This window comes from Helianthus annuus, chromosome 15 (genome assembly GCF_002127325.2).
Source record: "Helianthus annuus cultivar XRQ/B chromosome 15, HanXRQr2.0-SUNRISE, whole genome shotgun sequence".
Lineage (NCBI taxonomy): Eukaryota > Viridiplantae > Streptophyta > Magnoliopsida > Asterales > Asteraceae > Helianthus > Helianthus annuus.
In genome coordinates, this window is record NC_035447.2 from 143,647,332 (window position 1) to 143,719,420 (window position 72,089).

General features: G+C 37.2%; 2 protein-coding genes across 3 annotated transcripts; both read right to left on the reverse strand.

Moving 5' to 3' along the window:
- Positions 1-15,183: 15,183 nt before the first annotated feature.
- Positions 15,184-57,650, reverse strand: LOC110912627. Of its 2 annotated transcripts, none has more exons than XM_022157396.2 (5): positions 57,366-57,650; positions 56,678-56,713; positions 55,320-55,394; positions 18,244-18,324; positions 15,184-15,419 (listed from the first exon to the last, which is right to left on the reverse strand). In XM_022157396.2, the coding sequence occupies exons 1-5, from the start codon at positions 57,615-57,617 to the stop codon at positions 15,348-15,350; spliced, it is 516 nt and encodes a 171-aa protein (XP_022013088.1). In that variant the 5' UTR covers positions 57,618-57,650; the 3' UTR covers positions 15,184-15,347. The 2 variants fall into 2 exon arrangements, with proteins under 2 accessions (XP_022013088.1, XP_022013087.1); XM_022157395.1 differs by lacking the exon at positions 15,184-15,419 and adding an exon at positions 17,693-17,928 and having other exon boundaries at positions 57,366-57,632.
- LOC118487635 (protein FAR1-RELATED SEQUENCE 1-like) lies at positions 50,918-53,922 on the reverse strand. Its single transcript, XM_035984681.1, has 2 exons — positions 51,823-53,922; positions 50,918-51,680 (listed from the first exon to the last, which is right to left on the reverse strand). Exons 1-2 carry the CDS (start codon positions 52,375-52,377, stop codon positions 51,396-51,398), a joined length of 840 nt encoding a protein of 279 aa, XP_035840574.1. The 5' UTR covers positions 52,378-53,922; the 3' UTR covers positions 50,918-51,395.
- Positions 57,651-72,089: the final 14,439 nt, after the last annotated feature.

A 72,089-nucleotide genomic window follows, 5' to 3' on the forward strand; every position in this document is an offset into this window, starting at 1 on the left:
TGAACGGTCCACTCTCTCCACAGGTTTCTCAACAAAGTGCATCGTGTTATCAACACGAATTTCATCAAGGGGTATGTGGAGGTCCTTATCAGCTAAACACTTTCTGAGATTGGACACGTAGAATGTTGGATGAACATTTCCAAGTTCAGGAGGTAGCTCTAATCTGTAGGCTACTTTTCCGACTCTTTCAACGATCTTGAATGGTCTAACATAGCGTGGTGCAAGTTTTCCTTTCTTCCCAAATCTAATCACACCTCTCCAAGGGGATACCTTGAGTAGGACGTGATCACCAACTTGGAATTCCAAGGGCTTGCGTCGTCGATCCGCGTAACATTTCTGACGGCTTCTAGCTGTCTGAAGGTTTTCACGAATCTTCTTGACCTTATCTGTAGTCTCTAGAATGAGTTCAGGTCCAGTAAGCTGAGCTTCACCTATCTCATTCCAGCAGACCGGTGAACGACATTTTCGACCGTATAAAGCTTCGAAAGGAGCCATATTGATGCTAGAGTGATAACTGTTGTTGTAGGAGAATTCGATCAAAGGTAGATGCGAATCCCAACTACCACCAAAATCAATCACACAAGCTCTAAGCATATCCTCCAGTGTCTGGATTGTTCTCTCAGATTGACCATCTGTCTGCGGATGGTACGCTGAGCTCAAATGAAGTTGAGTACCCATGGCAGATTGCATGGTTCTCCAAAAGCGAGACGAGAATCGAGCATCTCTGTCAGATATAATGTTCAAAGGAACACCATGTCGAGATACAATCTCATCAACATAGATCTTGGCAAGCTTGTCAGTAGATAGACTCGAGACGATCAACAACAACCCAAATGGCGTCATGACCTTTCTTAGTGCGCGGCAGCTTGGTAATGAGATCCATAGAAATGTTTTCCCATTTCCAAACCGGAATCTCTGGTTGCTCCAATAATCCAGAGGGATGTTGATGTTCTGCCTTAACCTTAAGACAAGTAAGGCATTTTGAAACATATAAGGCAATGTCTTTCTTCATACCCGGCCACCAGTACTGGGTTCGAAGACCCTTATACATTTTGTCTGCACCAGGATGAATTGAATAACGAGACTTATGAGCTTCATCCATAAGCAAGGTGCGAAGATTGTCTATACTTGGGACCCACAAACGGCCCATGTAATAGAAAATCCCAAAATCTCTTAGCTCAAGCTCAGGATTGGTATGACACGGTAATTCTTTACCCATCAAGTCTTGTTCAACACAAGTATGTTGAGCCTGAATTATTCGGGATTGAATGTCAGATCGAACCTGAACACAGTGAAGCTTGACACGTTCCTTACGACTCAATGCATCAGCCACGACATTCGCCTTACCAGGATGGTAGCGAATTTCGCAATCGTAGTCGTTTAGGAGTTCAACCCAACGTCGTTGCCTGATGTTTAGTTCTTTCTGATTGAAGATGTGCTGGAGACTTTTGTGATCAGTGAAAACTACACACTTTGTACCATACAGGTAGTGTCTCCAGATTTTGAGCACAAAGACTACTGCACCCAACTCAAAATCATGAGTGGTGTAGTTTTTCTCGTGCACTTTCAGCTGTCTTGATGCATAGGTTATAACTTTGTTTCTTTGCATAAGAACACAGCCAAGACCTAAATTGGATGCATCACAGTACACAACAAAATCGTCATTACCCTCGGGCAAAGATAGAATAGGTGCATCGCAGAGTTTCTGTTTCAAGGTCTGGAAAGCTTCTTCCTGTTTAAGTCCCCACTCAAAAGGTTTGCTTTTCTGAGTTAAAGCAGTGAGAGGAACCGCAATCTTGGAGAAGTTTTCAATGAAACGGCGGTAATAACCCGCTAGACCAAGAAATGAACGAACCTCGGTAGGAGTAGTAGGAGTATCCCAGTCCTTAATCGCACTGATTTTGGCGGGATCTACATGTATACCTTGTTCGTTGACGATGTGCCCCAAAAATTGAACTTCTTTAAGCCAGAATTCGCACTTGGAGAATTTGGCGAAAAGCTGTTCTTTCTTTAGAAGCTCCATTGTAAGACGAAGATGTTGTTCATGATCAGCTCGAGTCTTAGAATAGATCAAAATATCATCAATGAAGACAATGATGAACTTGTCTAAGTAAGGCTTGCAAACCCTATTCATCAAGTCCATGAAAACAGCAGGAGCATTTGTTAAACCGAAAGGCATAACAGTGAATTCATAGTGACCATATCTCGTACGAAAAGCTGTCTTGGGAATATCTTCTTCGAGAACTCGAAGTTGATGATACCCAGAACGTAGATCAATCTTTGAAAAGCAAGTAGCACCTTGTAGCTGATCAAAGAGATCATCAATGCAAGGTAGGGGATATCTATTCTTGATGGTAAGCTTGTTAAGCTCACGGTAATCGATACACATCCTAAAAGATCCATCTTTCTTTTTCACAAATAGGACAGGAGCGCCCCAAGGGGAAAAGCTTGGACGGATGAATCCTTTGTCAGATAGCTCCTGAAGCTGCTTAGATAACTCTTGCATCTCAGACGGTGCAAGACGATAAGGTGACTTAGCAACAGGATTTGCACCAGGTACGAGATCGATACGGAACTCAACTTGGCGTACAGGGGGTAAACCCGGTAATTCTTCAGGAAATACCTCTGGATAATCCCGAACAATAGGGATATCTTGGATTGTCTTACCCTTGCCGTTATCCTCTACGACATGTGCTAAGAAAGCAAGATACTTCTTGCGTAGATATTTGCAGGCTTGGGTACAAGACATAAGCTTAAGACCACTGACGGGTTTCTCCCCATGAACTTCTAAGATCTCACCAGTCGAAAGCGGTATACGGACCAACTTCTCAAAACATACCACCTCAGCATGGTACTTCGATAACCAATCCATTCCTACTATAACATCGAAGCTCCCGAGTTGCATCGGTGTGAGATCGATAGGGAAAAGATGGTTATTGAGATTCAACTGGCAATTTCGAAGAACAAAGTCGAGTACAACAGGTTCACCACTAGCTACTTCTACTGTCAAGGGCTTTCCTAGTTTCGTTCTAGTTATCGCAAGCAAAGGCTCAAATGCTAAGGACACAAAACTCTTATCGGCACCCGAATCAAATAGAACAGAAGCAGGATGGTTGTTAACAAGGAACGTACCGTTCACCACTTCATTATCCGCACGCGCCTCATTGGCATTCAGATTGAAGGCTCTACCACGAGCTGGTGCTTGATTCGCATTTGCCAACCTCGGGCAGTTGTTCCTGTAGTGGGTCAGATCCCCACAGTTGAAACATGAACCAGGCGGAAAGTGAGGTCGTGTAGGATTCTGGGCAGGGTTTTGTGCATGGTTTTGAGCAGGCTGATTTTGATTTGGAGCAAAACGCCAGGTGGTTGCAAGATGACCAGTCTTGCCACAATAAATGCAGATACGGCATTGCAACTGTGGCTGGTGATGGTTGTTACATCTATTGCACAGGGGTGCATTACCAGCATACTGCCTCTTGGCAGCAGGTTGTGCAACCTGATTCTGCGCTGCCTGATTAGGAGCAGCCTGATTAGTCTGAGCAGTGACAGCAAAATTCTTGGAAGCCTTACGCTTCCTCGATTTCTTTGAAGACTCGGCAGCCTTCTTGCCCTTACTTTCCTTGGTGCTATCAGACTGTTTCTGTTTCTTATCACCTTTCCTGTGGAGTTTACCCTTCTTGATTTGGGATTCAGTAAGGGTAGCACCTAGCTCAATGGCCTGTCGGACGGTTGTAGGATGACTGCCAGTGACAATATCCTGAATAGGATCTGGCAAACCGTCTATGTACTTCTCAATAGCCTTATCCAAAGGCGTGACCATAGTAGGACAGAGCAAGCTTAACTCCTCGTATCTGTCAGTGTAAGCCCGGTGTTCACCACTGACTTGCTTCAGATCATTGAACTCATCCTCGAGTGCCCTCTGCTTGTGACGAGGACAGAATTCTCTCATCATGAGAGCCCTGAGTTCTTCCCAAGTCTGACCCATAGCAACATCAGCACCTCTATCTCTCATTACCCCATTCCACCAGGTAAGAGCCCTCTTTTGGAATACACTCAAAGCAAACTCGACCTTACGATTGTTCGGACACTGAACATGGCGAAATGTGCTCTCAAGACTCTCAAACCACTGTAGGAGCCCAGTTGCTCCTTCAGTACCACTAAACTTGAGCGGTTTAGCCGAGTTAAACTGTTTAAAGTTGCACGGAGCAGGTGCATTAACATTGTTATTGGTGGCTCGGTTTATTTGAGTTATGAGACCAGGTAGCGTAGCAGCCATCTGCTGTGCTATAATAGCTGCCAGTTCGGCATCAGGTTGAGGAACATTACGTCGAGGAGGCATTCTAAAAGAGGAAACATGAGAGAAAACGAGTGAGATGATGTGATGAAAAATGAGATATCATAAAATTGACAAAAAAAAACAAGGATGGTGGTCGTTTGTTCGTTACCACAAAGCAAACAAACAACACACAGTGACAAATCAAAGTAAATGAGTCATAATAATGTATCGCGAAGACATGCTCGCCTATAAGTGAACACTCACCCCAAGAGTTCCCAGGTAAGAGTGACTGGTCCGATACTGCGGATTTGTACGAACACTCTAGCCTTAGACAGAAAACTCAGGGTACAGACATTCACTCTTCCAGTTTGCACGTGTTCACATTATTTAGACCCAAAACTTTGACGAGATTTTGAAAAATTGGAAGGCACAAGGCCGAAAAAGAAATCATCTAAGGATAGATGATTGATTTTCAAAGTGGTTTTGTTATTGTGTTCTTGTTGTGGTTATCACCTAAGGATAGGTGACGGGTATTGTTTTAAGATCTAAAGACAAGTAAACTTGTGTAAGGGTCCTAGAAAGTTATAGTCTAGGTCAGAGCATTGCTAATAACCTAATTCCCTATAACCATTGGCTCTGATACCAACTCTTCTGTCACACCCCAGCCGCGGTAAAACAACGAAAGCCGCGGCGGAAACGCTGGGGAGGTGAGTAGCGACAGAATTATTGTTTCAACAACCATGGCAATTAAAGTTATGTAGTATTAAAATTTAAAGTTATATTGTCTTTGAGTTCAACTAAAACTACATAATAACTGTCTTTTAAGTCACTAAGGCCCGAGTCCGCCTAAGTGAAGCACAAACACCCTTATGCATTAGCACCTGAAACACATGTAAAAATAGGTACGTCAGCATAAAAAAGCCTGTGAGATACATAGGTTTTGTTTATACAGATTCATGACTTGTATTTGAAAGAAGTGTTTAATAAACTGTAGTCATGAACCTTGTAAAACGTTTTCCTTTGTAAAACCATGTGAAAATCAATGAAAATCAAATGATGATGAAATGATAATGCATGGTTAAATGAATGGCCAAGTGAAAATGAATTTGGATAAAATGTGTACTTTGTATAACAGTGTCTTGTTATTGTATAAAAATGTTTCATGTCTTGCCCAAGTGATTCATATAACACAACAATGTATAATACAATAAAAGCACTTATATATAGGAAGTACCAGCGGCGTATCCACCATGCTTTTATCATATAACGCATAGCCCCGTTACATAAGTCACTTATCAATAACTAACCGAAATGTCATGTTCAATGTCAAAAATGTTTATGTGAAAACCATGTTAAATGTCATGTGAAACATGTATCATGTATAACCAATGTAATGCATAGCAAGTAGGAAATCATCTACTTAAACTATGTGAAAAATGTCAATGTATAAACTGTGTCATGTATGGTGAATAACTAGAAGCTACTCAACCCCATAGAAAATGTACAAAACAATGTTTTTGAATAAACCTAAGTTTAAATCAAATGTTATGCTTTGCAGAAAAACAATGCTTTATGATTACAAACATTTATGCAGTAATGTTAATCGCATACATTCAAGCCTTGCGACTGTGGCGACAAACCCTTAAACGAATTAAAGGTTCATCTAAAGTTATGTAGTCAGATTCTGTCATTCCCAACTTCCAAACAAACTTAGGAAGTCGGAAACGGGAGTTGTCAATTCCTATGGTACCATTACATAAGTCCGAGCGGCGTGATCAATGTTAATGAATGTATTATTGTCCCGATTTAACATACCAAATGTCATAACCAATGTAGCATGTGAAAATCATGTACTAGGAATGCTAAGTAAAGATGCCTAGTAGAAATGTTCATGTAAAACAATGTGCTAGCATGTTAAGTAAACATACATAGCAGAAATGTCATGTAACACAATGTGTTCCATATGCTAAGTAAACATATGCAAAAAATGTGTAATAAATCAATGTGCTAACATGCTTGACATACATAGCAAAACACAATTGAAAGCATGTACTATAAGTGTACTAGGTGAAACTAGCATGTTTATGTCATAAAAGCATGAAATGCACAAAAGTAACACGTATGTACATGTGTATCACCCCAAAGTATTTGAAAAATGGTAAAAGAGGGGAACTATGTACTCACTTGGGATTGCTAATTAGTCTTGAGAATAAGACCAATTTAAGCTCCAAGTATCACAGAATCAACCGGCACCTAGTATAGGTAACTATGTTAATAATCGGCTCCTAAATCGGGAGATAGGATAGAATGAGGTTCTATAAATCAAATGAGTAATTGAACTCATATGGTATGATTTAATAGTCCCAACATTCTGATTGGAAAGCCTACTTAAGTGCTTTTGACCCGTTTCGACACATTATGGTAACATAAGCTACTATAAGGCGTCGTTAGCGAAAAACTATGTCCGGATGGTTAACTATGTGCTATGTCAAGTCTTACATGCCCAATTATCCCTAAACATGTTACTAAATCAGATTATATGTCAAAATTATGTTCACATAGTCAAAATACGGATTTATGCTTCAAAAGGGCATTTTGGTCATTTACTATGGGCATACAAGCTAACTAGCATACGACTAACCATTCCTATGTGATCATAAGGTTATAACCTCAGTGGTTATTCCCTATGCAACTATGATCACTAACTAAGCTTGGTCGGATCCTAAAGATCGACCAAACGGGTCGGGTTCGGAAGTATAACCGGTTGTTTAGACCGCTTACCTTACGACCCTAAACAAGCATAAACTAATAGTGTCGAGTTAAACATGTCAAAACATGTTTAACCTACTGATTTGGTATCAAAACAAAGTGTTTTGATACCCTAAAGTAGTTCCGAGGCAAAATGCGTGCTAAAACGCATTTTGACCGGAACTTTGACTCGACACTACAACTAGTTAACGTGGTAATCAGCGGTTATAATCACGAAGGATTATAACTATCGTGATTACAATCACGTTTCAAAGTTCAATTGAACTTTGACTTGACCAATTGATGGTCAAAACCGAAAGTCAAACTGTTGGCCAAACGTTTGACTTTCTGCACTACATAAGGAAAAAGCCACAAAAAGAAATGAAAGAATGCTCACTAAGGGTCCTTGCTATCTTTTCTACAAGAAGACAAAGTCCCAAATGCTTGAGAGAGAGCTCCAAAGCAGATGTGAAGAGAGAAAAGAAGGAATGAGCAAAGAAATGAGTGGAAGGACCAAGCTATTTATAGTTGAAGCAAGATCATGAGATCATTCCATGTGTTTTTCTTGGTCATTAAGCATGAAATCCAAGCCTTACACTTGTTACAAGCAGAAGAGAAGCCTTGGAGAAGAGATAACTTGCTCCCCGAAACATAAAAATTGCAAACAAGGGCCTGATTTTACAAAACAGCAGCAAATTTCATGTTTCTGGTTGCTGGGCATGCTTTACGGTCCGCAAGGGGACCCTTACGGTCCGTATGGCCCTTGCTGCAGATCAGCAAGTTTAACAAAATGGCAGATTTGGCCCCTGAGCTTGTTTCGTCGCGTATTGGCACTTCTAACACCCGTCAAGCCCATTTTTAAGCTTCATAATGAAGTTAAAGTATAGGGAACATGAAACATGCTCAAAAATATGTCAGATGTCGGTTCGTTTGGCCGTACGGTTGCGTTGTTCGGCTAAATACGACAGAAATAGTAACGAGCGCGAAAACGATCCAAATAGCCAAACGAATGGAATTTTTGCATGCCGATCTCTAAAATAAAAATATTTTAGTGTGTACAAAAATTTTGGATGTCCAGATGTGTCCAGAACGTAAGATATGCGCGAAAATGCAAACTTACGCCGTTTTTGACACTTTTAGTCCCTGTAAGGTCATATAAGCATGTTTTCGCACACCAAACCTATCAAAGCTTATTTCTAAGCCATGTTTTGGTTATATATGGTATGTTTAACTTATGATCAAGTTCCAGACTGTACGTTGTCTTACGAAACGGCAGTCTTTTGCAAGTTGACGCAAATAGTCCCTCAGAGTGAATAAACTTGTTTTTGCCATACCAAAGCCTTTAAAACTTATTTCTAAGTTATGTAAAGGTCATTTAAGGTATGTTAAGTTTATGATGATGTTCCGGAGTGTTTGTCGCGTTTTACTGATCGTGTTAACGCATCAGTTCGCGTATAACTTTCTAGAAAGCGATATAGAGTTCAAAATCGATCAAAAATCAACATGGGCACAAAACCAAACATAAATGACAAACATTGGGATCAAAACACACTGTTTTATTAATATTGTATTGTTCAGAGTCTGCAAAATGAAATCACAAGCACAGTTGTCACAGTCTCCCCTACTTCAGGAAATTTCGTCCCGAAATTTATTTAGAGGAAACTTGTGAGAATAGATGTGGATATTTCGCTTTCATCTGATCTTCACGTTCCCAAGTAAACTCTGGTCCACGTTTAGATTCTCAGCAAACTTTGACCAATTTAATCCGTTTGCCCTTCAACTGTTTAAATGAACGGTCCACTATCTCCACAGGTTTCTCAACAAAGTGCATCGTGTTATCAACACGAATTTCATCAAGGGGTATGTGGAGGTCCTTATCAGCTAAACACTTTCTGAGATTGGACACGTAGAATGTTGGATGAACATTTCCAAGTTCAGGAGGTAGCTCTAATCTGTAGGCTACTTTTCCGACTCTTTCAACGATCTTGAATGGTCTAACATAGCGTGGTGCAAGTTTTCCTTTCTTCCCAAATCTAATCACACCTCTCCAAGGGGATACCTTGAGTAGGACGTGATCACTAACTTGGAATTCCAAGGGCTTGCGTCGTCGATCCGCGTAACATTTCTGACGGCTTCTAGCTGTCTGAAGGTTTTCACGAATCTTCTTGACCTTATCTGTAGTCTCTAGAATGAGTTCAGGTCCAGTAAGCTGAGCTTCACCTATCTCATTCCAGCAGACCGGTGAACGACATTCTCAGTTCAGGTCGGGTAAGGGTGCTGAAAAAAAAGAAGACACTTTCAGTTAACACGGCCGGGTGGAAACCTGACCCGGCCGGGTAAGGAGGCTGCACAAAAAATGTGTGCTTAATATTTTCGTTCAAATTTTTCGATTACTAATCATTTGACCACATAACTTAAACACTAAGTGTTTTTAGTGTTTATGACAGGCTTTCAGTAAGGTGAGAACCCCGACGGACGGACGACCAAGCACACGAAGAACCGAACACTCCTGAACCACCATTTCCTCGGGAACATCCCTTCGGGAGAATTAAAGCATGATCAAGCATGTCGAAGTTTATGAACTTATAACTCGACTAATGTAAAATGTAAAACGATTGTTCTAATATCCGTATGTCGATTCGTCTGAGTTATCAGTTAACTCAGACTCGTATGTTAAAAGTTAAAAAACTGGGACCAAATTATCCGCGTTTTTATTAATATAGAAAACGGGTTAGAGTGTTACATCTATAACATATAACACTGGTCAATTGGTCAGGGTGCAAAGTTTTATGGAAAAAGGGAAAGTGGTTTTCTGTTTGTTAGTTTTATGGTGAATTTCAAATTGGTTTTTAATTTTTTGGTCATTTTCTCTACAATTTTTTAGCTAGAAAAATCTAGATTTTTCAGGGTTTGTTTTTTATTTTACTATGGCTTTGCAAAAAATAAGTTTTTTTAATTGTTTTGTTGCAAATGCGTAGCTAACTTTACTAAGGCATAATTGGGAAATGGCGTAGGAAAAGCGTTGCAAATTTCTGACACCGTATTTTTGTAGGAAGTACGTTAAAAATTGCATAGTAAATGCGTAGTAAGCAGTTTCCAACAGGGCCTTTCCAAACATAAAGGTTTTGTTGGAAATTTGCTAAGCATTTGTAATAAAAAAAAGTGCGTTAGAAAACACCAAATTTCTAGTAGTGAAATAACCTATTAGGTTAAACTATTTTGTTGCGTTAACCTACATTGTAAGAGTGCAGAAGTACTATGGGATAATCTTTCAAATGAGTTTGAAAGACTTCCCATGTGATTCTAGTATTTGATTTAGGCCCCAAAATGATTCAGCTGCCAGGCTTGATATGTCACACCCCCCAAAATCCACACGCGGAGTATCACCGCTTGGGAGCGTGACTGACCAGGATCAAGCCACCAATCATATCGAACACAGCATTTAATAATAAAAGTAGATAATGTAATTCATCACGACATGATTGATGTTCAAAACCAAACATTGATTAAGTAGCGGAAGCATGTAAGTAAACCCAAAGTAAATAGTAATGTATGAAATGTCATAAGTGTTTAATTAAGCATTCATGATCCATGCTCCACAACGACCTGCTCCTCCTTGTGCAAGCTCCAAATATCTAACGACCTGCAAGGCATGTAACAGAGGATCAACAAACTAGTTGAGCGAGTTCACAGTTTATAGTTCAGTATTAGTAATAGTATAGTGAGCATTGTGTTCGTTCATTAAGTCATGTATCGTAATAGTTCGTATCGCGGCCCTTCAGGCATGTATGCGAAGATTAGGGAAAGTTCTCAAGTATTCTAGACTATGTATATTTGTATCGCGGCCACCCTGGCATGTGTGCGAAGTTTTAGTATATAGTTCGCGGCCTTTCCAAGGCATGTGTGCGAAGATCAGTCATAATATCGCGGCCAACCCCTGGCGTGTGTGCGAAGATCAGTTCAATTGGTATACTAGTCTAGGTCGTATCTCATCATTACCCTTCCTCACCCTGAGGACCATATCATTAAATTCTATCATCTGAGTAAGTACGAATAAATAATCCAAAAACCCATTCCCACCCTGGGAAACCCATGCCTTGGCTGTGTGAACTCACCTTGGTTTGCTCGGTGGGTGAATTCCCCGATATCCACCCTGCCCCTGACTGCCAGATGATTGCTGACTCGGATTCTGGTAGTCATTTGTCTTGCGCTGCTGAGACTGAACAGAAACTGATCCCTTGCTGGTATCCCCCTCCCATTTTCTCTTGTTGTCACTGGGAGTAGCAGAAGTAGTGACAGCAGTAGTGGTAGCGCTGATGCGTTTTGGCAGCTTATTCTGTTCCACTGCCTGATCCGTAATACGATGAGCAAGGCGCTGAATAGCCTGGATATTATCAAGATTAGCCGATGTCACGTGGCTCTGGATCTCTGGCGCTAACCCCTTGAGATACAACTCAATGCGCTTGACTGGAGGGTCCACCATAGTTGGACACAGAACGGCCAGCTCGTTTGACCTCTTAGTATAAGCTTCTATCTCTGACCCAGTCATTTTCAAATGGTAGAACTCATCTTCCAACTTGTGAATGTGTTCACGAGTGCAGTATTCCCTTTTGATCAATTCCTTGAAATCATTCCAAGGGGTGGCGTTAGCAGCTGCCAACCCTAGGATCTGTACTTGCGCGTTCCACCAAGTTAACGCGATTCCCTCCAAAGTACCAGTGGCGTACTTGACCCTGCGAGCCTCAGGGCATTCACACATTTCGAACACAGATTCTAGCTTCTCAAACCAATGGAGGAGTCCCACTGCCCCCTCGGTGCCACTGAATGAGCTTGGACGACAGTCCATGAAGTTCTTGAAAGTGCAGACAGGCTGCTGAGCGTGTTGACCTATTGTGTACGAATAGGACAAGGTTAATCACAAGAGTTAATGTAGGATCTAAAGATCCTAGTGTGAGTCTAAACTGCAGGGTATACTACCTGCTTGAGCAGCTGCAAGTGCCGCAGCAACTTGTTCATTAACGAAAGCCGTCAGCTGGGCTTGTGTCATGTTAATACGTCCGGCCATTGATCTTCACATCAAAGGCAACATAGGTGAGTGAGGTTCGCGAATGGTGCGATGACAGAAGAGTGTAAGCACATAGGTGTTCTTAAGCAATAACAAGTAGTGAGCAAAGTAATGTAAGCATACTGCGAGCAAAGTTCTATTCAATTCTAGCATGTAGGCAATAAACATAAACCTTATTAGCTAGGGTGTTGAGTCTTGCACGTGGAGCGAAGCGTCGTTGTGGATCGTTGAGAGCACTGTTCTGGTTATAGTCTGGTTTTAATAAAAACGTTTTCCCATATTAAAACCAAGTTCTCTATAACCAATGGCTCTGATACCAATCTGTCACACCCCCAAAATCCACACGCGGAGTATCACCGCTTGGGAGCGTGACTGACCAGGATCAAGCCACCAATCATATCGAACACAGCATTTAAGAATAAAAGTAGATAATGTAATTCATCACGACATGATTGATGTTCAAAACCAAACATTGATTAAGTAGCGGAAGCATGTAAGTAAACCCAAAGTAAATAGTAATGTATGAAATGTCATAAGTGTTTAATTAAGCATTCATGATCCATGCTCCACAACGACCTGCTCCTCCTTGTGCAAGCTCTAAATATCTAACGACCTGCAAGGCATGTAACAGAGGATCAACAAACTAGTTGAGCGAGTTCACAGTTTATAGTTCAGTATTAGTAATAGTATAGTGAGCATTGTGTTCGTTCATTAAATCATGTATCGTAATAGTTCGTATCGCGGCCCTTCAGGCATGTATGCGAAGATTAGGGAAAGTTCTCAAGTATTCTAGACTATGTATACTTGTATCGCGGCCACCCTGGCATGTGTGCGAAGTTTTAGTATATAGTTCGCGGCCTTTACAAGGCATGTGTGCGAAGATCAGTCATAATATCGCGGCCAACCCCTGGCGTGTGTGCGAAGATCAGTTCAATTGGTATACTAGTCTAGGTCGTATCTCATCATTACCCTTCCTCACCCTGAGGACCATATCATTAAATTCTATCATCTGAGTAAGTACGAATAAATAATCCAAAAACCCATTCCCACCCTGGGAAACCCATGCCTTGGCTGTGTGAACTCACCTTGGTTTGCTCGGTAAGATTAGCTACTTGATTTAACAGTGATTAAGCGCGCCCTAACATGGGTACATATAACAATCAGTTTCATGTGCATACCTCCTACGTAACACGCGTACGATTAATTCACATAATACTCAGTCACATGCTACACACCATTCTAAATCCCCATAAAAACCTCAATATTCATACAAAAAAAACTATGATAATCAAGGAGAGATAAAAGAGGTGTGTGCTAGCTAGCTAAATTAAATGAGGTGCTAGCTTGCTTGGTTTTTCTAAAGCTCGAATATTAGTAAGGAAAGAGAATTGAGGTGTGAGCTAGCTAGGTTATAAATTGTGGTGGCTTCTTGCTAGCTTGGTAAATGAAAATGTGTTTCACGGTTCATACATTAATGTCAAACCATAAAAAAAAGAACTCGGACTCCTATATATATAAAAGAAGTTCGGACATGGCACCTAGCATTTAAAAGTCGGATCCCCTCATCTCATAACAAGGTCGTACCCCTTTAATGCTATAAAAGTCGGACTAGATGGCTCCCCCTAAAACTCGGATCCTTTCACTAGTTTAAAAGTCGGACAAGGACAAAGGGTGTGAAACTCGGACCAAAGGGTTTTAGGGATTAAGTGTCGGACTCCACTTACTACCATAAAAGTCTCACACCTTTTTTTTATACATCAAAACTCGGACAACACAAGGTGGGGGGGGGGGGAACTCGGACCCCCTTGATGATTAACAAAGTCGGATAGTAACAACATATCAAATAAAAGTCGGACTACATCACATACAAATTAAGGTCGGACATGTGTTTAGCTTACAAAAGTCGGATTTCTTATGCATTGCACAAAGGTCGGACCTTGTGGTCCTTGTAAAGATCGGACCACATAATTATAGGTTAAAGGTCGGTCATACTTGGTTAATTAAAAGCTCGGACAATAACATATATATAAAGATCGGACCTCATTAAACATATAGAAACTCGGATAGCATACAACTTTAAATACTCGGACATAATATCATCAAACAAAGTCGGACTTACAAACTATCAAAATCAATCAACAGTTAATCATGCAATTCATTGAAACAGTTACGTTTCCTTTGGTTTGCTCGACCAGAAAACCCTAATTCGTGGCGTCATAGTGCAGTAATCGAATAGATCATTAACAGTTCTAACCTCATGCAACCTAATCATCAAGAAAATAATTATACGACAACAACCCTATTCATATCTCAATGGTCAGAGTCAAAAAAAAAAAAAAAAACACAGAACATTACAGAATTTAGCATGTGAAGAACTAGGGTTTACATGATCAATCAATCAACAATTAATCACAAACAATGATTAAATCATTACCTTGATTTGATTCTAGATGGATTGGTACTCAAACTTGATGCAAAAGAACTTGTGAATCCAAGAATGATGAGAAGATGGTTGTAGAGAGGATTAGGGAATGTGAGGGTACGTGTTTTGATTCTTGTGATGATTAGTGAATAATTAGGAAAAGAGATTAGGGTTAAGTATCTCTAGAATTTCACTAATTACCCTCTACCTCCCCAAGTATCATATTTCACACATGTACACCATCTCATAACAATTTCATAGTTTCACCACCAAGTTTACATATTTGACAAGTTTATCACAATTAACACATAACCACGCCTAATCACACAATACACTTCATTGTATCAAAACGTTACAGTTCCATAGCCAATTATTTGAGCAATTAAACCACTAACAATACATGAACGTGCAATAAATGCGAAGTAGAAATCTTGGAAATTCGAGTTGTCACATGATAGCTTGATCTCTATATTATTTGTGAAAATAATTATATTACTTTTGTGGGTTGGAATTAACTTTTTATAATTTGTTTTTATAGTTACTATTTATAATATGGGTTTTGAACTTGTTCTTCATAAATTCCCAGCCTGTTGACCGAGTACAAATAACTTCATTGGATTAAGGATATTTATAGAAGAATCTTGCAAATTATAATCTTTTGCACTAGGTATGTCGTAAGAAATTTATAAAGAAAATAAATTGCAAACTATAATTGTATCATATATGAGAAAAACAAGAAACACAAACCACTGAATGTTTTACATATTTCACTAATTAAACAATACAAATGAGCAAAATATCCAGATCACTTGTGAAGATTATATAACAGTCACTAATCAGTATGGAGCATCTATGTTCTTGTTCAGTTCCTCTAGTTTTCTCATCCTTACATCACTTTCTTTCACCAACTGAAAAAAAAATGTTAAAATTTTAGCAATGAGGAAATTGCGGGTTTCAGTACATGTTGTTTAGTGGTTATTACTATTATTTACAAAATTCAAATGTCTTGCAATTTTAATACCAAGGTTTCTATTTTATTGCGGTTTTGGTCCATCACACTAACTCCATCTAACGTATAGTTAAATCCTTATCACATGAGAGGCATGTGCAGGATATTTTGATAAATAACGGTTCATGAGAGGCATGTAAGCAAAATGTTGGTAATAAAATAACCATTCGCAGTGAAGGTGGGTTAACTTTGGTGTTTGCCTTTTGGTTTATGTTTCCTGGTTCTTGTTAGTTTACCACTTTTCTGATCTGACCTTAGTTGTTTCTAACGATCCATCTTCATGTCGGAATAACGAGTCAATGGTTTTGACTCGCGCCAGATATGTATAAAAGATTATGCTTTTGGTATGGGCTCGGATAAAAAGGGATGAGTTAAATTTGGATAATAGATTAACCCAAGTGAAATGCATTTAGCAGTTTGGGTAAAACGGTCATTCGAGCCAAGGACAAGTCCATTATGCGGAAATGGATTACATTGACTAAAATTACCCGGGTAATGGGTCGGGCAAACAACCCCTAGGGGTAGATTAAAATGAGTCCCATAATTGTGTCGGTCTTTTAGTAACATTAAAATGAGAGGCGTAGACCTTTTGATTTATGTCTCTTAACGGGTCATTTTGGTAAAATGTCATACCAAAGGGTAAAATTGGAATATAAAGGTTTTACGAGAATAAACCACCACAAAGGAAGTTATGGTGGAAGATATTATGAAAATCTTGATAAAGAAGTAGGATGCATGAGCTAGAATGCGAAATGCCTACTAACAGTTCGGTTGATTAATTAACTTCAAACCGAAATAGTGATTTAAAAGAAAACACATTTTCAGCTGATACGGCCGGGTGAAAACCTGACCCGGCCGGGTAAGGGTGCTGAAAAAAAAAAAAAAAAAAAGACACGTTTCAGTTAACACGGCCAGGTGGAAACCTAACCCGGCCGGGTAAGGAGGCTACACAAAAAAAATGTGTGCTTAATGTTTTCATTCCAATGTTTCTATTACTAATCGTTTGACCGCATAACTTAAACACTAATTGTTTTTAGTGTTTATGGCAGGCTTTCACTAAGGCGAGAACTGGACGGACAAACGGCCAAGCACACGAAGAACCGAACACTCCTGAACCACCATTTCCTCGGGGAACATCCCTTCGGGAGAATTAAAGCATGATCATGCATGTCAAAGTTTATGAACTTATAAACTCGACTAATGTAAAATGTAAAATGATTGTTCTAATATCCGTATGTCGATTTGTCTGGGTTATCAGATAACTCAGACTCCTATGTTAATTGTAAAAAAAAATTGGGACCAAATTATCCATGTTTTTATTAAAATATAGAAAACGGGTTAGAGTGTTACATCTATAACATATAGGAGTGGTCAATTGGTCTGGGTTCAAAGTTTTATGGAAAAAGGGAAAGTGGTTTTCAGTTTGTTAGCTTTATGGTGAATTTCAAATTGGTTTTTAATTTTTTGGTCATTTTCCCTACAATTTTTTAGCTAGAAAAATATAGATTTTTCAGGGTTTATTTTTTATTTTAGTATGGCTTTGAAAAAAAAAATTGATTTTTAATTGTTTTGTTGCAAATGCGTAGCTAACTTTACTAAAGCATAATCGGGAAATGGCGTAGGAAAAGCGTTGCAAAATTCTGACACCTTATTTTCATACGAAGTACGTTAAAAATTGCATAGTAAATGCGTAGTAAGCAGTTTCCAACGGGGCTTTTTCAAACATCAATGTTTTGTTGGAAATTTGCTACGCATTTGTAATGAAAAAAGTGCGTTAGAAAAAACCAAATTTCTAGTAGTGACATAACCTATTAGGTTAAACTATTTTGCTGTGCTAACCTACGTTGTAAGAGAGCAGAAAAACTATGAGATAATCTTTCAAATGAGTTTGAAAGACTTCCCATGTGATTCTAGTATTTGATTTAGGCCCCCCAAAATGATTCAGCTGCCAGGCTTGATATCTTGATCTCTATATTATTTGTGAAAATAATTATTTTACTTTTGTGGGTTGGAATTAACTTTTTATAATTTGTTTTTATAATTGCTATTTATAATATGGGTTTTGAACTTGTTCATATATTCACAGCCTGTTGACCGAGTACAAACAACTTCATTGGATTAAGGATATTTATAGAAGAATCTTGCAAATTATAATCTTTTGCACTAGGTATGTCGTAAGAAATTTATAAAGAAAATAAATTGCACACTATAATTGTATCATTTATGAGAAAAACAAGAAACACAAACCACTGAATGTTTTACATATTTCACTAATTAAACAATACAAATGAGCAAAATATCCAGATCACCTGTGAAGATTATATAAGAGTCACTAATCAGTATGAAGGATCTATGTTCTTGTTCAGCTCCTCTAGTTTTCTCATCCTTACATCACTTTCTTTCACCAACTGAAAAAAAAAATGTTAAAATTTTAGCAATGAGTAAATTGCGGTTTCGGTCCATGTTGTTTAGTGGTTATTACTATTATTTACAAAATTCAAAGGTTTCTATTTTATTGCGGTTTTGGTCCATCACACGTGCTCCATCTAACTTATTTTAAAGTTGTAGTATAATTTCGAGAAATGGTTGTCATCACATTTATCTCATTATTTCCTTGCTGAAATTTTTTTTAACTTTACAAATAGAAAATGTTTACGGGCAAATACCCGACCTGTATCATTTGGAGTGTCAACTCAAATAATGAAATTTGTTTCTGAATTTACCTCCATTAACGCGGCGGTTAGTTGATTCTTTTCGTTGTTCTTGCGGTTGAAAGCCTCCAATGCTTCTTTATATTCTTTTTCCTGTTCTCACGTTATAAAATAAATCATTATACATACACAAATGCATGCAGGGATTTATGTACAACACGAAAGAACTTCTTATTTTAAGAGTTAAATGTGATTTTAGTCCCAGTGTTAATTCATTTTGTCAGTTTAGTTCAAATGTTTTATTTTTGACTGTAGGTTCAAAAAAGTTTCACCGTTGTCATTTTAGTCACTGGGTTAATTTCAACGAGAAGGGTAATTCGGTCATTTTATATAGTCGAATTGCACTTCTAGTTAACACAATTACATATAAAATGAGTGAATTGCCCTTCTCGTTAACAGAAAAATGGATGAAGTTAACCAGTTGACTAAAATGGCAATGACGAAACCTTTTTGGACTCATAGGCAAAAAATGAAACATTTAGACTAAATTGGCAAAATGCCTCAAACCAGTGGAACTAAAATGGCATTTAACGCTTATTTTAATCTTAAAAATTTTTTAAATAATAGAAATGCAATGTTTATTTGTTTCTTTTAAGTATTACATATATGGTGAGGATCATCTAGAATCCACCATTTATCACGTAAACCACGAGAACCATTTATGAACACACCCAAAACTACCTTAAAACCTTAAAAACCTTAAAAAACACACATTTTTTAAAATTCTATTAAAATCGAAACTTTTTATTAATAATTTTTTTATTAATAAAGAGTCGCGATTTAAATGTAAAAATTAAAATAAATAATAAAAAAATATTTTTGTAACATTTAGTTTTGGGGTTTAGCTTTAGGGTTTGTATTTTAGCTTCAGTGAGGCTGGGGTGGGGATTTAGGTTTTTGGATGGTGATGGATGGGGATTTATTACAATCTCCATCTCAATGGCAAACTTGTATTTTTTTTCATGTCGGAATATAATCAACTCATTCTCTCTCTCTCTTTTCATTTAGTTTTTCTCTCTATCTCTCTCTTCTCATCACACAATGAAGATCCAATCTCAGATCTTAAAGGCCTGAATGATGGTTCGAATGTCTTTGACGGTGATGGTGCTCGCTGATGACGATGATGGTCATGCTCACCAACGACGGTGGTTCGACGGTGATGGTTATGTTCTCTGACGACAGCAGTTCGACGGATATGGTCATTTTCTCAGCTTCTTCACTTTTTTAGAGAGAGAAAAAAAGAGATTTAGAGAGAGATTGTGGGTGGAATGCTCGTGATGATGTGGGATAACGGTGGTACATCATCGGTACGGGTGCAAACCCAGATCTATATGTAACCAAGTTTATTTATTTTCTTAAAAATGGATGGCTATTTTTTAGTCGTATGAAGTTTGTTTATAGTTAAATCAGTAGGAAACCGTTCGTATAAAATAAAATAAAATAAAATAAAACTTTTATTAACTTGAATTACAATACAGAAAATAAGAAAGCAGTAAATTACAATACTGTTACAACTGAAACAAAAAGAAAAACAAGAACAAGTTACAAAATAGAAAGGAGTTCTTGGCCGAGGATCGTGTTAGACACGAGTCCCTTAAAACAAATTTCGAGTCTCCCAAGAGAACTCATTTGTTTCCAGGATACAACAGCCTAAACAGTTGTATTGCCGGAGTTGACGAAAAACCAGAAGCTGTACCTTGAAACAAGAAGAAATAAGAAAAAAATCTGTAGAGAAAGTTTAGCATGTGTTGGTGTTTTTCGGTGTGTCTTCTGCAACTGTTTGTCCTCCTATTTATACTGCATGTTTGGATGAAACATAAAAATGAATTAAATGGGAGAATTAAATTGCATTAAACGTCTTCAATGCACTTTAATTCTCAGTCAAAACCGTTGACTCGTCTGTTTTAAATGTTGAAGTGAAATTGTTCTGTCATTAAAGTCTGGAAGCTTCTGCGTGCGCATGCGTAGGACAGACAGTCTGGTGCGCGCCATTTTGACTCAGTTTCATGCGCGCGTGCGCATGTATGAGACTCCGATGCGCATGCGCCATTTTGGCTCACTTTCATGTGCGATCATACAAGGGTGCACCATCCATGCGCGCGCACAGGTATGCACCACTCATGCGTGCGTGCGCCACGTCACCAGTGAACCTATATGATCATGCCACACGGTCGTGCCGTATTGGCTCACTTTGGTGCGCCGTGCACGTCACATCAGTATCCATGCGCCACTGCGCGCTGACCTACCTGGTAATGCACCATGTACCCGTGCGCCCGTCTGCCATGTCATGCGCCACTGCGTGCAGACCAGCCTGGTCCTTTCATCCTCTGTGTTGAGCCACACGCATGCGGTCAAAAATACAAAGGCGTGTGATTGCATATGTGTGTAGCTTTCGTCATGTATTGAGTCTTATTTTGTTATGTATTTTATTGTATGTTTTAGATTCTATTTCGCATCGAAATGGACGGGATTTCAATGTAAATGGCTCATTCGTACGAAAGGCACTTTCGTGCGAATGGGACATAAGCCCATTTCGTGCGAACCGCCCATTTCGTGCGAACCACCCATTTGCCCATGTTGTGTTCGTACGAGTCTGTTCGCCTATAAATGGGGGTGTTGGGCTGGTCATTTGTAACTTTGGCCACTTTGAAGCGAAGCTCTGCCAAAATCGTTTCTCGGCATTGTAATAGCTTTCAATAAATTGAAACGATAGTTCAACGGTATTATTGTGTGTTTGTTCACTTTATACTTGAATTCCGCACAAGATATGAAGATCTACTAACCGGTCGGAGCATTCGGAGCACCGAAATACTCCTCACATTTTTGTTAATTGGAAATTTAAACAACCCGAATTGAAGCGTCATTTTCATCGTTTGGAGCACGTTTCGAGGTAAATTTTACATCAATGGACTCGTATCGTCGTTCTGATCAAAAGCCATAAAAAACTGTTTGTAATTGTGAAAAAAAAAACATAACTCCATTATGTTTTTTTTAACGGGGGACCGGTGTAGGAAAAATAGGTGAAATGTGGGACTGTTGGGGGGGGGGGGGAATATTTAAAGGTGGGACTGCCAATAGCCAATGACCTCTAGATGGGATTATTACAGGCCAATCATACTTGGACACCCCTAAATGTCCTAAAATATACTGGACGCGAGAAACGAGCCCGAAATACCCTTATACTTATAAAATTCAAGGAAAACAAAGTCTGGGTGTCGCTCGCGGGCCCCGACCCACTGCTCAGGATCTGTCGCGAGGCGCGACGGCCGAGACTTGCCAGACACACAATGCCGACACGTGTCGACACGTGTCGAAGCTAGACTCGTTGACTCGACTAAGCTAGGGTGTAGCCTAGAGTCCTCGCGGGCCGCGAAGACCGAAGCTTAGGCTTACGCGGGGCGCGAGCCGCCTTAAATCTGGCCTATAAATAGGATCGATCGGCTTCAGTTGAATTCGTTCATTTCTGAATTTCTCTCTCAATATTCAGTAGGCAAATATTATACCCAGGCATAATACCCACTATAAAGTGAAGCTCTGCCTCGTTGTAAGTATTATAACCCTGCTATTACCCTACACGATCGATTTAGGGCTACGTAACGCATGTCAAGGCTCTGCCTGACTCAGTCTTTGGAATTTTGTCTCATGTTATACTCGATTGATCTAGGATTCTGTAATGCATGTTAAAGCTCTGCCTAACTCAGTCATTAGAATTCTATCTTGAGTTGTACGGTTAATGTGATTTGGGTTATTTTACTAACACGTGTGCATTGTTTAATTTTATAGATAATAACTAGGAGATTCCTAGGAAGCTTTATTTTTATCTAGGTAAACAATATGAGTATATTCTCTTTTTGTCACTTTTTTAAATATATTTTTGTGAGTCAAAATCTTTTACCAAAACCTCAAATGTTTTAAATTACACTTAACAGTAATTGAGTATTTGTGATTCTACAATTACTGCCGGTATGTTGGGGTTTTGTATACAAAATGTGAAAGACGTTACCATTGGACAAAGAATTAGCCAATGAGTAATATAACCCACAAGTCAAGTGTTGACAGTAGTACTGAATGAGTAATTGAGTAGATATAAGCAAATGTAATTACGGATGCCCTCAATTCTGTGAAGTTATAAAACTGTTTTGATTAAACTGGGATGCACTCGCCAATATTTCTTGCACGTGTTTCAGGTAACTAAATTTGAAAGTCAATAGAAGCCAGCTGGAAAGCACTGAAGGCTTGGAAAAGTGGCTATAAAAGTTACCTAAATAAAAAAGGAGTTTTTATTATTAATAATTAGGGTTTATCCCTACAAATGTACTATCAAATGAACTTGGGTCCTATCCCAATGATTTATTATTATAAAAAGTTTGGTGTTTAACTCTGATAAAAAAATTTCCTAACTACGGTCCTGTTGTATTCCGCTGCTAAATTAATAAACACCGATACCACTGATCTGGATCTCGCGGCGCCCGCTCCCGGGGTAGGGGTCAGGGGTTGCGACAGAGGGTGGTATCAGAGCTACAACCACTGGTTTAAGCCAAAGAAGTGTTCTGCTGACACTTAAATTCTGTGTTAGGAAATAACTTACGTGTAAATATTATTTTGTGTTATTTGACTATTTGTTAGTTTAGAGTATGAGTGAGCAAGGAACTTAGGACGCTTATCGTCACTTAGATAGTTCACCAAAAGATGAGGGAACATCATCTCAATCTAATCCCTCGGGATTCTCAGCCGATACTGAGGAAGGGATATTTATATTTAAGGGACAGTCTGAGGAACCCTTTACTACTAAAAAGAGAGGTTGGTTTAATAGAGGAACACATGAGAGAAGAAAAAGAATGAAGAAGTTACAACAATAGAGAGCGATAGTCAGAGCTAATAGGGAAGCAAATGCGCAAACTCAGGAAACAGTCAATAGGCCACCTTGGGAAGTGGAACTAGATAGAGAGCTGGCTGATTTTCATATGTTAGCCACTACAGCAGTAGACTCTAACCTAAACCAAATAGCCGAACCGCCACTGTTACCTTTATTCCCAGACCAACAAATGCTAGAACCTGACCAGGAAGACCAGTTTCCAATCCCAGATGTAGATCCCTATGAGATTCCCAGAATTCCCCCACCAAACCCCATAGCTCAGTACACTAACCTTAACCCTTTAGATCCCTTTTGGAGTAGCGAATGGTGGACGCAGAGTGTGATACACAATCTACCCTTTTGGACAACCTATCCCTCGACACCCTTTTCCAATACCAGCACCCATGCCACCTATGAGCCAGGAAAATTTGGAAGAACCTCGCTCATTGGGTGACGAATTAGTGGAGGAAGGAGATAGAATTCGTCAAATAGGAGAGAAGCTTATGTGGAAACATGTCGAGCGTGATATAGATGATTAGATACATGATACCTAGAAAATGCCTAGATATATGTGTGTAATTTTGTATTTTGATAAAAAAAATCTATAGATAGACAAAAATCACATAACTATTAGTATATTTGATTTCCAGTTGTAGTTTGTAATAGATGCATATATATAGAAAGAGTAAAAGTCACAATGATCGATGTTTTTGATCAAATTGTTTGTGTAATCGTGTATAAATATGTTGTACAATATTCACAATTCAGATGGACAACGAAGTAAATCAGGAAAATCAGAATAATGAGAATAACGAAAACCAAATAGATAATAGTGCCATCCAACATATAGTAGCACAAGGAATTATAGATGCTATGCCTTATATTATCAAGACTGTTAAGGAAGCAGAAAATAATAAATCTGCAAATGGAAGTAAACGCCAACAAACTGAACCAAGTCATAGTGTGAACGATAATAACGGACCTATTATCCAAGCTCCAATTCATAAAAGAAGAAGAACCGCTTCTTACGGTTGTTCTTATAAAGAATTCTTGGCCTGCAAACCAATAGAATTCTCAGGCAATGAAGGAGCCATTGCAGCCTTACGTTGGATAGAAAAGACAGAAGCAGTCATAAAAATAAGCAAATGTGCAGATGAAGATAAGATTATGTTCGCATCTAATCTTTTTAAAAATGCAGCTTTAGAATGGTGGAACACTATTCTCCATTCTAGAGGAAGTGACAGAGTTTATAATATGGAATGGATCAACTTTAAGGAAATGGTTGGAAGAAAATTCTATCCTCCTAATGAGAAGGAACAAATCGCTAATAAGTTCCTAAATCTTAGAATGACTAGAATAGACTGCAAAGGTTACACTACCATATTCTTCGAATATGCTAGAATAGTGCCAACCTTAGCCTCACCTAAACCAATGTTAATCTCCCGTTATATTTGGGGATTAATTAGTGAGATTGGACACGCAGTGAAGGCAGCTAGACCGCAAACCATAGAAGAAGCAGTAGAACTAGCTAATACCCTGACAGATGAATTGATGCCTACTCAAGAGGAAAACCAGAGAAAGAACCTAGCTCAAAAACTTACCCAAGAATTTCGCTACGGTAATTCCAGCCGTGGGAAAGGTACAGGTTCTTCCTCTACACTCTACTGTAGATATTGCAAATGAAAGCATTCTGGAAGATGCTTCGTATACTGCAACTTTTGCAAAATGTCGGGACACAAGGAAGAAAATTGTAGAAAGAAACCTACTAATGGGATATGCTTCAATTGTGGAGAGAGTGGGCACATGAGACCAAACTGCCCGAAACTAGCTCTAGCCACAACCAACAAAGCTAAGACAACTGAGGCACCTAAGAAAAATGCCAGAGCATTTGTTCTAACAGCTGAGGAAGCCAAGATGATTCCAGATGTGATTGCCGGTATGTTCTTAGTTAATAATATATTTGTCAAAGTATTGTTTAACTCTGGTGCAAACCAAAGTTTTATCAATACTTCTTTCTACAAACTTCTTCACCAACCCTTAGCCAAACATTAACAAGATTGTCTGGTAGAGACAACAAATGGAGAATCCGTTAAGATTAGTGAAATCTTGCAGGGAGCAAGAATAGAAATTCTAAACCATCTTTCTTTGCTAACCTTTATCCAATGAATCTGGCCGGATTCGATGTTGTATTAGGAATAGATTGGTTGGTAGCTAATCGTGCTAGTATATTATGTGATCAAAAGTCAGTACAAGTAAGTACACGAACAGGTGAAAAGATCACAATCAAAGGAGATAAGCCAACCAGAGACAAAGTTCATCTCTGTGATGAAAGCTGCAAATTATGAAAGGAAGGGAGGAGTAGTATATATGATTTCCGTAATCAGTAATGCTAAGGGAAAAGAATTAAAAGATATTCGAGTAATATCTAAATTCTCAGACGTTTTTCCAGAAGAGTTACCTGGATTACCGCCTGATAGAGAGGTTGAATTTAGAATTCACCTAATACCAGGGACAGCATAGATTACCAAAGCACCATATTAATTAGCGCCAACGGAGATGCAGGAACTGAAGAAACAATTGGACGAACTTCTTGACAAAGGTTTTATACAACCAAGTTCATCACCGTGGGGAGCACCGGTGTTGTTTGTTAAGAAGAAAGATAGTTCGATGCGTATATGCATTGATTATCGATAATTGAACAAGGTTACATTTAAGAATCGGTACACATTACCGAGAATCGATGATATGTTCGATCAACTTCAAGGAGCTCGATTCTTTTCTAAGATCGACTTACGCTCAGGATATCATCAACTGCAAGTACAGGAAGAGGATATTCCTAAAACTGCTTTCAGAACTAGGACGGTCATCATGAATTTACCGTCATGCCATTTGGTTTAACCAATGCCCCAACCGCATTTATGAACATGATCAACAGGATATGTAAACCATACCTAGACAAATTCATAATTCTCTTTATAGATGATATTCTAATTTACTTTAAGAGTAAAGAGGAACATGCAGCGCATCTGCATACATTTCTGACATTGTTAAGAAAAGATAAGCTTTATGCTAAATTCTCAAAATGTGAATTTTGGTTACAAGAAGTGCAATTCCTTGGACATCTGGTTAATCATGAAGGAATTCATGTGGATCCCACAAAGATCGAGGCGATTACTAAGTGGAAGACCCCGGTCGCCAACAGAAGTACGAAGTTTTCTTGGACTAGCAGGATATTATAGACGGTTTATCCGAGATTTCTCTAGAATAGCCATTCCATTAACCAAACTGACCTACAAATCAGTTATGTTTGAATGGGGACCAAAACAGGAAGAAGATTTTAAGATTCTTAAGCAAAGGTTAACCAACGAACCCATGCTCGCATTACCAGAAGGAACTGAAGACTTTATAGTCTATTGTGATGCGTCTAAGTTAGTATATGGATGTCTGTTGATGCAGCATCAAAAGGCTATAGCTTATGCCTCTAGACAACTTAAGAAACATGAAGAGTATTATACAACCCATGATCTAGAGTTAGGAGCCATAATTTTTTCCCTTAAGATTTGGAGACACTATTTATATGGAAATAAATTTGTTATCTTCACGGGTCATAAGAGTTTAAGGTACATTTTTGGGCAAAAAGAATTAAATATGAGACAGAGACGCTGGATGGAAGTTCTTAGTGATTATGATTATGATATCCAGTAGCATGCTGGGAAAGCTAATGTAGTAGCTGATGCTTTAAGTCTAAAGTATCATGAAAAGCCGAAACAAGTACGTTCTCTTAGATTAAATCTAATGATCAAATTAGAGAGGTACAGGAAACAACAATCAAGGACGATGCTGAAGGTTTAAAAGGAATAATTAAGGAATTAGAACAAGGAACAGATGGAATTTGGAAGTTCCATAAGAAAAGGATGTGGATACCTAAACAAGGAAACCTACGCCACAGAATTCTAGAAGAAGCTCATAAGTCTAAGTATACGATACATCCCGAAAGTGATAAGATGTATCAAGATCTAAGAAAGAATTTCTGGTGGATAGGAATGAAAAAGGATATAGCAAACTACGTTGCTAAAAGTCTAACCTGTTCACAAGTTAAAGCTGAACATCAGAAACCCTCAGTACTATTGCAACAGTTATAAATGCCAATATAGAAATGGGAATTGATAACAATGGACTTTGTTACCAAATTACCCAAGACAACAAAAGGAAATGATACAATCTGGGTGATTGTAGACAAATTGACCAAATCTACTCATTTCTTACCAATGAAGGAAACTTTAAGTATGGAACATTTAGCCAATCTATATGTAAATGAAATAGTTTCATTACATGGAATTCCTTTATCAATTGTATCCGATAGAGATAGCCGTTTTACTTCTCATTTTTGGACAAGTTTCCAAAAAGTGATGGGAACCAGGTTAAATCTAAGCACAGCTTATCATCCACAAACGGATGGACAAAGCGAAAGGACAATTCAGATGATGGAAGATATGCTTAGAGCCTGTGTAATTGATTTCGAAGGAAATTAGGACGACCAGTTGCCATTAATAGAATTTTCCTACAATAACAGCTATCATACAAGCATTAATGTTGCACCATTTGAAGCACTTTATGGACGAAAGTGCAGAACTCCAGTCTGTTGGGAAGAAATTGGAGAAAAGCAACTATCTGGACCTGAGATAGTGCAAGAAACGACAGATAAGATAATTCAAGTCAAGGAAAGACTAAAAGCAGCATGAGATCGTCAAAAGAGTTATGCAGATAAAGGACGAAAACCTTTAGAATTTCAAGTAGGAGATAAGGTATTGTTAATAGTTTCTCCGTGGAAAGGAGTAGTCAGATTCGTTAAAAGAGGAAAGCTAAGCCCGGGTATGTTGGAACTTTTAAGATTATTAGAAGAATAGGACCCGTAGCCTATCAGCTACAACTGCTAGAGGAAATGGCAGGAATACATGATGTGTTTCATGTATGTAATCTCAAAAAGTGTTTAGCAGACGAATCATTAGTGATACCTCTTAAGGACATAGAGGTAAATGAGAAACTTAAGTTTATCGAGAAGCCCATTCAGATTGAAGATAGAAAGATGAATAATCTCAAACACAAGAGACTAGTTCTGGTCAAAGTAAAATGGGATTCCAAGAGAGCACCAGAATACACTTGGGAACTCGAGTCAGAGATGCAGAAGAAATACCCACACTTGTTCCAGTGGACCTCGAGGACGAGATCTAAAACAAGGTGAGGAGGATATAACAACCCTCCTAATCATACTTGGACACCCCTAAATGTCCTAAAATATACCCCATACGCGAGAAACGAGCCCGAACTACCCTTATACTAATAAAATTCAAGGAAAACAAAGTCTGGGTGTCGCTCGCGGGCCGCGACCTACAGCTCAGGATCTATCGCGGGGCGCGACGGCCGAGACTTGCCGGACACACAATGCCGACACGTGTCGACACGTGTCGAAGCTAGACCCACTGACTCGACTAAGCTAGGGCCTAGCCTAGAGTCCTCGCGGGCCGCGAAGACCGAAGCTTAGGCTTACGCGGGGCGCGAGCCGCCTTAAATCTGGCTTATAAATAGGATCGATCGGCTTCAGTTGAATTCGTTCATTTCTGAATTTCTCTCTCAATATTTTGTAGGCAAATATTATACCCGGGCATAATACCCACTATAAAGCGAAGCTCTGCCTCGTTGTAAGTATTATAACCCCGCTATTACCCTACACGATCAATTTAGGGCTCCAAAACGCATGTCAAGGCTCTGCCTGACTCAGTCGTTGGAGTTCTGTCTCGTGTTACACTCGATTGATCTAGGATTTCGTAATGCATGTCAAGGCTCTGCCTGACTAAGTCATTGGAATTCTGTCTCGAGTTGTAGGTTAATGTGATTTGGTTTATTTTACTAACACGTGTGCATTGTTTGATTTTATAGATAATAACCAGGAGATTCCCAGGAAGCTTTATTTTTATCTAAGTAAACAATTTGAGTACATTCTCTTTTTGTCATCTTTTTAAATGTATTTTTGTGAGTCAAAACGTTTTACCAAAACCTCAAATGTTTTAAATTACACTTAACAGTAATTGAGTATTTGTGATTCTACAATTATTGCCGGTATGTTGGGGTTTTGTATACAAAATGTGAAAGATGTTACCATTGGACAAAGAGTTAGCCAATGAGTAATATGACCCACAAGTCTGGTGTTGACAGTACTGAATGAGTAATTGAGTAGATATAAGCAAATGTAATTGCGGATGCCCTCAATTCTGTGAAGTTATAAAACTGTTTTGATTAAACTCGGATGCACTCGCCAGTATTTCTTGCTGATAAAATCTTTTTAAAACGCGTTTCAGGTAACAAAATGTGAAAGCCAATAGAAGCCAGCTGGAGAGCACTGAAGACTTGGAAAAGTGGCTATAAAAGTTACCTAAATAAAAAGGAGTTTTTATTTTTAATAATTAGGGTTTATCCCTACAAATGTACTATCAAATGAACTTGGGTTCTATCCCAATGATTTATTATTATAAAAAGTTTGGTGTTTAACTCTGATAAAAATATTTCCTAACTACGGTCCTGATGTATTCCGCTGCTAAATTAATAAACACCGATACCACTGATCTGGATCTCACGGCGCCCGCTCCCGGGGTAGGGGTCGTGGGTTGCGACACCAATTCCCGTTATTTTTTTAAAAAATACTTTTCAGAAAAAAATGAACCGGGTTTTTTGTGGCATTTTCAACTTTTTGTTTTTATAGCGGTTTCACCTGGATTTTATGCTGTTTTCTGAACCGGGTGTTTTTATGGCATTTTCAACTAAGTTCTTATGGCTTTTTTTCTGACCTGGGTGTTTTTATTGCGTGTTCAACTAAGTTTTTTATGGCGTTTTTCTGAACTAGAAAGAGAGAGAGTGTGTACTGTACAATATTCCTTAACGTACAATAGTACGCGATGAGAATTCCGCATTTGTAAACCCAAAGTTGGATGTTTGTAAAACCAATCCGCATGTTGTAAAAACAATCCGCATGTTGTAAAACAAAATCCGCATATTATATTCATCATTGCGTACGCATCGTACGTTAAGGTCAATTGTACATTAACTAACCCCTATAATATAGAGGCATGATTTAGGGAAAAGGCCTATAAGTGTGAAAACGGTGAGAAGGCCCCTCATCCGTTGGATCAAAATAATCTATGGATTAGATTGGCACGGTGGAAGTTTTCATAAATAACATCAACTTTATTACGTGGACGCGCTGAATTAAGGCTAAAAGGGTCTTTTTACTGCTCTAATACAAAACGCCAAACTCATGAGTAAAACGCCATTAAAATTCCCGCCTTAAACTACAAGCCATACACATCAGTCCCTTCCAGATGAAACGTCATCTTTATCTAAAACGCCATTCATACAAAATGTCAAACTTAATGACGAAACGCGTTGCAGCTTTAACAGATAAAGATGAACAAACAGTAACTGAAACTTTATTACTAACATTTATTATAAAAAATTCTCGCCTAAACTACGCGCCAAACACATCATTATATAAATGACGTTACCATCCCTTCCATTGATCATACTAAAAAACTCCATCTGTAATCAAAATGCAATCCCTACTAAAATGCCAAATTTGAAAAAAAAAATCTGGAAGAGGACAAATGCCAAACATCGTTTCATGGAGATTCAAAGCTAGAATCAACAGATTCGTAATCCTCTTTGACAATAGAAAAAGAATGTTTGTGAAAACCATCAAAGCCATAATGAACTTGGACGAAGAAGCACAGGGGGATCCTAGCACTTGGCGTTCCTCTTGATAACCTCTATGAGAAAACACAGATGGTTATACGAAGATTAACCAGAAAATTTGGATCGAAAAATGCAAATCCAAATGTGGACCCAGTAATCCAATCATGGCGTTTTAATAAAGACACTGACATAGTGACTGTTGTATGTGACAACGGGGAGCAGGAAGACTACACGGTTGAAAACATCATGGCCAAACAGTGTATTGGGTTCCTACAGGAGTTAAACAACGCAACATGTTTGAACACAAACATGACCCTAAAATTGGCGTTGTTGCATGACATGTTCATATGGAGGTTTCAAAATGTTCAAGAAGAAGAGACCGATGAAAGTGAATATTTGGATGAGAAATTGGGTGAAGAATCTGAAGAAGAAGAAGAAGAAGAAGAAGACGAGGGGAGAGATGGATACTTCTCAGATGAAATCCCTTTTGACGAGGAGTTTTAATTTTTTTTCCTTTTCTTTTTTTTGTGTGTCATTTTCTGTGGTTTGTTATGTACTTTTCCGGTAATAAATTTTATTTCTCTAACTAGATTTAAAACGCCAAAATGCCACAAACGCCAAACGCCAAACACCAAAAGTTAATTAGTTGTATTTTGCCTTCTTTATCTGAAACACCATAACATTATTTTTGTGACAACCCGAACTTTTGAGGTTAGTATCTTTTAGACTCGCGGTCCTGTTTCTCCTATCATTCCTCGGTTACATTCTTTTTAGGACTAAACTTGTTATACTCCTTATGTTATTACAAATTTGTTGGCTTTAAACGAAAAACAGTTGTGTGTGTATTGGGCCAACCTCGATGTCGTACGGATAAGTGAGCCGCAATAAACTTAGTTAGTGTAGGGACCCCAAGGCATTTATCCATTTATTCGGCAGCCCAAATTTAACGAGCATAAGCCCATTCTGGTTCTTTAGTCGCCCAAACCAAACCCTTTTATTTAAAGTCTTGTATTATATGTAATTATCTATAACCCTAACCAAAACAAACCCCTACTTCCCTCTCAAGATCACGAACAACAAAGGAAACCCCTCTCTTAAGCGATCTACATCTGCCTCTAGGTCTTCATCACCGATCCCTTCTTCTCATCTCTTGTATTCGGGTACGTCTGACATGATATTTGTAGATTAGTTAGGTGTGATTCATTGATTAAATGTGTTGCCTGATTATATGAACAACATGAAAACAGTTTCTTGAGACATACTTGTCAAAGCATGCATGATAGTTAATATGTATAGGTTAGGGGATGTAACATGGTGACAATTTACTGGATGCGAATGTATTACGAATTTACCAAATCAATGTTTTATAATTTTTTTCGATTAACCTATAATGATTGTGTGATTGGTGGGCTTTTTCATGCATGGTATAATTCGTTTAGGGGATGTGATGGTGTCATAGTCATTAGAATTGATTAAGGGAATAATGGACAAATAATGAGGTTGCAAGTTGGTTAGTGGGCCGAAAATTTATTACACATGGACTCAAGTAACAGTGGTAGTAAATATGCATAATATGTTGGATAATAATTATACATTCATGGCTAAACCAAATATGGGGAATCGATTTATTGTGTGAAGCATATGGGAATTACTGAAAATGGGTTAACTGGATCCTACAACCTTACTATTGGGCCTGATGTTAATGTGGGGGGAGGCTGCAACTTCTAAATAGAATACATTAAGTGGGCTGGGTGATACCATTGGGACATGGGCTGCACACAGAGCCTAGGTACACATGCACAAATAAAACTGATTTGGGCATTAGTACTAGGTAGCGCAATGAGCATGGCCTGTTAGTTGGGCGACAGTTTAACTAAACCACATGCTGGTTTTGGGCCGGGCTGTATGGACTCACGTTAATGGGCTGGACCTGGTGGGTCAGCCGCAATGGATAGGGTGGAATGTCAGTGGGCCGCACGCCTTAGTGAACATGAGTGTGGCCGAGGTATTTGTTAAATAATTACATGATAGTGACTTGTTAAATTACGATGAACGATACTAGTTACAATTAACGAGTGTACTCGAATATAAACTGAATCACTTATGTGTTAAAGTGATATGAACTTACATTGTTAAGACTCAACTGCTCGCTATGATCTGTGTAAAAACATACGTGTTGCTTAATTGTAATATGTGTTATAAATGCAAAGAACGCATGTTTACGTGTGCCTAAAACTGATTAACTCTAGTAACCACGGTAGGGCTTGGTTGATCACTGTTGGTAAACGAGTAAATTAATCTTACCGAGCAAAACTAAGGTGAGTTCACTGCTCTTTTTCCAAGCATGCATCCCGGGAAGGGATATTGGGTAACGTTCCAGGGAGGAATGCAGGTTATTGGGATGTTGGTTATTACTCAGTTTCTATCATATAAGACCCCTTACATCTACCAACAGTTGCCGGGAAGGCAACGAGGTTATTAGTTGATAGCACTATTAGGTTTGGCACCCTCACACCGTCCCAGGGAGGTCGGGCGTGAACTGATTTCCTTCAAGCATGACCAATGTTTTGATAGAGACATTGGGGTTGGGCAAACACATCTTGTAGCCATTTCGGTAATCGAGTTAATAACAACATCAAATCAAATTGTTAAATTGTTTTACACATGTATCTGGTAATCAAACTCGGTAACAAAACTTTGAACTCACCAGCGTTGTCTGACACACTTGTTTGCATGCTTGTAGGTCGTTAGCTGTTTTGTATTGGAACTTGCTGTTTGGAGTAGCTGGAGTGGTCATGGGTCATCTGGAAAGATTTATTTTTGATACTATACATTGGTTTTGAAACTGTTTAATTTTGCTTCCGCTGAATACTTTGGTTTTCACTTAAACTGGTTGATGGTATTTTATTAACAATTAAGGACTTGTACGCGTTCAATGTAATTAGTGGCTCGTTATTGGTATGTCGCACGCCTAACAGGGACATTCCCTAGGTGGTATTTTGGGGGTGTGACAGTTTGGTATCAGAGCCACTGGTTATAGTGAACTTGGTTTTAAAAACGTTTTTATAAAACCAGACTATAACCAAACAATTCTGAAAACGGGAATACGACCATGACACTCAGCTCCAGATGGCAAGGTTCGTCTTTCTCACTTGATGCATACATTACATGACTAGTGTACACCTGTTTATGATGTAGCATACGGACACACACTCGTCACTATAGCATAATTACATGAACTGCTTGTTTGCATTTTGATGTGTTGTTAGTGTGTCGTAGCCTTCGGATTCTTGTAACCTTGATGTTTTGATAGCCCCTGTTTGATATCTGAGTTTGAAGGACCATTTGACATGAGTTAGGAGGAGCTGAGATGAGCATGCAAATCACAATATTATTGTGGGTGCACACATAATAATAATGTGGGGTGCATGTGAGTCCCAGTGAGGCTTAACAAGTGAAGAAGGGGTTCCGTTCCGTTATTTGGTTGATGTGAAACACAATAGTCTATAGGAGTCATAGTAGTGATTGTCTCCTACTTGAATGTGATCTTTTCACTTCCCTCTGAAACCTTTCGAATCTCGATGCTATCGAGTATTACCTGAACACCCATTTGAATGCCTAGCGAACTGTGTAGAATGCTAGGTGCTTGTACGAACATCCCTGAGTGGATGTTGCAGCGTCAATGATTGGTCTATACCCCCCCCCCACTCCTCTCTGTTGTTGGAACTCAATGTGCTGACGTCTTAGCCCCCGAGTACGATCACATCTGCAACACTCTAGAAACATACCGTGCATTACCCAGTTAACTTGCAAGAACGATGGACAAGAGGATGAGCGTAGAGCCTCACCAACCTCAGTATTAGAACGACCTTGATTACTGGCAGCGAACACCAGCAATTTGACTTCAATCGAATCCTAAGCGACTTATGAGAGTCAACTCTTACGAATCAATCGGGACATCGGCGATGACAATAGACTGTAGTATGGAATGTGTGACTGTCAGCACAATGAGTAACGCTTTAGGACGTGGCACGGAAATGTGACAGGATGGACCTTGTTGGTGAAAGGTCGCAGGGCTCCATTTCGAGCAACGACATTAGAGGCAACAATCATGGCAACATCAAGGTACTCGTAATCGTAGCATGGAAACAAAGGTGGCATTGGCAAGGAATGACTGTTGTTAAGTCAAGACATCACCAACCCAGGGAACAATGACAGTTTTGGGAGTTCTAGTAGCAGTAGCAACAACACTGGATGTGGTACTCATGAAGGGCATTTAGGATTGGCATGGGCGATGCCAGGATTGTAACAACATGGTGGCCTACATGTTCTTAGTAACAAATCGCTTCGTCACTGTTTTGCTCAACCCTGATACTTCTTGAAACTGAACCTGCTGTGGAATCGGCAGATGGCAAGCCAACTGAAACCTCATATGATTGTTGGAACGCAAACTCGACCTTGTGGGACAAGTGTTCGATGTCGACCATCCTTCTACTACCCTTGATAGTTTTGATGCAGTAGTCCGTATGGATTGGTTATCCAGATATCGCGCAGATATACCCAGTGAGGAGAAAACTTTGTGTGGAGAATCGTTATTTGTTCTAAAGCATCAGAGTAGTGCAAAAGTTAGCGCCATTTCAACTGTGAAGGCCAGAAGTATCTACGGAGGGATTACTCTGTTGTGTTAGCAACCGTTACTGATGACAGGGCTGAGGGAAAAGAGGATCAAGGATCCACCAATTGTTTGTGATCCCTTTCGGTTTGTTACCCGAGGAACTTTCGGGCTTACTTCCACAACTGTTAGGCAGAATCCTAGTTTAATCTCATGCCAGAAGCAGCCTTGATCACTCGTACTTCATACCATCTTGCACCAGGAAGGTTGCAAGAACTATCTAGTCAATTTCAGAAACTACCGCGTGGGAGTTTTAGCGATCTAGCTCCTTGTTCTGGGGAGCCCGAGCTCTATTGAGGAAAATGAAGGACAAGTCCTTCCGTACGCGTACAGACTACCCCAAGGTGGCAATCATAGACCATCACCCTCTATCTCGCATCGACAACCTGCTTGACCCGCGGCAATAATCAAGCTTCTATTCGTAAACCGACATAAGATCAGACTGTCGCTTGATGGAAGACCCAGGGGAGGATGACTTCTAACACGGCGTTACAGACACAATACGGCCACTACGATTTTCTGTTCTCGTTGTTTAAAGTTACCCAACACACCAGCAGCCATAGGGATCACATGAGTAGTATGTGCCAACCCCATCTTGCCAGATTCGCCAACCATGATTATCTATGACGTTTTGAATCTTCCAGGAGAAAGGAGCACCATGAACGGCACTTGTATTTCATCGTAGAGCTTCTAGGGGAGGAGCATCTACATGCCAAGTCTACCTAAGTGTGACTTCAGGATTTGGGAAGTACACCTTTTGGTCATATAATCAACAAAGTGGGAATACACGTGGATCTCGCTAAGATCCATTTTGGTTAAAACCAATCGACACCGAAGATTCCTTAGGGGATACAGCAATTTATTGGTTTCACTAGATATTATCACAGATTCATCGACGAATTTTTGAAAATTGAGCTGATGTAACCTCCTTAGCACAGCAGGGTGCTGTGTTCGGGGAAGACAAAACAGGAGGACTTCTTTTCAGCTTTCGAATTCCAACTCTGCAATGCACTGAGCATCGTCTTTACCCGAGGGTGCGGGTGATTTAGTGGTGTACCATGATGGTCCGAATCAGAGTCCCAGTTACACACCGACGCAACACGAGAGAGTGATGACTTATGTAATGGAGTTACAAAGAGGAACTGCACGACACACAACTGGCGGTGGAAACCGTGGTCTTTGGATTTACTTGGAGGCATTACTTGGACGGTACCGAATGCGCTACTTAGACCGATCACAAGGGCCTCCCATGTACCATGGTTTCGAAAGAGCTAAATCGGTTAATGGCATCGCTGGATGGAACTTTTGGATGATTACAACTATGAAACTTGAACGTGCACGAGCTTTGCAGCTCACTATCGACTCTAACTTATCTGATCCGACTCGTCCTGTTCAGACTGGAGAACTGAAGGAAGAGGATTTTCAAGTCGAACCCATGCGGGGAATGGAGAAGCAACCTTGGCAGGTGAGACGATATTCGCTACCTCATGGAACGAATGTGGATCTCATCATACAGTAACTATAGGAAATTTATGTTGAGCAAAGCATACCTGTCTCGATATTCTGGTCGTCTGGGTTTTGGTGGGAGATACTAGGATCTATAAATCTTACACTGGTGATCGGGCATGAAGGCCCACCTAGCTATGTATGTGAATGATGTTTGACTGGTGGGAAAGTCAAGGGGTAGAAACAACATCTAGAAACACACATACGAAAATGAGAACAGACTGCCATGGATACTACAACTCGAAACGGAACCAATATCACTTGGGTGATCGTTGATTGTCTCACACTACCAGCACACTTTCTTACAATCAAGTAAACTGATGACCCCTCATAGCTGTGAATGTTCCTCTGAGAGAGGCGGCTTTTAGGCACGAGGTGCCAGCTCCTGTTACCTTTGATTTTGAGCTATACCTGATTTATGACCAGCAATACACAACACCCTTGGCTCACGTCAAGGCATGAGCATTACTTATCACTGTAGGAAAACTGGACAGAGCAACGAACTATCCTGACACACGAAGACATGCTGCGAGCATGTGTGTGATCGACTTTAGTAAAAATTGGAAGGACACTTATCTTTGGGCATCCAGTTGTTACTGTTTTAGTATGCATACAACTCTGTGTGAGGTATTGCATGGATGACAATGCCAACCTCTTTTTTGGGCTGAGGTGGGTGATAGCCAGATTACAGGCCCGGAACTTGTTCTTGAAACTTCAGAAAAGATTGTTCAGATCAGGAATCGTATGGCAGCAACGCGTGATCATCAGAAAAGCTACGCCGATAAGCGTAGAAAAAGACCCTTGGAGTTTGAAGTTAATGATCGCGTCATGTTGAAGGTTTCACCCTGGAAGGGTGTGGTACGTTTTGGGAAACGCGACAAGCTTAATCCACGGTACGTTGAGCCATTTAAAATCTTGGAACGGATCGGTAAAGCAGCTTACAAGCTTGAGCTACCTGCTGAGTTGGGTAATGTTCACGATGTCTTTCACGTTTCGCAATTGAAGTAGTGTTTGTCTGATGAAGCACTGGTTGTGCCATTTCAAGAGCTGAAGATCGACGACAAGTTGCAGTTTTTCGAAGAGCCTATAGAGATCATGGACCAGGAGGTCAAGGTGCGTAAGCATAGTCGCATTCCAATCGTGAGAGTTCGTTGGAACTCAAGACGTGGACCGGAGTTCACGTGGGAACGCGAGGATCAGATGCAGCTCAAGTATCCACATTTATTTCCAGAAGACAAGTCCAAGTCCAAGCCTGGTGAATCTGAGACTAATGCAACACGTGAATTTCGGGATGAAATTTCTTTCAAGTTGGGGATGATGTGACAACCCGAACTTTTGAGGTTAGTATCTTTTAGACTCGCGGTCCTGTTTCTCCTATCATTCCTCGGTTACATTCTTTTTAGGACTAAACTTGTTATACTCCTTGTGTTATTATAAATTTGTTGGCTTTAAACGAAAAACAGTTGTGTGTGTATTGGGCCAACCTCGATGTCGTACGGATAAGTGAGCCGCAATAAACTTAGTTAGTGTAGGGACCCCAAGGCATTTATCCATTTATTTGGCAGCCCAAATTTAACGAGCATAAGCCCATTCTGGTTCTTTAGTCGCCCAAACCAAACCCTTTTATTTAAAGTCTTGTATTATATGTAATTATCTATAACCCTAACTAAAACAAACCCCTACTTCCCTCTCAAGATCACGAACAACAAAGGAAACCCCTCTCTTAAGCGATCTACGTCTGCCTCTAGGTCTTCATCACCGATCCCTTCTTCTCATCTCTTGTATTCGGGTACGTCTGACATGATATTTGTAGATTAGTTAGGTGTGATTGATTGATTAAATATGTTGCCTGATTATATGAACAACACGAAAACAGTTTCTTGTGACATACTTGTCAAAGCATGCATGATAGTTAATATGTATAGGGTAGGGGATGTAACATGGTGACAATTTACTAGATGCGAATGTATTACGGATTTACCAAATCAATGTTTTATGATTTTTTCGATTAACCTATAATGATTGTGTGATTGGTGGGCTTTTTCATGCATGGTATAATTCGTTCATGGGATGTGATGGTGTCATAGTCATTAGAATTAATTAAGGGAATAATGTACAAATAATGAGGTTGCATGTTGGTTAGTGGGCCGAAAATTTATTACACATGGACTCAAGTAACAGTGGTAGTAAATATGCATAATATGTTGGATAATAATTATACATTCATGGCTAAACCAAATATGGGGAATCGATTTATTGGGTGAAGCATATGGGAATTACTGAACAATGAGTTAGTGGATCCTACAACCTTACTATTGGGCCTGATGTTAATGTGGGGGGAGGCTGCGACTTCTAAATAGAATACGTTAAGTGGGCTGGGTGATACCATTGGGACATGGGCTACACACAGAGCCCAGGTACACATGCACACATAAAACTGATTTGGGCATTAGTACTAGGTAGCGCAATGAGCATGGCCTGTTAGTTGGGCGACAGTTTAACTAAACCACATGATGGTTTTGGGCCGGGCTGTATGGACTCACGTTAATGGGCTGGACCTGGTGGGTCAACCGCAATGGATAGGGTGGAATGTCAGTGGGCCGCACGCCTTAGTGAACATGAGTGTGGCCCAGGTATTTGTTAAATAATTACATGATAGTGACTTGTTAAATTACGATGAACGAATACTAGTTACAATTAACGAGTGTACTCGAATATAAGCTGAATCACTTATGTGTTAAAGTGATATGAACTTACATTGTTAAGACTCAACTATTCGCTATGATCTGTGTAAAAACATACGTGCTGCTTAATTGTAATATGTGTTATAAATGCAAAGAACGCATGTTTACGTGTGCCTAAAACTGATTAACTCTGGTAACCACGGTAGGGCTTGGTTGATCACTGTTGGTAAACGAGTAAATTAATCTTACCGAGCAAAACTAAGGTGAGTTCACTTCTCTTTGTCCAAGCATGCATCCCGGGAAGGGATACTGGGTAACGTTCCAGGGAGGAATGCAGGTTATTGGGATGTTGGTTATTACTCAGTGTTGGTGCATATTCTGTGACAACAGCTTAATAGTTTGATTATTTAGTCTTTGGATATTTTGTATTGGGCTTAGCTTATTAGTTAGTGAGTTTATTATTGTAATGGGCTTGGAAAATGGCCTAGTCCATGTAGGAAGCCCGGTTCACAAACATGTGGTATATAAACATGTTTTTGTGATTAGGGTTTTAGTAGTTAGAGAGTTTTAGAGAGAGAAAACGTAGAGAGAGAGTGAAAAACGTTTTTGAGTAAGGCAATATCACAGAGATAGGCTGTGAGGTTGTGAAGGTCTTGAATTGGTTGTAAACTGCAAGTTGGATAATCAATAGAAGACCTGTTTGATTGTAAATTCAGTTTCCTACTCGTTTCTGTAACAAATCTGATCTAGAGGATTCCGCACTCTAGGTTAGATATACAATTCTGTGAAGATCCATAACATCAAGGGGACCTACACTCAGTTTCTATCATATAAGACCCCTTACATCTACCGACAGTTGCCGGGAAGGCAACGAGGTTATTAGTTGATAGCGCTATTAGGTTTGGCACCCTCACACCGTCCCAGGGAGGTTGGGCATGAACTAATTTCCTTAAAGTATGACCAATGTTTTGATAGAGACATTGGGGTTGGGCAAACACATCTTGTAGCCATTTCGGTAATCGAGTTAATAACATCATCAAATCAAATTGTTAAATTGTTTTACACATGTATCTGGTAATCAAACTCGGTAACAAAACTTTGAACTCACCAGCGTTGTCTGACACACTTATTTGCATGCTTGTAGGTCGTTAGCTGTTTTGTATTGGAACTTGCTGTTTGGAGTAGCTGGAGTGGTCATGGGTCGTCTGGAAAGATTTATTTTTGATACTATACATTGGTTTTGAAAATGTTTAATTTTGCTTCCGCTGAATACTTTGGTTTTCACTTAAACTGGTTGATGGTATTTTATTAACAATTAAGGACTTGTACGCGTTCAATGTAATTAGTGGCTCGTTATTGGTATGTCGCACGCCTAACAGGGACATTCCCTAGGTGGTATTTTGGGGGTGTGACAATTTTGCCTTACAAAAGTTAATTAGTTGTATTTTACCTTCTTTACCTAAAATGCCATTCATACAAAACGCCAAACTTAATGATGGGACGCCTTACAACTTTAACAGATAAAAACTGAACAAACAGTAACTAAAACGACAGAAATTTTATTACTAACATTTATTATAAAAAATTACCGCCTAAACTACGTGCCAAAAACATCTTATATAAACAACGTCTTAGGATCTTCCATTGATCACACCAAAAATAAACGCCATATTTTACTGAATGCCATTCTATTTATAACGCCAAAAAGTTCAAAAACCACAGATGGCAAACGTCGTTTCTTGGAGATTTAGTTTTGTTTTCAATAAGTTTCACTGAATGGGTTGGACAACATTCTTAAAGTTAGATTAACTTATAAGATTTTGCTGAATGAGATGGACAAAATCTTCAAGAAGAAGAGACTGATAACAGTGAAGATTTGGATGAGAAGAAGAGACCGATGACAGTGAAAATTTGGATGAGAAATTGGATGAGGAGTTTAATTTTTTTTTTTTTTGTGTCATTTTCTGTGGTTTGTTCTTGAAGATGAAGACGAACAAACGAGGGTTTAACAACAACAGAAAACCCACGAATCACATATCAACCAAGTGAAAAACCCACTCACAATCACACCCAGAAAAAATCATCTACACATACGACGTCGATCTATGTCTCCATAATGAGGAGTTTTAACTGAAAACACCATAATGAACACACTACAGTAGAAACTCGATAAATTAATACTCGATTATTTAATAAACTCTCTAAGATAATATTTTTTGTCGGTCCCGACTCGGGGATAGGGTGCTAAATTAATAATTCGCTAAAATTATAAGATAATACATTTTTGATAATTTCTTTAGACCCCATATAAAATATAAATTAATAATTCCTTATATATAGCATATTACATGAATGATTTATGAAGGTTTCTTGAAAAATGACTCAATTGTCTTTTGTTTTTTGTTGAAATCAATTTCCCCTTGAATCTCGTCTCTAATTTTCCTTAGCATGGTAAGAACTTCTGGTGTTGTTTTCTCATAGCTCAACAAGAAATTGTTCAATGTGATTGCCGCTTTAATAGCTTCGTTTCGCGAAGGGGGCTCCATTGTAGAACTTTCATCATCTTCTACATCGATATCATCTTTATTAATTCCAATAACGCTTTCAATAATTAAGTGGAAGCTTGAAAGGTGTTTGTAAACTAACTATTCTACTATAAATTAATAAAATATTAATTAATAAATTTTGGTGGTCCCAAGTGTATTATTTTATAGAGTTTCTACTGTATAATGAAAACGCCATTAGTTGAGTAATAAAAAATATGAGGAGTTGTTGTTACTGTCTTCTGAAAACGTGTTAATGAAAATGCCATAATTAACAAAACTGATGTTTACACATTAACAAATTAACGCCATTAGTTGAATAATTAACAAATAGTAAGATCTGATGTTTACAAATTAACGTCAAAAATTCAAAACTAATCAGATATACGTAACTAGGTGTAAAAGCCATTGATCGTAAACAATAAGCATATAGTAGATCACAAATGACAATTAACATGAATAATGAAGACGTCAAATATTGGATATATGAAGAAGGCCATTGAAACATAAACGTCATTTTCAAATATTACTTTGAAAAAAAAATTCCATTGAAACAAGCATAAAGAACAAAACGCCATATCTGTTGCATTTGTGTTGCATGATTTGTTGGAACACATATAAAAACGTCATCAAATATTACTTTGTAGAACAGAATCTACGTTAGACGCCATAGATCTCAGAAGCTTGGAGAGGAGGTAACTGCTAATACGAAAGTTTTGGAATTTTGTTTGAAACTAAATTATAACGCGACTTATTGAGGGGAACGAGAACAATGACAATCCTGCCCCTACCTATCATTAGCGTCCCTGCCACGTGTTCGACCAGGATCCATTCTCACCGTTTACTCCTGAACCCGTTTATATATATATATATAGGGGTAGGTTTAAATGAGAACGCTAAATATTGCGAGAACCGTGAAAACTAATGAAAAAACCAAACAAAACCATTTTTTTAATTCAAACCTCATTGTAATCAAGATACAACGTCAAAAAAAAAAAAGAATTTACAACACTAAATAATTCATTTTTCCTCTCAAAATCACTCTTATTAGATTTTTTACACATGTGTAAATATAACAAATTTACATATGTGTAAATGACAAACTTACAAATGTGTAAATTTTCTTTATTTATGAATTCGCATAAATTTAAACGTGTATATTAAATTTCTAACATTGTATTCGAATAATAATGAGAAGTGTAAATTTCTTTTGAATTTGAATTTTTTTGATCAAATTCCTGCGGTTTTTTCATTCGTTCTCACGGTTCTCACAATATTTAGTGTTCAAAATTAAAGCTTCTTCACTCTCTCTCATCATTTCAAAACACTAAATAATTGCAGATCTTACAGAACTCATAATAACCAATCATTCTACTAATATAGTTTTATATTTAACATTGTTTAAGGATATTTTTTTTATCATTTATTATGATTCCATGTGTGTTAAGAGTAGTTTTTATCATTTTTTTCATAAGTAGTTTTATAATTACATATATGTAAATTTGATTCATTTACACATATGTAAACTAGTTCCTTTACAGATATGTAAATTAGTTATTACACATAAATAATTTGGTTTGTTTAGATATATGTAAACCTAAAAATACATATGATATATCCTTAAAAAATGTTAGATATAAAAATATATAAATAAAATAGATGTTTATTAGTGTTCTGAAAGTTTTGTAATATTCAAAGTTCTGAAATGGACCATATATATATATATATATATATATATATATATATATATATATATATATATATATATATATATATATATAGAGAGAGAGAGAGAGGGAGGGAGAGAGAGAAACGGGTTCAGGAGAAAACGCCCTAAAGTGTGAGAACGGTGAGAACGCATCCTGACGGAACACGTGGCGCGGGATATAATCAGGGTGTGAGGGGCTTTTTTGTCTTTTTTTAATCTTTTTTTCCCAATTTCGTGTGTCACATGCTGCTTCATTTTTGGCGTCTAAGATTATTTTGCCGTTAATTAGATTCATGAATTACATGGCGTTGTACTGTTTTTTTTTTTGGATCTGTCTCGTTGAATTAATTGTTTTGGTGTCACATAGATAATTTTTTGGCATTATGGCGTTTCCCGGGTCAATTTTTTGGCGTTCTTGGCATTGTTAATAATTCATTATCATTCACTAATATTTCATAAGATTACAATAATACGAAATCAAAATACACTAATAGTCTTCTATGTATGGGATTACATTAGAGTTGTACCCATCGCTTTGTTCCTCACTTACTTCCGATTCATCTATCATCATATTTTAGATTGGCGTATAACGCCATCATCTCGTCTCTTCTTTGCTGTTGCCTATACTTGAATATCATTGCAACCCTGGACCTTGCATCGTTCTAAGGTGCTAAATCACAGAGTTGTTCAAGGAGATATAGCCTCTCTGTCTTCAACATTTCCTCCATCGGCAACGAATATTTCACCCCATTTCGATAAGTCACTTCAACTGTTCCTGCTTCTTCATGCACCACCCAACTGCTAACTATTAGTAGAAGAGTATCGTCAATATCATCATCATCATCATCATCATCATCAACAACAACAACTGCTTGAAATTTTCTCTCCAATCTTCTTATTACCGTTCGAGTTCTTTCACATTCGTTAGCCATTGGAACCCCAAGGGCCAGAATATCCCTCTGAACCCCTTCATCCATACTAAGTATGGCTTTGATTGTCCTCACCTTCACCCTTCTCCTATTAGAGAACTTTAGGATGAAACGTCTCTCTAACCTTTCAAACCTCCATGCAATAACCTTAGCCATTTTTTAAGTTTTTGGTGTTTTGGACAATATGTGGCGTTTTAGACAATGTTTGGCGTGTTAAGATATGTTCTCGTGTTCTACTTTTATAATGACTTTTTTCCCGCCATGTAGGATGCAGTACTATAAAGTGACAGGTAATTATGGCGTTTTGAAAAGATAAATAAATTCAATTTCCCATGTAGTGGCTTTTAATATAATAAATGTTAGTAACAATGTTCCTGTCGCTTCATTTTACTGTATGTAGTTACTGTTTTTTGTTTCGGCTTCATCTGTTTATGGCTGTAACACGTCCCATCTTTATGGCTGTAACTATGGCGTTTTGTATTTCCAGTGGCGTTTAGATAAAGATGGCACCTTGTTCTATTCTCTTGCAGATTGTTTTATACTTTTTTTTAGATTTATTATAATAGTACTTGTCCAAAGTAATTTTATTATAGTTTGGTAGTTTGGGCGTTTTATGGCATGATGGCATTTCACAAGCATTTGCTTTTTTGGCGTTTTATTAAATATTTTTTAGAGAATTAATGTATTTTGTTCTTAGCTGAAAATTACAAAACAAACAACAGAAAAAGAAAATTAAAAAAACAATAGAAACAATTTATCTTCCAAATCTTCACTGTCATCAGTTATAAGAATTGTCACAAATAATTGGTGTTTTAGTTTTGGTGTGGTTTTTTGTTGTTCGTGTGTTGAAGTGGGTTTGTAGATGTTGGAGACATAGATCGACGGCGCGTGGGTGGATGCTATTTGCCCGTCATCTTCATTATCATCATCGAGGCCAAAGTAGCATTTACACTGGGATCGGTCTCTTCTCCTCATCCAAACCTTCTTCAAGAACAAAGAAGACAAAATGACATACCGGTGTCATCAGTCTCTTTTTCTTGAAATTTGTCCATCTCATGCAGCAAAATCTTACTCCCCTCAGCTAACAAACCATTCAGCGAAACTTCATGCAGAACATTACTGAGTATAAAAGAAACGATGTTTGACACCTTGATTTTTCCAACTTTTTGGCGTTTTACAAGGAGTGGTATTTAGGAACCATTGTGTTTGTATTTTTTTGGTGTGATCAATGGAAGGTGTTGAGACGTTTCTCTTTATAGGATGTTTTTGGTGCGGAGTTTAGGCGGGATATTATTATAACAATAAATGCAATTAACAAAGTATCTGGTTTTGCTTAGCTTTATCTGTTAAGTCTGTAAGGCTTGGCGTTTATATATTATGGCGTTTTACGTTTTTTAGCGTTTTTGTAGGCTAAGACCTTAACTAAAACACAGAAAAAACTACGCAGTATAAAATTGGCGTTTTGTATTCACTTGGCGTTTTATATTTCAATGACGTTTTATGTATGAAAGGATGTTTACCATTTTACCGTTAATGAAGCACGTCCACGTAATAAAATTGATTTTATTTACGAAAATGCCACCGCGCCAATCTAGTCCATATATTATTTTGATCAGACGATCCATAAGCGTTCTCACTGTTCTCACATTTTTCACCGTTTTCCCTAAATCTTGTCGCTATATATATATATATATATATATATATATATATATATATATATATATATATATATATATATATAAACCACATCGAGTTGTAAGAACCGCGAGAACTACACCCCACGGAGCGCCGTTCGCCATGATTTTTTTTTTACAAGTAGATGTGTATATTATAAACACAGCCGTAAAAAATCATGGCGAACGGCGCTCCGTGGGGTGTAGTTCTTTACACCACAAGTTTGGTGAAAAAAAAAAAGAAAAAAGAAAAAAAATTAAAAAACACCAAACTTGTGGTGTAAAAACTACACCCCACGGAACGCCGTTCGCCATGATTTTTTACGGCTGTGTTTATAATATACACATCTACTTGTAAAAAAAATCATGGCGAACGGCGCTCCGTGGGGTGTAGTTCTCGCGGTTCTTACAACTCGGGGTGGTTCTCATTCTAGCAGCCCCCTACCCCTATATATATATATATATATATGTATGTATGTACGTATGTATGTATGTATTGGGCAGGGTTATCTTAAGAACGCTAAATATTGCGAGAACCGAGAGAACGGATGAAAAAACCAATCAAAACCAATTTTTTTAATACAAACCTCATTGTAATTAATATACAACATTAAATAGTTCATTTTTCCACTCAAAATCACTTTTATTAGATTTTTTACACATGTGTACATATAACAAATTTACACATGTGTAAATGGCAAACTTACACATGTGTAAATTTTCTTTATTTACGAATTCACGTAAATTTGAATGTGGAAATTAAAATTCTAACATTGTATTCGAATAATAATGATAAGTGTAAAAAAATGAATTTGAATTGTTTTTTACCAAGTTCTCATGGTTTTTTCTCTCGTTCTCACGGTTCTCACAATATTTAGCGTTCTCATTTAAATTTTCACACACACACACACACATATATATATATATATATAGGGAGAAGATCGTGCGAGAACCACCTCTTGTTGCGAGAACCGCGAGAACCAATGTGAACACACCAAAAATGCCTAAAAATAGCTAAAAATCACACAATTTTTTTTAAATATTTTTTATATAAAAATCGCTAATTTTCGAAGCCAAAAAAAAATATTTTTTTTGCCACTAAAAGTAGCGATTTGAGCATAAAAAATATTTAAAAAAAAATTAGAGTTTTTTTGATTTTTTTAGAATTTTTTTTTAGATTTTTTTAGGTTTTTTTGGGGGTTTAGTTTTTAGCATTTTAGCTTGAGGGTGGGGGGGGGGGGATTAGGTTTTTTTTAGGTTTTAGTTTTTAGCATTTAGCTTTGAGGGGGGAGGGGTTAGGTTTTTTTAGCTATTTTAGGTTGTGTTCACATTTGTTCTCGCGGTTCTCACAATAAGGGTGGTTCTCGCATGAGCCCCTCCCTATATATATATATATATAGGGTAGGGCTAGATAGAAAACCCTATCTATATAAAAAACCCTAGAAAACCCAACCTCCCGACATTTTTTTTTTTGAAAAAGATAACACATGTAATATCCATGTTTTTAAGAGTTTTGGGCCAAAAAAAATCAAAAAAGCGCAGAAGGGATAATTTAAAAAAAAAAATTCAGCAACTTTCAGCATTTTTACCTAACACGTGTTAGGCGCTGAATTTTGTTTATTTTTTTTAAAAAAATCCCTTCGGCGCTTTTTTGTTTTTTTTTTTGGCCCAAAACACTCTAAAACATGTATATTACATGTGTAGTTTTTTTCAAAAAAAAATGTCGGGAGGATGGGTAAAAATGGGGGGAGATTTGGGTTTCCAGAGTTTTCTAAGAATTTTAGGGTTTTTTGTCTAGCATTACCCTATATATATATATATATATATATATATATATATATATATAGAGAGAGAGAGAGAGAGAGAAAAGTATATAGTACATTACGGCTTAACGTACTTCACGTACGACAACGTGCGTGATTTGTTCTATAACATGCGTGATTAATGTTTTCTATATGCGTGATTATTGTGTTTCAACATGCGTTATTTTGAATTTTTGAGTTATAACGTGCGTGATTTTAAAATGAACGTGCGTAATTACCTGTCGTACGTGATGTACGTTAAGCCATAATGTACGTTAACCTTCCTATATATATATATATATATATATATATATATATATATATATATATATATATATATAGTGGAAGGTTCAAATGAGAAGAATTTTTTTGTAAGAAGAAAAAAGAAGAAGTTTCAACCAATAATAATGCTTCATTTTACTTCATTTAATATTTGCATTTATTTTTAATATAAGGGTATATTGGTAACTTACAAAAATCATTAATTTGTATTCTTCCCCTTTAATAACTAACTAAATTAAATTTGTAACTCATTTTCAAAATATATACTTTTACCAAATTAAAAAAACAACTTAATTTAAAGTGTAGAAAAAATTACTATTTGTGTAGGATAAATTACGAGTTGTGTAGGGTATGTTTCGAGGTGTGTAGGATAAATTTCGACTGTGTAGGATAAAATTATATAATGTGTAGGGTACATGTAGTAAAATTTTGATATGTGTAGGTTTTGTAGATTATATGTTGGATAATTAATGATTAGTTAACTAATTAATTAAAGAGTTAAAAATTAATGATATGAGTTATAAATGAAATAGTATTTTACTAATATGCCCTTTCTTCTTTTTCTTCTCACATTAAATTTCTTCTCAAATGAACCTACAATAGGGTTTATCGTACAATAGGGTTTATCGTACGCTCGTACGCGATTGTGAAATCACATGTTATAAAAAAGCATGGTATATATATATATATAGAGAGAGAGAGAGAGAGAGAGAAAAGTGTAACGTATAATAGGGTTTATCGTACGCTCGTACGTGATTGTGAAATCACATGTTATAAAAAAGCATGTTGGAAATTGCATGTTGGTATTTTTGATGAAATCACATATTGGTTTTTTTATACCAATTTCGCATGTCGGTAAGTATGATGAAATCGCATGTTGGTATATAAATCAATTTCGCATGTTGGTTTTTCAGCAAAATCGCATGTTCAAGAGTGAATTCGCACCAGATCATACGGCTGGGATGGTCGCGTACATTTTATACGATAAGAGCCATTGTACGTTAACATGCCTACATGTATTTATATATATATATATAGGGGATGGTTTAAATGAAAACCACTTTTATTATGAAAACTAACTAAAAAAGCCTAAAAAACACACAAAAATTTTTTTTTTTCAATTTTTTTTATAAAAATCGCAAGTTTTTTATGTAAATTTTTTTTTCAAAAAAAAATTTTTTTTGTTGTAGTACACATACACATGTGTACTACAAATTTTTTTTTTGAAAATTTTTTTATATATAAAAAACTGCGAAAATTGGTATGCAAAAAAAATTTGGTATGTTTTTTTGGCTTTTTTAATTAGTTTTCGAGTTTTGACAATAACTAGTGGTTTTCATTTGAACCTTCCCCTATATATATATATATATATATATATATATATATATATATATATATAGGGTCGGGATTTAGAGAAAACGCTCAAAAGTGTGAGAACGGAGAGAACGCTTATGAATCGTCAGATCAAAACAATCTATGGACTAGATGACGCGGTGGCATTTTCGTAAATAAAATCACTTTTATTAATCTGGCGCGCTTCATTAAGGGTAAAAGGGTCTTTTGACTTAACATAAAACGCTAAACTCACGCTATTAAAATCCGTCTCAACACACATACACTTCATCATAATATAACGCCATAGATATAAAACGCCAAACTTTGTTTTTAACAGATAAAGCTGAACAAACAGTACTAAAATGACGTAACTTTATTACTAGCATTTACTGCAATAAAAATCGCGCCTAAAAAACGCGCCAAAAACTTCCTATGTAAACAAACTCTCAGAATTACTAAAATCCAAACCAAAACCACGAAAACCTATATTTCCTCTACACCATTCATCTTATAAACGCCAAAAATATTAAAGATTCAAATCCATGTTTCTTTAATATACAAAATTTTCTCAATATACTTTCACTCTATGCAATAAGCAACATCCTCAATATAAACGCCAAAATATACAAAAACCACAAAACTTCAAAAAAAGCCATTCATGGAGATTCTGTTTTTGTTCTCTATAAAGTTTAGCTAAACGGGATGGATAACATTGTTACACATCTTTTCTTTACAGAGGATTAACAATGTTATCCATTTCGTTCAGCAAAACATTATTGAGTTTAGCACGACCAAAAAATAGAAGTTTATGGAAGTTTTGGCGTTATTGTTTTTTTTTTTTTTTTTGTTGTTTGATTTCCTTGCCCAATCTTATATTGTTTGTTATTTAACTTCGAAGTAGCATGTTATGAACAAAGAGATAGAAAAAAGAAAAATATGCAAAAAAAAGCCAAACTGAGAAATGTTTGTGTTCTGTAGCATTGAAATAAAAAAAACGCCAAAGTCCTCTAAACTGTCCCAAAGACAACTGTATGTGATCTGTAAGAATGACAAATACAAAACGCCAAACTACTCTTCACTGGCTCTCGAAGACCTTGTCGATCTTCTTTTAATTACGGTCTGTTTGCATGTTGATGCGTAGTGTCCATAGGCTTTGCAGTTCTGACACTGTCTTTCTTTGGCCCCGGGTTTCGACTTTGATTTCTTCTTGTCAACTGCTATCTCCTGTTTAGATTTCAGGCGCTTCCGAGAACTAGAACCTTTGGATTTATAACCTACAGGGAGTCTTATAGGATTTTTATCATTTTTATATTGACCAGTTATCTCGGCAAATCTATCCCTAGAACTAGCGGGAGGAGCAACAATCTGCATATCTTGAACCTTCTTCATATAAGATTGAACATGATCCTTGTATAAGGATAGCTCCTCTTTATTACCAGATAAACGGTTCAAAGTGTATTCGGTTGAATAAATTAACATCTCGCATCATACTTTGCACATCAGGATCAAGCTCAGTCATATATTCACGACTAATTGAGAATTCAGGAGAGCAGTTTGGGGAGGCCTCTTTGCGCCATCTATTCAGAATGTATTGTTTTGGAAATTCCCTAATGTCCATAAGTCTCAAAACATAGAATATATGTCTACATAGCAAACCAAACTGTTCAAAACGTCTGCATGAGCAACTGCATGTGCAATCAGACTTACGGAACAATACCTGAAAAACGCCAAAAACAATATCTCTATAACGCCATGCATAGAATGTTTGTCTAAAAAAACTAAAAAAGAAAAGAACACATTGCATATGATAAAACGCCATTATCAGAAAACGCCATAAAAACCAAAACGCCATTATTTACCTCAAATAAGGATGTACAAAGCTGTTGGAAGTCATTTACATAAAACTTAACAAACCCATCAGGCTGATCTTCGTAACGTTGATTTATGTAATCCGCAACTCCAATAAGCTCAGCTTGAACGTCACAAAAAATACTTTTTGTATATATATCAACAGCTTGCCCTTCCAACACTTTGTAACTACTCTTCAACTGGGGTCTTTTATATCGAGATTCATGATCATTTTTACGATGTGTGTGACACTGTGCTTCTATTGCAGTCTCATAACGCGTCATGAACTCAACAAGAGTAGCTTTCGAATTACACACTTGACCATAAAAATGATTCTCACTCTCCGACCTGGATGTCGTTTGCATAAGACCATACATAGGCTCCATTCTATAGTACGGAGGGATCCAAGATTCCCTAAGTGCAAAAATATCAGATAGCCAGTCATTATCTTCTAAATTGAATTCTGCAATAACCATTTCCCATTCTAATTCAAACTCTTCAGGTGTGAGAATATCCGTCCACACAACACCACAGATACGTTCTTTAAAATTGGTGAAATTTTGCATAGCCTAACACCAACTTATAAATAACACGAAAACGCCACACATATATAAAAAAACAAAAGACAAAACTTAATTAAAAAAACAGTAACAAGGTACAAAACGCCATGTATCTTAAAACGCATTGATTACTAAAACGCCAAAGGTAAAAAAAAAAGCATAACAACCTTCAGAGAAAGTTTATGCATCACATGCCACATGCATAACCGATGCCTCGTGTCAACACATACAGCAGAAATAGCCTTCTTCATCGCTGGATCTTGGTCAGCGACAACAACTTTTGGCTGAGAACCAACAGCTTTAAGAAAAACTCTTAACAACCAAATATACGTATCAGCAGTTTCCGACCCCAACAATGTTGCACCAAATGTAACATTGCAGTGATGATTGTCTATACCAGTGAACGGTACAAACACCATAGAGTATCTACATATGAAAACGCCATGATAAATGAAACAATAATAAAACACCATTGAATGTAAACTAGTAAAACGCCATTGCATGTAAGCTAAAAAAACGCCATTGCATGTAAAATAAAAAAACGCCATGAATGTAAAATTAATAAAAGGCCAAAAAGCAAAGAAGTTGAATTATAAAAAATTACTTATTGGAACGATACGTGGCGTCAAACGAAATCACATCACCAAACACGTGGTAATTACGTTTGGCTTGAGCATCACACCAAAAAAGACCCTTCAAACGATTGTGTTCGTCTGTGATGTAATCATACGAGAAATTACGCTGGGAATGTTTTTTTTCATTCAAATGTTTCACAATCATATCAACGTCATATTCCCCTATGAACAAGTTTATTTGCCTCTTATAGTTCTTAAATTCAACTTTGCTTGCTCCCACATCTTCAAAACCACCAAAACAAGTCTTCATAACATTAAACGCCTTGACAGGACCCAAATTCAGCTTAGACATGCTGTGTATAACATGCTTCTGGAGCTGATTGAGATGCCGTTCAGTTGGAAGAAAATACTTATCAGGACATTCAACAAGTTCATGATTGTGCTCCTTGACAAACTTATACAACTTCCAAAATCCATTCTCATATTCTACACATAACAGTGCACCACAATCAGTCCCCTTGGAAAAGTTAGATCGCACTACTCGCTCTTTTTGATTGGGGTCCAACGTATCAACCCTCTTGTCCTTATATACCCCAGCTCTCGTACACAAAAAATACTTAATATGTAACACACCTTCAGAGTTTGTCTTTGTAGTCCCTTTCCTGACTGAAAACCCACACTCCTTAGCATATTTAACATACAGTGAATAACAATCATTAAGGCTTGAGAATAGCATGTCCTTTCTGGGCTTTAATTCTTCACTGACGTCAGGAATGATAAATGGTAATCCAGTTTTGGGGCAATGCCTTTGACTCGAGGAAGAGACTTCGTCTGAGAAAACATAGGGAGGAACAGAAAAATCAGAAAAACAGAGTGATGTCACGTAATAACATTATACATTAAAACGCCATTAATTGAAAAATAAACAAGACATAATAAACACATAATGAAAACCCCAAAATTAACAAAACTAATGTTTCCACAAATTAACAAAATAGTAATAACTAATATTCACAAATACTACTAGATAAAATTCAAAACTAATAAAATAGACGAAAAACGCCAATGATCGTAAAAACATAACAAATACACAAAAACGTAAACGACAATTAAAATTAATATCGAAAACTCAAATTGCAGTTATGAATAATAGATTAAATATCAATTAAAACGAGATTAAACTGCATAATTGAATAACGCTATGGAAAATCATACAACACATTATACTTTAAATAATACAAAAAAACACCATAGAACAATGATAAAAGAACAAAATGCCATATCTATTGCATGATTTGCTGAAACGAAAATAGAAAACGCCAACGAATATTACTTTGTCGAACAGAATCCACGTTAAATGCCATAGATCTGAGAAAGCTTGCAAAGCAGGTAACAGCTAACAATAAATCTTTAGAGTTTTAATTTGAACGAGACTTATAACGCGAATAAGGAGGGAACGTATAAAAGGACAATCGTACCCCCGCATAACAATTAGGGTCCCCTGTCACGTGTTGGGCCAGGATCCGTTCTCACCGTTCTCACACTTTTCACTGTTCTCTCCTGAACCCGTTTCTATATATATATATATATATATATATATATATATATTAATGTTATAATTTTTATGTAATAAACATACGTATTTTTAAGTAAGAAATACAAAATTTTGTAAATATTTCTTTATCATCTAACATACTAAAAAAAGGCAAACAAGTTTTTCCATCCAAGTTATAAGAAAAGGCAAACAAGTTATAAAAAAAGGCAAACAAGTTATAAAAATAGTATCGATTGTGTGGCAGCATATAAGTAGTTGGTGCAAACAACCATCGATATTCGTATTTTCCATCCAAGATTTTCTCAACGTTCACAATCAAATTTTGGGTAGTGAGCAGGGAAGGAAATGTGCTCACATGATTATGTAGTTGGGGTCTTGCAGGGTTATTCGTAGGGTTATTCGTAGAGCAAAGAAGACTAGCTATTTTAAGAATGAGCCGCGGGGAGATAAAATCTTTAAGCTTCCTATGGATCGATGAGAAATCGTTCCAATTCTGTTTCGTTTGATTGGACTAAGGGGCTGTTTGTTTATCTTTAATTGGATCTCTTACTCGTTCATCACTTAATTGTTCAGACTGTTTGTTTCACGAGCAGATTTCTGAATGGTTCATACATTTGCCTCAAAATGGTTCAGACATTTGTTTCTTAATGGTTAAACATTATACTGAGTCTAAATGGTTAAGACCTCTAATCTGAATTGGTTAGACATTTGCTCTGAACGTTTAAACAATATACTGGCTCGTAATGGTCAAGACTTAACTATTAAAAAGTTACCAAACACCCTTAATTGGTCGGTTTTCGATGTTTTTTTAAACATACCTTTTTCTGGCAGCTTTGACCCAGCGATCTCACTTCACGGTTAGCCACGTCTATCTTTTTTCTAACCGTTGCTACAGTGGCGGAACTAGAACCTTAACTCAGGGGTATCCCAAAAAAAATTTTCACCGTACAATCATACAATATTAAAAAAACGACAATAAATAAATAAAGTAAAACAAATACCTAATAGATTTGTTCTCTTCTGTTTTTCAAAACTTGAAATCGTTCCATCACATCGTCGTCTTTTACTTCATGTAAAAAATCCTTTTTGACCGCACAAACCATAGCATTGTTCAAAAATTTCGGGCCCATTCGATTGCATAAATCCGTCTTGACAAGCTTCAGTTTCGAAAAACATCTTTAAAACGGGCAACCGCTAAAAGCAAAGCTAGCTTCACTACCCGATAAACTGAAGGAGAAGAACTATACGTTCCCGTTTCAACCATAACACTCGCAAGATCATTTATTACATTCAAGTTTGCAAAATTATCATCGCTTATAGTGTGACGAAATGACTCAATATCACCCAAAAGAGTCCATATTTCTTGTGTAGTAAAATAATCCGGGTACATCTTAGCAAACGCCAATATCTTCGATGGGATAAACTTAAAAAAACCGTTACAAGGATTTAAACACGACATAATTTTTTATCAAACTAGTTGTTAACTCACTAAATCGATTTCCTAATTCTTGAATCCGCATGTCCAAAACCTCATTAAACATGTCAACTTCAAAATGATGTCGATCTGTAAAGACGTTCTTTCGGTTTCTTGGATTGCCATAATTTTCCGTCATGTCCAACATTGTAGTGTTGTATTTTTTCACAAAAGAAAGTCACTTTTTCCAACATCGGCTCAAAGTCATTTTGCCTTAAAGCATTTAATTCTCGTTTTGTATCATTTATCAAATTGACCGCTTCTATTAAATCTTTACCTTTTTGCTGAAGGTGTTTTGAAAGAGCATTTGTGTGCTTAATATATCCCCATCAAATGCAAATAAAAAACAAACTCGAGTTTTTTAACATATAACATTGTAACTGGTTTGGGCTTACATATAACACTATAACTGGGCTTAATAACAATTGTTTGAGCTTATTATTTACAATCTTCATTATTGAATGTAAACACTTCATAACTGGACTTTAATAACAATAGGTTGGGCTATATAAACTGATTCGGGCTTATTATTTACAACTACAATTTGGGCTTAAAATTTGTTAGGGGTGTCCTCGTAGTTGTTTAGGGTGTCCTTTGTATAAAAAATCGAAAACAAAATGAAATTTTACACTACCGGTACAAAGTTGAGCCGTAGCCCGTGCTACGGCCGGTATTACATTAGGTCCGCCTCTGCGTTGCTACTTCTTTCCTCATAGGATCTGTTAAAACTTCAAGCTCCTGAAATATGTTTTTACACAATTAAAACAAAAAAAAAAAATAGATAAAAGTATGTTTTTACACAAATAAAACAAAACGTTTTAGATAATATTATGTTACTTTGTTTAAATAGGTTCTATTTGACTTTTTTTTTTTTTGGAAATTGTGTTACATTGTTTCGCTGTAGAGGTTACAAGAGGGAAGGAATTGTAACACGTCAAAACAGATAATTTTTAATGTACGAGACAAAATGGCTCTCACATGAGTTGACCCGCAAACAAAATATTGTTTTTTTTCTCTTTGTAAATAAAAACAATTAACACGCTAACTATGATATACAAACAAGTTATTATTTTCATTAAATGTTGTGAGTAATTGATAAACCAGTTATAACCAAAAGATAAATATTATTCGAACAATAATTTGCATATTTGAGTAGAGACGATTTAGATGATTGTATGTTTTAAAAGTAGTCTTTTTGTTTACTTATATAATTTTTTTAACATGTTCTTGTAGAAGATAAAACTCGCGTAATTATAAAATGGCACGTTTATGATTAAAAAAAACAACCTTTCTTGTTCCAAAATGTATTGGTCTTTTTTTTCCTTTTTGTATTTTTACAAGAATGTTTGATTGCAAATGAAAGACGTAGCATTTTAAGGGATGGACTTACTTCCCAAACTTGGGCCAAACGTCGGGTTTCTTCTTCTGCTCGGCCCAATTTCAACTTGACCTTTTCCTTGACCATCATTTTCTTCTTCTCTATCTCTTCTTCACGGGCTTGAAGCGATGCAAAAGCCGATTTTGAAATCTCTTCTTCCTCATTTTCATCAATCGATGCACCACTTCTCATTCCCGTAATTGCTAAGTTTTTCATTTCTATGGATTGAGAATATATGTGGTTATACCATTGTAGCATGGCCATTTTGGTTATAAATAAATAACTTTAATGACAGTTTATGCGTCTACCAAACCAACCATTGCTTGAAGCATGAGCAGTCTACCAAACCAACCATTGCTTGAAGCATGAGCAAGTTTGTTGACCAAATTTGGTATTTCTTTTCAAAAGCCCATTTCCCACTATGATTAAGTTTGGTGGAATAATATCTCAAGTTTAACTCCTCTAGCATACAGATTTTACTTTTTACTTTTTTACAATAGTAACTAGTGGGATTCCCAGCATGATGGGGCGATAATTCAGGTTCGGTCGGTATGGATTCATTATGACACTGATACGACACTGATTTTACAATATCATATATAAATACAACTTCATTCATAAAAAAAATATATTATAATACAGCTCGGTATTCAATTTTTTTCAATTTTTTTTTAAAAAGTTAACTGATTGAATTAAAATTCAGGCAAAATAGCACATGGTTGATTGGATTGGATTGGATGGTGTAATTTTAATTTTTGTTCTTGATGTTATAAAAAAAGCTAATTAACCGAATTAGGGTCGGGTTTTTTTGTAAATATAGATCACTCTCTCATTCGGAAAGTGGTAATGTTAAGCATTTAACATAATAGTTGTATAATGAGTGTGAGCAGGCAGATTAAAATCTATTTCAAGGGCACACATGTTGGTTGGACTAGGGCTGGAATGAAGTTTCTCTTAAGTAAAGATATTTAACTTTATTTCAATGTAATGAATCCTTCAAGGAATTCAACTCAGATAATAAGAACATTATACTAGATAAATAATAAAGATAGAAATTCACGGGTTGGGTATGATCTTTAATCCTGTTCCGACTACACGAGTTAATCTCAGGTCGTGCGCGAGGCCATACCCAGAATAAATTAAATCCAACACTTAGCTCTTTTCTTGCAATCGATTTGGCCGTTTTCCATGAAACCCTAGAGGTGGGCGATTTGGCCGTTTTCCATGAAACCCTAGCCGATTCTTTTGATTCTTGGTCTGGATTGATCTTGGTTTGCTTCTAAGGATTCATTATTTGTTTCTTTAGGTTCCAATCGATTGAAATCAGATTAAATTCGTGGTCTAGGGTTTTGTTTGCTTGATTTCGTTTTTCTAATTCGTTTTTCTGTTTGTTATTGGAGCGACGGCTTCATCCCAAAGTTTCGTTCCAATTGCTTGCTGATTAGGGTTTCGGCAGACTCATAATTAGGGTTTGGCGGAATCAATTTTTCATCTTTGTCATCCGATTAGGGTTTGCGGCGGCTTTTTCTTTCATTCTGAATTTCGGCAAGGCTATTCCGATTAGGGTTTATTGCGGCTGGTTATTTTAGTGCTGATTGACGGCTACTAGGGTTTATTCAGGCTTCTTGATCGAATTCTGGCTGCTAGGGATCAGATTAATGAATGATCGCATGAAACCTGGTGGAAGGCCACCATTGTCGTTTGACGAAATTGCTGCACGATTTATTGATGTTGATGGGAACACTTTGCAGCCAAAGCGTGGTGTAACGATTGGAACACAAAATGACCCTAAGTCTTCTAACATCATCGATGATCTAACAAGGGTCACAGTTCCGGTTCACTTGGAAAAACGGGATGTCGGAAAGTCAGACAACTTTTGGGATTACCCTAGCAAGTATACGCCAAAATCAGACTTGTTTGGTGCATCTTTCTCGGCTGACAACAGGGATGCTCAAGGTAAAGCATCGGGGCCTGCAGATCCTGTTTCATTTGCTCACATTGTAAAGAATACAAAGGAGAAGGTTAAAGTGAATTTTCGGGCGATGGAATCTGCCGAAAAAGTTGATGGTGCTGATGTTGTTATTCCATTGTCGTCGGTTCAACAAGTTACTGATAGGTATGCTAACACTTTGTTTGGATATTTTCTGGGTAAACGGTTGGCATTTCCTGTGGTCGATTATTTTGCTAAGAACAACTGGGCTAAATATGGTCTTTCCCGGCTCATGATGAATGCAAACAGGTTATTTTTCTTTAAGTTTACTTCTAAGGAAGGGATTAATCAAATGCTAGAGGATGGGCCTTGGCTAATCAGAAGTGTTCCCATTATTTTGAAGGAGTGGTCGCCCTCTATCAAGATGGAAAAAGAGGACATTAAAGTAGTTCCAGTTTGGATCAAGATGCATGGTGTGCCGTTAGCGGCTTTTACTAAGGATGGGCTCAGCTTGGTTGCCTCTATGATTGGGATACCTAAGATGTTGGATACGTATACTGCCTCGATGTGTGCTGAATCTTGGGGAAGGAGCAGCTATGCTAGAGCGCTTATTGAAGTGCAAGCGGGGGCTGAGTTAAAAAAGAGTGTTACTGTTGCTATCCCATCTATGGATGATAGTGGGTATTCAAAGGTGGAGGTCAAGATTGAATATGACGGGGAGCCTCTAAGGTGCTCCTCTTGTTGTGTGTTTGGTCATGATGACAGCTCGTGCCCGAAGAACCCTCAGGTTTCTTCTAGTGGAGATGCTGAAAAGAATAATGATGAATTTCAGGTTGTAGGGGCCAAGAAGAAGAAAGTGAACAACCAAGGCATCCATATGAAAAATCAGAAGCCTAAGGTAGTCTACAGGCCAGTCGTCAACCCTAAACCAAAATCGTCCTCAAAGAGTCCGATGCAGAATCAGGTTTCAACGTCTAACCCGTTTGACATTCTGAAGGATGATACTGGTAATCAGGGAGGTACCACTGTGGGTCGAGTGGAGAAGAAACCGTTGAATGACAGGCAGGAATCGGATGAGGAGGTGGTTGAAGAAGTCTACAATGAAACTAGTGCATTTATGACATCGCCCTTCGAAAACAGGGGCAAGCACCTCTTCTACCAAGTTCTCTAATGGATAGGCTATCTGCTTTTCGTCTGAAGGGGCTGCTGTTTTGTGGCTACTTTATCTTTGATGATGGTGGTTGAGGATTTTGTTTTGTGGTTTGCATTGTTTGTCTACTAGATGTCGTGTCATGATGTATAGTGGACTAGGTTATGGGGTGTTATAGGTCTTTGGTTTTTGTTTTGTTTACATATATGGGGCATGTCCTGTATATGAACTAGTGTGGAACACATCCTCACTACTTGTACTTATTTGCGGTTGCATTTTAATAGAATCACCGGGGTAACCCTTTACCAAAAAAAATGAATTGGCACAAGTCCAAGAAGCGCAAACGACGCCTGCATCAGCAAGGCGGTGTTGGGCAGTACAAACGGTACGATTGTCAGAGCAGTAGGCTAATGAGCGCACTACAGGTTGTGCCTAGTAATGCTGCACGATGAGCAATCAGAGACAACAAGTACACAAGGACACATACGTGGCACCAATCAGAGTGCGCCGACCACTGCTCCATGATCTACACTTAACTGCTGATGCCGGACCAGACAACAACGACAATTGCCAGGCCACGTAGATCCATTCAACGTGTGCCAACTACACCCTCGCCTGTAAACACTAATGGTTGTGACAGGGAGACAAAACGGATATTCCTTATTGTCGACCTCAGGCCCAAGGCCCATCAGCTTATCTCTTTCATAACTCACTTCGGCTATAAATAGAGAACTCCATCTACAGGTTTAGGGATCGCTCTCTTGCTCTCTCACTTAATACACAAACTTTTATCCTCAAAACAAGTTCTTATTCTCACGCTAAAGGGTGGTTACAAAGAGAACCCCCATATTCTCCTCCTTGTAACGAGCTTCACGGTGTGTTGATTGTTTTGCAGGATCATTGGAGCTGTTTGTCGAGGAAGAAAGAAGATTAACCTTATTTGGACGAGATAAAAACCACAAGCTAATCTCTGGATTAAATTCGTGTTTCTTTATTGGCGCCTACTGATTTTTCAATTACTTTTTCATCTTCTTTCCGAGCTTTGATTTACTGACCTCATAGCAGATCAAAGCGTTCCTTTTTCCCCACTCGGTTTTCACTCTCAGTCGGGCCTGGTGGCGGACAACGCGCACGTCCAAATCCACCCAACTGATGAGCACGCCGATGGGGAATATACCCAACAGAGTTCTTGTTAAACAATGGCCATGCTTGGCTAATCTCTTACATCACTTGGTGAAGACAAATCTTTTATGTATTACTTTTGATTTCCAAGCATTGGTTAACCTTTTTAATTGAGTGTATATTAATGACTTTAATAACTTGTTTTTTTATATTGAAAGTGAACTTTATTCTATCATCTCTTCATGTTTTGTTGATTCACTCATTCGTGTCTTTACGGTCTATATAAAGCATGTTAACTATTTGGAAGAGGGTTAGAAGAGTGGTTTTTTCACACCCGCTAAAATCAGAGTTGGCATGATCTGACTGGTATCCTCATTGCACATCGGAAGCTTTTAATGCTAAGACTTCTAGGAAATGAATGCCCACTAAGTAATCGGATCCCCATGGTTCTTCTATTCCAACCGTGCCATAATTTTTAAAAAGTAACCTGAGAAAGAAACATGTGAAAAATCAACATAAAGTTGGCGAGTTCATAGTTTGTTTGAAAAAGATTTGAAATAAATCTTTTTCTTATAACCGATTTAAAATATTGTTGAGAAAACGAAATAAAAATCATTTTCCTCGGCATGTCAAATGAAAACTTTGTATTTGAAAAGTTTTGTGTTTGTAAAACTTTGTATTTGTAAAACTTGTTTAACCGTCAATGTCCGCGTACGACAAAGACAACATGCCCGCATGAGCCTATAAGTTGTATGTAGGAACATCCAGTCCCATGTCAGTTGAAAAAAAAAACCGTCAACAAGGTTGGTGAATTCATGTAGATGTTTTGTATCAAATGAATATTTGAAATGTGAGTTGTATTTGTATAAAAAGTGGTATGTAACTATAAAAATAGATAAATAAGGAAATCGAGATCTCTAATGTTTCGCCAGGACATTAACATGTGTGATGACATAGGAAGCATCCAAACCTAGGCGATTTATGTGCCGATTACCCTTCGACTGGGACACAAAAGCACTCTTCCATGTGGGTTAATGTGGACAAAGAGTGACGATGCCAAAACCCGATAGATCTACCCTTTCCGTTCCTTGGTCTAAACTTAGATTAATGGTGCTTACGTATCCCCTATTCGCACCTGATCTAATGTATCATTCCTTAGTCTAACATACCATTTGTACATGTGTTTTCTCCAAAAGTTTAGAAAACTAGAAAACGCTTAAAAGAGGGGACATGAACTCACTGGTTTGTCTCGTTGTTCGTATGCACGCTTCGAAAATACGCGTGTGTTTTGAAAAACCGGTATGGTTAGCATAAACCTTTCGTAAACCATTTGAGTTTGTTGGAATTTCATTTGCAACATGGTTTAGAAATATGTACTTTTCGTTCATCGAAATATTGTGTACTTTTGCAAAACTTGGATGTCTTTCCACCCCCGAAAACATTTATAAAAATGTAAAACCGTAAAAAGGTGGGGTTATGAACTCACCTCGATATCCTTGTGCAAAGCTAGCTAAATATAGTTCCATAATGTCATTTCCAAAACGTGACTCGCTAGCATGCCATCTATAACATTCCTACCAAGGAATAATTTATAAGTTTTTAATGAGACGATGTAGTTAAACTACATGTCACCGAGCTCTACCGAATCGCTAACTGAACGATTCGATGGTAAGTTGTTAACTTAATGGAAACAAAAATAAGATGTACTTGTTAAGTTCCAATTAATGTCGGGATGATTACTAAATTTAAAATACTTAGTTTTCGAGAGGTTTAGCTTAAATATATTTATATAACAATATAAAATATGTTTGTGGTATCGTACTAGTCATCCCGAATGGTCGTACGTGTGTGTAACGAATATTTATATGAAAATAATATTGTAAACTCGTATAATGTATTGCGTCTCGTATATAATTATCAACATAATTACATATAGTCGTATGTTTGTTATAATCGTCTTGTTTGTTCGTTACCAGAAGTATCTCGAATAATAATATATGCTAATATCGTGCGGTAATATATCCTCTGCCGTTTAGGCGTTTTAAGTAAATATAAAAAGTTAAATTATTTTACAAAAGATTTCTGAGTTTTTGATGTTTGAAATAAATATAAATAGTTATATTTATTTTATAAAAGAATTTCTGAGTTTTTGATATTTGAAATAAATATACAGGATTATATTTATTTTATAAAAGATTCGGAGTTTGTTTGATGTTTGAAATAAATAGAATAACTATATTTATTTTTATAAATGAATTCGAGTTATCGACGTTTGAAACAATATAAATAATTATTCTTGTTTAAAAAAAAGTTTCGCGTTCGGTTATCTAGTTAACCACGTTTGTTGAAACGTTATAAACTTGTTTTACAAGTTACAATGTGTCGTCGAAAATAAATATTCATTTATATTTATTTTTATAAAAGTTGCTTGGATCCGATTGGTTTTGTCTTTACAATAAAACATGTTTCGTTTTACGGATTTTTACGAAAAACGGACAGAGTTTCCTCTGTTTTTGGACGATCCCGACAATGCAAGTTGTCGTTATAATTTTCAAAACTCAATAATCAATTCAACAATATATATGTGTGTATATATATATATGTAGAAACGGGATCGGGAGAAAACGATGAAAAGTGTGAGAACGGTGAGAACGCTTCTTGGACCAATATGTGTCACGCAGCTTAGAAAAGGGCAGAGGGGCTTTTTTGTCCTTTCATCTTCTGCTTTTCCTGTTTCGCTTTTTCCCAATGTTGTTTTAATTTTTGGTTTTTGAGATTTTTGGCATTAACCAAATTCAATAATTAAGGGCGTTTTAATGGTTCCATTGTATCAACATTTTGGCGTTTATGGCGTTATTCACATCGTATGCCAATGGAACCCAGGGGGCAGGAAATCTATTTGAGTGGCGTTTTCCAAGGCGTTTAAACAAGTTGGCCTATTGATCTGTTATTTTTTATAAACATTTTGGTGTTTGTGGTATCTTGGCGTTTTACTATTGTTAAATTATATTTTAACCACAGGAAAAAAAATACAAGAGAAGGAAATAAATTAAAAATCCTAATCGGATCTCTTTTCCTAATCTTCAGTGTCATCAGTCTCTCTCTTCTTTAATAGTACAAGAACTGTCATCAAATATATGGCGTTTTATGTAAAACTTAACAAACCCATGGGTTTGATTTTTTTTGCCTGCTCGTCTGTTGAACCTTGTTTTTGTGTGGATGTTTCGGGACATAGATCTATGGCGTGTGAGTGGGTTTTTCGCTTTTTATTTATCTGGATCTTCATCTTTATAGTGAACCCACTCTTTAGTGTCATTCATTGACCTCTTCTCCTCATCCAAACCTTCTTCAAGAACAAAAAATACAAAATTCCATATGACTGACATCAATATCTTTTTTCCTGAAATTTTGTCCATCTCATGCAGCAAAATCTTTTATGAGGTACTTCCCTCTGATAACAACTTTGATAACAATTCATTCAGTTTATTTGTTGGCGTTTTACAGTGTGTGGTATTTAGTAGTATATGGCGTTTGTTTTTTTAGTTTGATCAAATGGAAGTTGCTGAGATGTATCATTTTATAGGATGTCTTTTGGCACCTAAATTAGGCGGTGCGTTATTATAATAAAGTATTTTGTCTTTTCAGTTACTGTTTTGTAATTAATGTTTTTGATAAGCTTTTATCTCTGAAGTCTGTAACACGTCACATCTTTCAAGTTTGGCGTTTTAGATTCTTCAGTATTTAATGATTTTGTATTTACTGTTTCTAGTTAGATTTTCAAGTTTGCTTTTTATTTTTTTTCTTATTTTTATTTTTTTTATTTGGGTTTTTTGTAATAATTTTTCAAAGTAATTTTATTATAGTTTGGCAGTTTTTTGGTGGCGTTTAACTGGATGATATCGTTTTAAACAAGCATTTTGGCTGTTTTTATTATATAACAATTAACTGAAAAGGAAAAAAAATACATAAACAATTGATCTTTCAAATCTTCTCTGTCTCCAGTCTCTTTCTTTCTCTTTTTTGAATCATGTTAACTGGCTGGTTCGACTTTCGTATGATTCATTTTGTTTTTTTGTTTTTCACGTAGTTTTTTGTGTTGCTGTTTGGAAGCACACATTCTGACATCAACATCTTTTTCTTGAATATTTGTCCATCTCATGCAGCAAAATGTTATTGAGTTTATATCCTTCAGCCAACAATCTTGAATTTTTTCAATCAAGGATGTTTATTTTTTTTTTAATTTTTTGGCGTTTTACCGATAAAAAGAACGCCACGAAATAAGATCACCTTAAACCTCAAATTTTGATCATGCTAAAATCAATAATGTTTTGTTGTATGAGATGGACAACATTGTTAATCCTCGGTTAAGAAAGATAACTGAAAATGTTGTCCACCCCACACAGCTAAACTTTATTGACAACAAACCTCAATAATGTTTTTGTATGTTTTGTCGTTATAAATTTGATGGAAGTTTAGGATAAGTCAATGAGATTTTACTAAATGAAATGGACTATATCCTCACTTTAGGATTTTGTCTATTGCATTGAGCGAAATCTTACTGACAACCAAACTAAATTTAAAAAAAAATGCTTTTGGGGTTGAAGATATTTGATGTTTGGGTTTTTGTAGGATCGGACTTCGATCTAAATGAGTCGTTCGGAAGAGCTCAAATCCGTTTCAGCGGCGGAAACAAAGAAACGGACGTATACACAACTTGTTTTACACTTTAATCCTCTTGTATATTGATTTTACAATGTTTACAGTACAAGGAAATACCGGCAGCACCTCGGTAGCAAATCTGAACAACGTTTTCAAAAGAAATGACAAACTACCTATTTATACTAGCTGTGAACCGCCCATAGATACATGCCACAAAGGCGGTTCCAACAATAATCAAAAGAGCGATTCCAACAAGATGCCATAAAGGCGGTTCCACATGCTCTCCTTAAAAGCGAACTGACAAGATCGGATATCCACAGATGACCATTCAAGAGACCTTTTCTCTTCTAAGCTTGCATATCATTGGACCTTTATGTTATGTTGGCCATATAAGTGAACTCCTCATTGGTTCATTGAATGGTGATCTCTCATTGGACCAAATATTGGTCCACTTACAAAATATCCATCATTCACCAAAATAACCAAATACCATTTTGTCGTTTGCTGTTGTTTCAATATGTAGAAAGCATGTGATGACATCACATGCGATGTCACGCCTGACCGGATCCGCAACGAGACCGAGACTTGACACTAAGACTTAGTCGACAGATGACTGCACCAACAGACTCCCCCTCAGATGTTGACGAGTCTAAAGTGTCGAGTCTTCAACGACTTCAGTCTTTATCAGTGAAAGCATCCTCAACTCTTACTCTTCTCTTCTCATCATCACCAACAGACTCTTCACGAACAATCTTTACTTGGATGTCTTCAGACTCCCCCTTTTGATAAGCTGGGATCGTAGTCTGGCTTGTTGTAATCACAGAAACTTCAGGTATCGGAACCTGGTTCTCTATCTCTTTGAAACCTGCACATCCTCTACCCAAAAATAAATCTCCTGATGATAATATGAAAATATCTAATGAATCATTCGCAGAAATTATACAGTCACAGAATGATTTTACAATTTGAAGAACCACTTGGAGATATATATCATTTTTGTTTTCAAAAACCAACACACTCTCCCAAACCATTTGTTCGTCATGTTTAGCACTCGAAATTTTGAATATCAACTTTTCAATATCAGTTGACGAAAATCTTTTTGATTTTTTCAAAACTTTATGCTAAAACACACTGAAAATCTTTTTGGATTTTTGACACAAGAGAATTAAAATGCAGTAAAGAAATATTTACAAACAATATTTTTGTGAGTTCGTGTAAGAGGATCATATCAGCTAATGAGACAAATCACCAACACCGTTAAGCTTTGATATCATTGTAAGTTTTAAACAATTTACCTAGATTGTCAGTATATTTGTCCACTTAAATTTTCACACAAACTTCAACTGATCCGAGATACGATATTAATGTCTTAAAAACTTAAACTTATCCGTGTGTCCCACTACTTGAATATACTCCCGTATCCAGATCCCAAATATTCAGTCTTACAGGTGAGTATAACACAGATGATATCTGTAAAGGGTAGATGCGAAACCGTGAGAGCTCAGGTCAGAACTTCCGTTCAGCAGAGAGATGACGGCTCGACTTTAGGTGGGTCCCCTTTAGAGGATCTTTTATCTTTCAACAGCAGATTATCAATTTTATTGTCTAATCAGCTGAGGGCGATGCTTATGTTTCAAAGCGTTTGCGAAAAGCATTATCCGGGGACTAGGTCAGTACTTCCATACAGCAGAAGTCCCGGGATAATACCCCAGATATCACTGAGCATAAAGACCTAGTATCTCAGAATAAGGGACCTTTCAAACAAGATTTCAGGGGTTACCTATATATCCAAGTTTGTGTTAACCCACAGAACAAGCAAGTTTGAAATTTAGGTTTATATCTCGTCACAGTTTATTAAATGTGCGAAAACCTACTGACATATCCACAGTAAGATTGTTTAACACTTTTAATCTTTCCAATTCTTTAGCATGTTGTGATAGTCCGCTGATGTACTATCATTTCCTCTATTTCACAACAAACTCATTTTTGGTTTTTATCATGTTTTTGTCTTTTTTAAATTTTCTAATGTTTTTGGATTTTCAGAAATTTTCTACTCCCCCTAAAATTCAAACACATTAACGAAAATTGAAAACGAACTGTACAGAAACATGACAACCGATATCAAATCGCATCAATTCGCCATTCACTTTGGCATAAACAATCAGAACTCCCCCTATCAACAAACTATTTTCTCATTTAGATTTCAAAACACTTAAGTTTGTTTTAATCAAAATGATTTTTCCGGAAAATAAGTTTGGTTGATTTTACCACTTGTAAGTATATCAATACTAAGTTCGGGGATGTGGTTCATCATCTTGTCTCTCAATCACTTGTAGGAAAATACAAGTACAAATTAATGTCCTTGATTTACCATATGCACAAATTATGCACAATCAAATCTTCCAACCACTTGTAAACAAACATAAACAAACCTTTTTTACCGTTTGCATGATTGACATTACCGTAGTAAATTCCTCAAGAAAAATGCCGATACCTGCTCCTCGCTTACCAACCTGGAAGCTCTGGCATAGTCATTTAACCTGTAAAAAGTTTGACAATTACAAACACTTTCAAATCATCCTAATTAACATGAAAGATGCCGATTCCTGATCCACGATATAAACTTGGGATCTCCGGCAAGTCAGGTTTTTCAAGCAAAGAAAATGTCCACCCAAGCCTGACCAGCCTTGGGTAATTTCAATTCGGATTTAGTTGGGGTGTATGTTGCTGTCTTTTTAGCATAGAAGTCTTTTACCCCTTTCACTTTCCCATCAACCATTTTACTGAAAATTTTCTTTACATTCCCGTTAAAAGCTTTCTCAACATCAAAATTATCCTTTTCAGAATAATTCTGATATGAGACTTCAGTCTTTCCAACTTTTCTTTTAAAATTCTCAGTCCTCAATGGTGGAAAGTTCTCGTCATCCATTGAAGGAACTGAGTTTTGATCACTCTCATCAAACTGTGGCTCCTCTGATTTTATGGAATCAGATTCATCGCCAGATTTTACCTCAGATTTCTTAACAACCCATTTTTGGTTGTCAAGTTTCACACTTCGCCTGTAAAATCTCTTCGAACATTCACCAACTTCAAATGTTGAATTTTTGAAAACTTTAAATTGTTCAGTTGGAGGTTCGGTTTTATCAACTACAACTTGTTTCAATTTTCCAGAAACTCCCTGTTTTGTGTTCGTCGCTTTCGGACAATTCCATGCAATGTGACCGGCTTCATTGCATCGGAAACAGGTTCTGGTTTCTTTCTTCTTGTAAGCTCCATTCTTTCTCTTCTCAGCAAGAAATTCTTGGTTAGATTGTCTCCAGAATGTGCTTTTTGCTTCCTCTTCTGAGCTAGTACCTGAAACAAATTTTGTATTTGTTTTAGAAAATTTTCCATTTTTATAGTTTTCTTGTGGAGTAAAACCAAGACCTTTCTTTTTGTAGCTACGATTTTGGTTTGGTTTCTTTTGAAAACCCGAACCAGAATTGTAACCTTTTTTCTTGTTTAGTCGTTGTTGAACTCTTGATGTGTAAAATTTAGGTTTTACAATAAGATTTTCATCTTTTATTTCAGAAATATTGATTTCTGTTAGTTTGAAAACCTTTTTAATCATTTCTGGTTTAACACCTCTTATTGGAAACTCTTTATCAAAATATAATTTGTCAGAACCATTCAAAGTATATGCAACTTCAAACGTTTCATCATTCAAATTAGATTTTGATAGCAAAAATTCTTTACTATAAACCCGTTTTCCCGATGAATTCGAACTCTTTTCGGACGAACTCGAACTCCTGACTGACTGACACGAACTTTCGGACTCGGACTTTGACTCTGACTCCTCATCCTTATCCAACACCTGATCGACCACTCGTTTTATCAGTTCGGACTCATGATCTGTGTCGGACGCTGTGAACGTGACGTCAATATTGTCCGGTAAAACATTGGTTATCTCGGATACTAACTCAATATTGACCGCCTGTTTTAGTTCTTCCTCATTTGGTTTTCTAGGCGAGTACCCTTCCCAAATCAGAGGCGGACACTTATTATAACAGACGCCCTGTTTCTTACCAATATCTTTCTTCTTCTTTGGCTGTTCATCTTTAAACGCCTCAAAACCTTCAACTGTTGGATAAATTCTATCCATTACGTAGTCACACCCTTTGTAACTTTGCAGCAATCTTCGGATTCTTTCATTCTCAGCTGCTTCATTCTCCAACTCTTTCTTCAACTTTGCACATTCTTCTATGTACATGTTGATCTCTTTTTGCTTTGTCATCATTGTTGCATTTAGCATCTTCAAAGCTTTCTCTCTTTCAGAGTTAGTCTTCTCCAGACCATTCACATGCCTGTTCAATACATCATACGACTTTTTCAAGTTCTTTACATCAAATAACAATTGTTCTTTCAACTTTTCTAACTCACTAAACCTCTCATCTTTTTCTATACATTGTTTACAAGACTCTAAACATGTAAGACAAGGTTTTGTGACTTCAACAATCTTTTCGATCTCTATTATTTTTTCAATTTCAACAACTTTCTCAGCTTCAGTCTCTGCTTCAATAAACTCTACTAATTTGTCAGAACTATCATCCGAAGAACCAGAGTTAGATGATGTTTGATCAAAAACGAATGCTCTTTCGGAACTTTCATCTGAAGAACCAGAATCAGTTGATGTTTGATCAACAACAATTGATTCTTCTGAACTTTCATCGGATGAAACGGATTTTTCTTCTTGATTCTTCTTATTCACATCATTGTTCTCCATTTGTTCTTCAAGCTTCTTAATGAATTGACAAATTGACAATCTAGAGTATTCTCCATTTCTTTTTAACTCCAACAGATATGTACCCCATTCTTGTTGAGGTATGGAATTGGCTAATCCTTCAACCCATTCGCTTGGATTTTTCCGAATACCTTTTTCAGACATTGAGCGAACAAGATGTTTATACCTTTCAATGATACTCTTTGTTTTTTCTCCTGGATAACCTGAAAACAAACCAAATTCTTTCGTTAAGACATTTATCCTGTCAATTGTTTCTTGATTCATATTAAAGAAAATCGTATCCATGATTTGGTAATGAAAAATTTCTCAAACGAGCTTTCAAACGAACTGGTTCACCTCGTAAGAAACCTGACAAACACACAAATAAAACAACAATCAGTTTAAAGTATTATCAATTAATAGAAGCGAACTGGTACTCGAACTGATGATCAATTCTGTACGGATTGAGGGTTGACACATAGAGCGGACAGCGATGACTCGAATCAAATACAGATGACTTGACACTTTTTCGTACAAACTGAGGAACTTTCAAACAAACTGAATCTTTGAGTCTTTTTAACTCCAAACTGTATCAACTGAAACCAACTTCCAATCGAAATGATTTCTTTCACTCAATTTCACGTGAACGGAACACACTAACGAACTGAAACAAGCTTTTAAACCAACAGGACTAAGATCAAGTAACCTTATAATGACCTTCAACTAAAATGATTGGCCCTCAAATCCAATATCACGTGCAAAACAGTTACACAACAAAAACTTTGGGTGGAAAAAGCTTATAATTCCAACAATTAATCTGATTGAACCTCAAAACCCACTTCCCGACAACATTTAATTCATTCAACCTTTATTTGTGCAATGGGCGGTTACAACTTTTGGACGGTGGCTTTTTCTATATAGTGGGGCGGTAATGTTTTTTTTTATGAAACAATCTCTAGTGGGCGGTGTACTCAATTAGTGGGCCAAATGGACTAATGGGTTGGGCGGTGGAACAAGCTTGTTGATTGGGCCTTTAAGTGGGCGGTCAAATGAACAACAATTTGGTTATCACATGGGCTGTTAGCCTGTTTTAGCAAATGGGGTTTAAAGATTGGT

Coding starts and splice junctions, on each gene's coding strand:
- LOC118487635 (XM_035984681.1), bottom strand. CDS start 52,377: ATGCAAAATTTCACCAATTTTAAAGAACGTATCTGTGGTGTTGTGTGG. Junction 51,681..51,822: donor TTTGTACATCCTTATTTGAG/GTAAATAATGGC, acceptor GGCGTTTTTCAG/GTATTGTTCCGTAAGTCTGA.
- LOC110912627 (XM_022157396.2), bottom strand. CDS start 57,617: ATGGCCATGCTACAATGGTATAACCACATATATTCTCAATCCATAGAA. Junction 55,395..56,677: donor CAGATCCTATGAGGAAAGAA/GTAGCAACGCAG, acceptor AGTTCCGCCACT/GTAGCAACGGTTAGAAAAAA. Junction 18,325..55,319: donor GTCAAAGCTGCCAGAAAAAG/GTATGTTTAAAA, acceptor ACGTGAGAACAG/GAAAAAGAATATAAAGAAGC.